The sequence below is a fragment of the Blennius ocellaris genome (genome assembly GCF_963422515.1).
Source record: "Blennius ocellaris genome assembly, chromosome: 5".
NCBI lineage: Eukaryota > Metazoa > Chordata > Actinopteri > Blenniiformes > Blenniidae > Blennius > Blennius ocellaris.
The window spans coordinates 4,449,615-4,521,296 of record NC_137654.1 but is presented as its reverse complement, the minus strand read 5'-3'; the positions used below and the strand labels follow the sequence as shown (position 1 = coordinate 4,521,296).

At 45.6% G+C, this 71,682-nt stretch overlaps 3 protein-coding genes across 6 annotated transcripts; 1 reads left to right on the top strand and 2 right to left on the bottom strand.

Annotated features, from left to right (window-relative positions):
• Positions 1 to 14,418: 14,418 nt before the first annotated feature.
• snphb (syntaphilin b) lies at positions 14,419 to 24,102 on the top strand (the record flags this gene model as incomplete). Its single annotated transcript, XM_080496338.1, has 5 exons — positions 14,419 to 14,468; positions 20,769 to 20,948; positions 21,444 to 21,524; positions 21,881 to 22,030; positions 22,116 to 24,102. 5 exons carry the CDS (start codon positions 14,419 to 14,421, stop codon positions 24,100 to 24,102), a joined length of 2,448 nt encoding a protein of 815 aa, XP_080352464.1.
• A 7,652-nt stretch (positions 24,103 to 31,754) lies between these two features.
• On the bottom strand, positions 31,755 to 51,951 carry sdcbp2 (syndecan binding protein (syntenin) 2). 2 transcript variants are annotated; one of them, XM_080497462.1, is made up of 9 exons: positions 51,801 to 51,951; positions 48,508 to 48,559; positions 42,853 to 42,964; positions 37,907 to 38,007; positions 36,714 to 36,878; positions 35,818 to 35,993; positions 34,788 to 34,959; positions 34,328 to 34,419; positions 31,755 to 33,411 (listed from the first exon to the last, which is right to left on the bottom strand). In XM_080497462.1, exons 2-9 carry the CDS (start codon positions 48,556 to 48,558, stop codon positions 33,357 to 33,359), a joined length of 924 nt encoding a protein of 307 aa, XP_080353588.1. In that variant the 5' UTR covers position 48,559; positions 51,801 to 51,951; the 3' UTR covers positions 31,755 to 33,356. The 2 variants fall into 2 exon arrangements, with proteins under 2 accessions (XP_080353588.1, XP_080353589.1); XM_080497463.1 differs by having other exon boundaries at positions 36,714 to 36,875.
• Positions 51,952 to 53,169: 1,218 nt separating this feature from the next.
• Positions 53,170 to 68,008, bottom strand: fkbp1ab (FKBP prolyl isomerase 1Ab). 3 transcript variants are annotated; one of them, XR_013936627.1, is made up of 5 exons: positions 67,883 to 68,008; positions 67,739 to 67,786; positions 60,924 to 61,036; positions 56,434 to 56,627; positions 53,170 to 54,318 (listed from the first exon to the last, which is right to left on the bottom strand). XR_013936627.1 is itself a non-coding variant. In XM_080496677.1 (5 exons), the coding sequence occupies exons 1-4, from the start codon at positions 67,917 to 67,919 to the stop codon at positions 56,499 to 56,501; spliced, it is 327 nt and encodes a 108-aa protein (XP_080352803.1). In that variant the 5' UTR covers positions 67,920 to 68,008; the 3' UTR covers positions 53,170 to 54,337; positions 56,454 to 56,498. The 3 variants fall into 3 exon arrangements, 1 of the variants encoding a protein (XP_080352803.1); XR_013936628.1 differs by having other exon boundaries at positions 56,438 to 56,627; XM_080496677.1 differs by having other exon boundaries at positions 53,170 to 54,337; positions 56,454 to 56,627.
• Between the last annotated feature and the right edge of the window lie 3,674 nt (positions 68,009 to 71,682).

The following is a 71,682-nucleotide window of genomic DNA, read 5'->3' as shown; positions in this document are numbered from 1 at the left end:
AAGCTATTTGATATTTGTAAGCAAAGGCCTCCAACAACAGAGAAAGAAAGACTGGAGCAGTTTGTACAAAACAATGAGGAAAAACAAAGGTAATCGACCATGTCTGATCATCAAAAGAGCATCCCAAAGCAGATGAGTCTTTAAAACACAGACGAGAACGTATTCACACTTTCCTGGACTGCCAAGTCAAAACTGGTTTTATATGAGCTGCAGTGATTTGAAGAGAATTGATCCATTCTATTTCTAGGAGCAATAACCTGTCACAATGTGGTTCTGATCGGGGTCAAAGGTCAAGCTCAGGGAGCCACAGTGGGGACCTGTCTGCTCTGGGATTTGAACCTGAAACCTCAGGACCACCACTACCACAGACACAGCTGTACTGCATGGGGAGGAACACTTCTCATAATCATTTGTATTAACTTCTCAGTATATTTGTGAAACCTTTATTCTATGACAATAATCATAGTATGTGCTCACTACTGAAAGCCCTGGTCTTGTTAACACTACTGGAATAAATAATCCAGAGCTGTGATTGGGCAGCACATTAAAGGAAATGCTGTCAAGCACATTGTCTGTGCTGCATAAGGAGAAAGTAAATCATCTGAGGTCTTATGACATCAGAACTATAGGAACCACTGTCTGTGAGCAATCCTGAAAACCACTGCCTGTAAAGACTCCAGAGAGCAGCAGGATGCTGGAGACAGATGGACAGTGAAGCAGTGGAGGAGTGCAGGTCCACCAGGGTGAGTGAGCAGTCTGTCAGAGAGAGACAGACAACCACACACACTCACACACATAGAGGACATTCAGGGTCACCACTTGTTTCTGGACTGTAGGAGTGGAGAAAATCCAGCCCAGTACTATTTGACCCGTGTAAAGAAAATGGATATTTACAGTTACTTCTGAATGCCTTCATCTGAGCTGAGCCTCCTGTCACACTCCACAATCCCAGATCATCTGATTAGGACTGTTGTTTGGCTCGAATGAGATGTTTGCAGATTATCTATATTCCCCATTACAACTTTCTGAAGAATGAGTGTTTCATGCTTGTCAATAAGATAAAATCTTGTTCCTCCAACATAAAACTACAAAGTGAAAACAAGAGGTGCTTCCATCAGTAACTGTCTCACAGTCAGAGACAATAATGACTACATGTTTTAGGATAAAATGATCAAATGTAAAGGATAAAAGTGTCAGGTTGCCTTCTGTCATAATCAAGTGTGTGTCTCACCTGAATCTGAATCTCACATCATGTCTCTGCTTCAGTTCACTAAACTAGACTCCCTAAATTCCCCAGAACCGTCAATTAACTCCTCCAAAGCACCAGCAGAAGAAGAATCCTGGCGCTGCCACTGGCGCTTAATGACCCTACTATCGGGCGGCCGCCATCTTGGATGAGTCCCTCATGCGGCCCCAGTGCATTTATTTCTACTGAGGAATCTGCAGTTCAACTACAATAATCATAACGAATTTTCACACTAAAAATACTTGTGTTTACGCTGAAATTGTCTGCTTTTTGGTCTTTAAAAATATGGCATGGAATATTAGTTTTATATGTTACTAAAGAAGCAGTTGGGTTATTCATTTGGATTTCGCTCTCTCTCTCGCGCGCGCGCGCGCACACACACACACACACACACACACATACACAGAGAGAGAGAGACGACCCTTGATTTAAATAAAACAGAATGTCTTCATATTTTTGTTTTTATGTGGTGTGAGTATAATTAATTTAACATAACCATTTAAGTGTTCTCTTTTCTCGCTTCCCTCTTTGATTTTCAATTTGCACGAGCCCTTTCTGAAGACCTCTGCTTGGTTTGTCGGGAAACTGACTTTGTCTCTCTGCCTTTTCTGTATTTATGGGACGTTTCTCTTTAAAGAAAAAAAAAGAAAACATGAAGCAGATGACGCTTCTTCTTCGCGTCTCTCCTCACGTGTCAACCACCCAGAGCGCCTCCAGCAACCCCCCTCCCTGCATCCTTCCACCTCCCTCTCTCTCTCTCTCTCTCTCCTCCCTCCCTCCCTCCCTCTTCCACCGTGGCCGAGCCCCCTCCTCGTCAGCCGCTCCTCCCTCTCCTCCCCGGCTTTGCGCGCCTGGATCTCCGCTCCATCAGGCGGGACTGCAGGGAGACAATGACAATAGAGGCGATGGACGGAGTAACGACGCAGTAACGGGGATGTAACGCCGCTGTAACGGGGCTCAGGTAAGATGGGGCGTTTGTTGGGAAGGTGCGTCGCGCTGTCGGTGCGTCGCAGCTGTTTGGCTGCGGACGACGCGCCTGCGGAGCGCAGAGGAGTGAGTGCGTGAAGGAGGAGGAATGTTCGAGGATGAATGGATGAGCTGCAGGTGAAACCGGACCTCGGTGTCCCTGCGGGGCGGGGGCGGTGGGAGGCGGCTGGAGGTCTCCTGGTGGCTTTGGTGCAGCTGATGTTTGGATGCTGCGCAGTGCGCGCGCTCCGGCAGATGTTTATGTCTGTCCTGTCAGGTCTCCTCCGAGGCCTTCCGGCCGTCGGCGCGCCACGGCGAGCGTGCACAGCGGGCTGAGGGTCGGAACACAGCCGCCTCCCCACCGCGGAGAGTCCCTGCGTGCGGGAGAGGCGCACCGCACCTCCGACGTGAAGTGCGCACCGTGCGGGTTTGGAGTCGTGACTCGTTTCCGGGCGCTGCAGTTTGACCTTGCAGCAGCAGCAGCAGCAGCAGTGCTGTTTTTCCACAAACGTCCCAGCTGACAGGTGACACAGCCTCTCAGGTCCAAACAGCTTCTCCTCAATAACCTTGGCACCACAGATTGATTTTAAATTATTGATCTAAAGTCTGTTTTTTCAGCCCGAAAGAACGTCACAAACACAATCATTCACTTTAATTCTTAGTATCTGCGCTTGTTTTTTCTTCTTTAGAGTAATTCTGGGTCTTTGAAATAATTTTCCATCTCTTTTGTAGTTTTGCACTTGTTTTTCTTTAATGTTTGAAGTCTTTGTTTGTGTCTCCTGCCTTGATTTTCTTGTTATTTGTGGTAATGTGTTTCTTCAGGGCTTCATGGTGGTGGTTTTTATCTCTCTTGACTCCGTTCTGACTGGAGCTTGCATGTTCTCACTGTGCAGTTTCCCTTCCCGAGTCCAGAAATATGCATTAGAGGTGGATTTTTGACTGTAGATGTCCTGTAGGTGTGGATATGTGTGTCTGCCTCTGCAGCCTGGACCTTTAAGGTGGCTTAGAAGTTGGATTTGATTTTGAATCCATTTGTAACATTTGTTTGTTGTTGTTTTTTTGGATTTTTTAGATTTGCATTCTTAAACATGCAGCCCTTTTCATGGGCCTCATTTCTGCATCCAAACCCACATGGACCACCTGAGATACGACACACCGTTGTAATTTGGTTTTTGTATTTGTTTATTTGTGCTACTTCAGGATCTGTCTTTGTTTTGAAATTGTTTTTAGTTGATTTGTTTTTTTACTGCAATTTTTAAGTTAATTTGCTGTAAATTTTTGTCTCTTTTGTGGTTGTTTGAACTGATTTTGTATCATTTAGTTATTGATTAAAAAAAATCAAGTGGCTCATTGTTGATTCTTTTTAGTTGTTTTGCCTTTTTTCTAGCTTTTCTGATTGTGTTGGTGATCATTCTGTGTTTATTTGTCATCATTTTTGGCGTATTTGGGGCTTTATTTTGTCTTTATAGTTGCTTTGTTTTTCTTTTTGGTGTCTTTTGTAGTTTTGTTATAAGTCCTTATTATAATTTTTGCCCTTTTGAAGCTATTTGTTGCCTTTTTGTTATTAAAGGTGGTTTGTTTGTTGTTATTCACTCTTGTGGTCATTTTTGGTCACCTTACTATTGCAACTTTATGTTCATCTGAAGCAGCATGATGTAGTATGGTTGACAATTTGGACAATTCTCAGTTGATTGTGTCTTTCTCATCCAATTGCACGTTTGTGTTTGCAGGGACTTGAGCTCATTGCTATTGTGCTAAATAACACACTTATTTTGAGTTATAATGTCCACGAACGTTCCTTTAAAGTACTTTATAGTTTATTCTCTTTATAATGTCATTCAGGAGCATTTTGGAGTCTGTTGATGCCTCTTCTTGTTCTGGTGATCAGAACATTTCACTTTGAAGTTGTTATGAGTGTGTTTGAAGGTTTTCTTTCATGACACATTGCCTTGAGCTCGGGGACGCTTCCGGGGTAGCGACCCTGTTCCCATTGTTCACCGATCCTGCCAAACATATGAACTGTCACTTATTTATGAGCTCATGTACCGTCTGTACAGCCAGAATCTGAAGCACTGAGGGAGGAGAGAGGTTCTGTGGGCGACTGTCCTCTCTGCAGGACGTTTGTCCTTTGCAGTGTTGGCCATCTTGTCAGCAGCAGGCTCCATCCACCGTCCTCTTCCTCCTTCCTCCTTCCTCCTTCCTCCTTCCCTTGTCCCGGCCCTCGGACCTCTTGCAGCCGATTGCAGCTCCCGCTTTGCTCACGTTCCACCCGAATGGCGGCCTGAGTGTCGTCATGGTGACGGAGCAGTCATTTTCACAGCATGGATGCTGATGGTGAGAGAATCTGTTGTGCAGATTTTCTCGTCTTCAGTCATCGTCACAAGAACAGAATGACGCCGCCCTCAATGTCCCTCTGCAGCCTCGCAGGCCATTTCTGCAGCAGTTCATGCCAGGTCTTTGTATGAGATTGAATTTGTTTCTCTTCTTCTCTTGAGTGAAGCGCCCCCCACCCCCCCCACACACACACACACACACACACAGACCCGCCCTCCACATTACTGCTAATCGCAGCATTTAACCGTATGGCTGCTCTCAGCATCCAGCATTTCCCCTTCATCTGCAGCTGTTTGTACGTTACATTAAATGTTAAATGCAGCTCAGAGGGTGAAAAAGCCTCAAGTCTGCTAAAAATACCTGCAGCAGCTTTAACCCTGCCAGTAACTTTCACATTGCATCCTGTTTGAAATGGTAAACAGACAAGCCACTAAAGATGTCATTATTTATTTACTTCAATCTTTCAGATCACTTCAGTGATGTTGGTGGAATGTTTGAATCTGCTTCAACAGTTTTGCTGCAACTCTTTTTTTCTGACTTGACATAACAGCAATAAATGAACAAAACTGCAATAAACTTGATGCATTGTGCACGTCATCTCACCAAACTGACTGAATGCTTTTTTGAAACATTTGATCCAAATCCAGTGGGTCAGTTTTCATGTAGAGTTGTTTACATGATAAATGTTGAACTACGTGGAAATGTGACATATTTTGCAACATACTTAAAGTGGTTGAAGTGCTCTTTTTTTAATGATTTCTCTGAATTGAGTTAATGTCGTGTTTACCGGTCGATCTACTGGCTGTGAGGCGGGCGTGCAAACCACTGCTCCACTGTGCCTCCTCGCTTTTTAAACCTCGTATGTAATCAAGATCAGTAACCTACCGACAGATTTCCATCTGATGCTTTTGATTTTTTAAGCTCTTGTCTGTGAAATTAGATTTTTGCTTCAGTTTTACTGTTTTCATAAAATTTCCAACGTTGGCTTGTCGTTGAGGCAGAATTGGCCCGATTGGTGCAGCTGAGCTCTGCTCTGCTCGCCTCGTTCATGACAAACCCCTGGAGTATTTGATATTTTGAGCTTTTGGCCTGATTAACTGTAGAAAGTCACTAAGAAGTGCTTTTAAGAGCTAAATCTGGTTGAAGTCCAGTGAGAGCGCTGCGTAATGAAGCTGTAGAAGAAGAGTGAGGTTGTGTAGAGTTGTTGATGTTATCACCACCCTGCCTCTGGTCACATCCTGCCGTATGGCCACCTCTGGTCACATCCTGCCGTATGGCCACCTCTGGTCACATCCTGCCGTATGGCCACCTCTGGTCACATCCCGCCGTATGGCCACCTCTGGTCACATCCTGCCGTATGGCCACCTCTGGTCACATCCTGCCGTATGGCCACCTCTGGTCCACATCCTGCCGTATGGCCGCCTCTGGTCACATCCCGCCGTATGGCCACCTCTGGTCACATCCCGCCGTATGGCCACCTCTGGTCACATCCTGCCGTATGGCCACCTCTGGTCACATCCTGCCGTATGGCCACCTCTGGTCACATCCTGCCGTATGGCCACCTCTGGTCACATCCTGCCGTATGGCCGCCTCTGGTCACATCCCGCCGTATGGCCGCCTCTGGTCACATCCCGCCGTATGGCCACCTCTGGTCACATCCCGCCGTATGGCCACCTCTGGTCACATCCCGCCGTATGGCCACCTCTGGTCACATCCTGCCGTATGGCCACCTCTGGTCACATCCTGCCGTATGGCCACCTCTGGTCACATCCTGCCGTATGGCCACCTCTGGTCACATCCCGCCGTATGGCCACCTCTGGTCACATCCCGCCGTATGGCCACCTCTGGTCACATCCTGCCGTATGGCCACCTCTGGTCACATCCCGACGTATGGCCACCTCTGGTCACATCCCGCCGTATGGCCACCTCTGGTCACATCCCGCCGTATGGCCACCTCTGGTCACATCCCGCCGTATGGCCGCCTCTGGTCACATCCCGCCGTATGGCCGCCTCTGGTCACATCCCGCCGTATGGCCGCCTCTGGTCACATCCCGCCGTATGGCCACCTCTGGTCACATCCCGCCGTATGGCCACCTCTGGTCACATCCTGCCGTATGGCCACCTCTGGTCACATCCTGCTGTATGGCCACCTCTGGTCACATCCTGCCGTATGGCCACCTCTGGTCACATCCTGCCGTATGGCCGCCTCTGGTCACATCCCGCCGTATGGCCGCCTCTGGTCACATCCCGCCGTATGGCCACCTCTGGTCACATCCCGCCGTATGGCCACCTCTGGTCACATCCCGCCGTATGGCCACCTCTGGTCACATCCTGCCGTATGGCCACCTCTGGTCACATCCTGCCGTATGGCCACCTCTGGTCACATCCCGCCGTATGGCCACCTCTGGTCACATCCCGCCGTATGGCCACCTCTGGTCACATCCTGCCGTATGGCCACCTCTGGTCACATCCTGCCATATCGCCACCTCTGGTCACATCCTGCCGTATGGCCACCTCTGGTCACATCCCGCCGTATGGCCACCTCTGGTCACATCCTGCCGTATGGCCACCTCTGGTCACATCCCGCCGTATGGCCACCTCTGGTCACATCCCGCCGTATGGCCACCTCTGGTCACATCCCGCCGTATGGCCACCTCTGGTCACATCCTGCCAAATGGCCACCTCTGGTCACATCCCGCCGTATGGCCACCTCTGGTCACATCCCGCCGTATGGCCACCTCTGGTCACATCCTGCCGTATGGCCACCTCTGGTCACATCCCGCCGTATGGCCACCTCTGGTCACATCCCGCCGTATGGCCACCTCTGGTCACATCCTGCCGTATGGCCACCTCTGGTCCTGTGGTGTCGCTGTCGGTGTGCTGCTGATGGATGGTTGAGTGCGCGCTGGCCTGAGTTTTATTGCTGTTGCGACTGTTTTATGATCTGAGCCGCTCTGACTGCAGCAGCAGAGTGACTTTGCAGGATTGGTCTGATGTGTGAGAGAGCAGACGTCACTGAGGGTGATGGGCTGAGGACGGCAGGACATGAATGTGTGCTCGACTCGCCTCTTTTAATCCTCATAGTACCTGCAGCTGCACAGGAGCGCCGAGGTTTGAAGGAAGGCGTCGCTCTCTGATGTGTTTGCAGTGACAGTCATGTGCTCAGCAACCGTTGTTTCTGTATTGTGATGCTAACGTTATCATAGGGTTGTTTCTTTTCATGTGTATTAGTCATATTTTCAGTCTAACTCGCAGGTCACACTCTGCTTTAATCAGCAGTTCCAGGATTTCTTTTTTCCAGTTCACAACAGACTTTGACTCATCCTTGAAGAAGGTTTGGAGCACACCGAGTGTTCACAGTGAAAATCACTGCAAACAGTACTACAATGCTTCAGTGGGTGAGAACAGCCTTTCATCAGTAAATCCAATCTACCTTCTCTACTTAGACATTTTTTACAGTGACACAAACTGTGACACATCAGTTTGCTGGAGTCAAAGCTTTGTGTCTGGTTTGGATTCAGACATCTGGAGCATTGTGTGTCTTCAGACTCTGGTTTTAGGATCTTATAGTTTCATCACGGGCTGCACTGTGGGACATGGAGGCCATGAACCCAAGTACAACAAGTTTGATTTGGAGACTGCTCAAGGTGTACGGCTCCAGAGCATTCGCTTGACATGAACAATCTTATTTTATTTTTAAATTGTTGATGTGAATTGAATGTGTCCGATGTAGTATTGTCATTATTGATGCAGACATCTTTTGACACTGTCAGCCAATTTTCTCCAATCATCTCTCATCAAGTAGTAATTTATTGTTGAATTGCAGATTTTCTAATGCATAAGATAAAATAATCAACAGCTATTGGAATATTCAAAAGAAACTACAACTCTACTTGTATGAGTTGCAAGTTTTTATTTTTGTTACAACACCGATTTTTTTTCCCTTCATTACACCTACAAGAAAATCAGTTCTGAAAATTGTGTTGTAGTGAAAAAGCTCATAGTTTCAAGATTAAGACTACTTTTGCTAATAAGACTCACTGAAGAGCGACGGTGACAAGCACCAAGTACGACGACACACTTCCTGGTTACTTCTTTAAAAAGTGCTGCTTTATAATCTGGATGTGTGAAGTTCCATCAGTGAGTAGGAGGAAGATGCTCTATACAAGCATCAGCACCAAATGGTTTATTTTTCTATTTTGTGAAGCTCTTTGGATGAAGCACTGAAGTGGAACGTGTGACAATCAGAGACGATATAAGCGTTTGTCTCATGGCTCTGTGGCCGATCTAAAACTGGGTCCCCGGGATCTCCTGCTCTTTCTTCAGCAGGACCAAACCTGACTGCAGCTGGCCCCACAAACAGTCGCCAACGTTTTAATGGTTTCTTTAACACACGGAGCTCTGAGGGAGAAGTTGTGTCTTGCTCTCTGTAGACGGGCCCAGACGCCTCTACGGTTCATTCAGTCTCATCTGTGGGTATTTGAAGCAGTTGGAGTATCACAGACAGCGTGGCGAGAAGCTGCTGGATGTGTAGATGAGAGGATGAGTCATGGTGCAGTCAGTGTGAGGGAGTGCCTCAGGGCCATGCCTCCGGCCCACACGTGATTTCTTTCAATCAGACACTCAGCTGGTGGACAGAGGAACGCGTCTCCGCAGAGGGGAACACTAAGGAATGTACACAGGAGAACAAGAATATCAACGCCTCCCGACAGAATTTAAATCATCAAATCTCTAAATGTGTAACATGAAACTGATTGAGAAAAATAATTGAAATATATTTTAAATTAATCTCACATTAAATTCTGTATCATGTTAACTCTCAGTCATCATTTCAATGTACCACCATCTTTAATTAACCCTTTATAGAGCATCATCAGAGTACCTGGAAACTGAGAACTGAAAGAATTTTTTTGACATTAACATTTTACGTTTGTGAGTGTCTCCTTGAAAACACAAACAAATAATAATACTGAGCAAAGTGATTTAGTAATACACACTTTATGAAAATCCTACAGGCTAAAATTGTCACATGATGTGTTTGAAAACATCTGATCATCCTGGTGTCTGCACAGAGTCTGCACTACATGGGATTTTATCAGAAAATGAATTCATTGTGTTTTTGGTTTTTAGTTCGATTTGTCAGTTCTGACTGGGACTTGATTGTTAATCAGTCCAAAGCATCAACATCCGACTTGTGAATCATTCTAAATTATTCATACAAATATGCTGCTAATCAGTGGAATGCAGTGCAGCAATCTTAAGTAGGGATTTATCGTCATCTGCACACACACACACACACACACACACACACACACACACACACACACACACACACACACACACACACACACACACTCACACACCATGTGAGGATGATGTGACTCTGGATAATCTCTGCAGTGTTGCTGCTCACCATTCATATCTAAACTAAACTTCTGGGCTCATTAATGGAAAGAGTTGGACTGTGTGTGTGTGTGTGTGTGTGTGTGTGTGTGTGTGTGTGTGTGTGTGTGTGTGTGTGTGTGTGTGTGTGTGTGTGTGTGTGTGTGTGTGTGTGTGTGTGTGTGTGTGTGTGTGTGTGAACACAATTATCCTCTGGCCTTGCTTCCTGCTCCTTTCATTGTCTCGTCTTCTTCCCTTTGCTGTCCTCTGATTGGCTCCTCCTCTTTCTCCCGCTGTCCTCTGATTGGCTCCTCCTCTTCCTCCCGCTGTCGTCTGATTGGCTCCTAATCTTCCTCCTGCTGTCCTCTGATTGGCTCCTAATCTTCCCCCTGCTGTCCTCTGATTGGCTCCTCCTCTTTCTCCTGCTGTCCTCTGATTGGCTCCTCCTCTTCCTCCCGCTGTCCTCTGATTGGCTCCTCCTCTTCCTCCCGCTGTCGTCTGATTGGCTCCTAATCTTCCTCCTGCTGTCCTCTGATTGGCCCCTCTTCCTCCTCACCTGCTCGGAGGTTTGACGGAGTCAGCAGTGGAACCGTGGTGACCTCCTTCGTGTGGGGATGGACGTTACGTAACCAGCTGGGCAGCGTATTAAATCCTGCATGATGCTGTGATGAGGTCTGATGTGGGGCGACTGCAGGTCAGGCCTGCGTGAGAAGAAACAAATATCAGGACGAAAACATACACAACAGAAATCTAGTTCACATTGGTACGATAAATAACTCCATTGAATGTTTTTTTAAATTGGAGAATATGTAATCCACTTATGATGTAAGTGCATTTTAAAGAGCCTGGAAACATGACGGGAGTATGAACAGAGTCTATTGGATCATTTTATAGTGGAAGCTTGTCCACATGGACTGGAGCAGGATGAGAGTAAATCAGCAAGAAGCTTCTCGATCGGGACACAATCCTGATCCTGGACCTTCAGCATGCCCACCTGCTGAAAGCTAAACAATCAGATCAGATGGAGGAGCCAGGAACTGTGGGAATCACATCAAATATTCAGAGGGTATGAAGTAATTGTAGTGAAGGAGGACAGTTACTGAGTCCTGTTTGAGTGTTTCAGTAAAAGGTTTCTGTAATGTTTCTGTAATGTTAGAAGATTCAGTGAATCATGAAATTAATGTTCATTAAAAGACCTGGAATTCAGCAGTTGAGTTCAGGAGTGTTAAAGAGAAGCATTTTCTATTTTAACTGTGTAAACAACGACTATTATGCTGTTTATATGTTGTAAAATCTATAAAAGGGACAACATTGATTTTTGTAGAAGCTTTTAATTGTCCACAGTTAAATACATAAATCTGGTGCACCCATGGGTCAAAAAACATTAATTTGGCAGATTTGCAATTTCTAATAACACAAATTATAACAGTTGATGAAGCTTTTTAATCATGCATTGAATTACTTTGAGTTAAGTTTAAATTAAATTGATCAAATATGCTCTCGTGTTTCATATGACTTAAAAACTATAGGCTCAACCACAACTAATAAAAGCCCTCAGCAAACAATAAATGTACAAATTATGAGATTATGGGTACGTTCGAAATGTCCCTCTATAGACTTTTCCTTAACTCCAGAATTGTTTTGTAGTGATGACCAAATGAAGCTTCAATGACGCTTCATGAACCACTGTCTTTACCTCCTGAAGCCACTAGATGGAACTGTCTGTTCAACAAATGTTTGAAAACACTTCATTAACAGTCTTTCAGACTCGATCTGCAAACCAAGAGCGCCATCTGGTGGAGTCAGGAAATATAGACAGTGGTTCATGAAGCTGTATTGGAGCTTCATTTGGCCGTCACTAGTGTTTTGTGGAGCGGCCAAGTTAAGAACTGTCTGAATTCTCACTCAACAAAGGAAAGGAGGCTCGTTGCTTCCTTTAGAGCCTCCTTTAGCCTAGGAAACACTGATGCTTCCTTTAGAGCCTCCTTTAGCTTAGGAAACACTGATGCTTCCTTTAGAGCCTCCTTTAGCCTAGGAAACACTGATGCTTCCTTTAGAGCCTCCTTTAGCCTAGGAAACACTGATGCTTCCTTTAGAACCTCCTTTAGCCTAGGAAACACTGATGCTTCCTTTAGAGCCTCCTTTAGCCTAGGAAACACTGATGCTTCCTTTAGAGCCTCCTTTAGCCTGGGAAACACTGATACTTCCTTTAGAGCCTCCTTTAGCCAAGGAAACACTGATGCTTCCTTTAGAACCTCCTTTAGCCTAGGAAACACTGATGCTTCCTTTAGAGCCTCCTTTAGCTTAGGAAACACTGATGCTTCCTTTAGAGCCTCCATTAGCCTAGGAAACACTGATGCTTCCTTTAGAGCCTCCTTTAGCCTAGGAAACACTGATGCTTCCTTTAGAACCTCCTTTAGCCTAGGAAACACTGATGCTTCCTTTAGAGCCTCCTTTAGCCTAGGAAACACTGATGCTTCCTTTAGAGCCTCCTTTAGCCTGGGAAACACTGATACTTCCTTTAGAGCCTCCTTTAGCCAAGGAAACACTGATGCTTCCTTTAGAACCTCCTTTAGCCTAGGAAACACTGATGCTTCCTTTAGAGCCTCCTTTAGCCTAGGAAAGACTGATGCTTCCTTTAGAGCTTCCTTTAGCCTAGGAAACACTGATGCTTCCTTTAGAGCCTCCTTTAGCCAAGGAAACACTGATGCTTCCTTTAGAGCTTCCTTTAGCCTAGGAAACACTGATGCTTCCTTTAGAGCTTCCTTTAGCCTGGGAAACACTGATGCTTCCTTTAGAGCCTCCTTTAGCCTAGGAAACACTGATGCTTCCTTTAGAGCCTCCTTTAGCCAAGGAAACACTGATGCTTCCTTTAGAGCCTCCTTTAGCCTGGGAAACACTGATGCTTCCTTTAGAGCCTCCTTTAGCCTAGGAAACACTGATGCTTCCTTTAGAGCCTCCTTTAGCCTAGGAAACACTGATGCTTCCTTTAGAGCCTCCTTTAGCCTAGGAAACACTGATGCTTCCTTTAGAGCCTCCTTTAGCCTAGGAAACACTGATGCTTCCTTTAGAGCCTCCTTTAGCCTAGGAAACACTGATGCTTCCTTTACCAAAGGAGATCAGCTCATGCTGCCCCACAATTCCTTGTGGCTCCAACATTTAAAGGGCCAGCTCATCTCAGCGTTCAGAGAAACTCAGGATGAGTGAAAAAGGAGCAGATCATGTAAGTTACCAAAACAATAATCTGCTTTGAACAACTTTAAATCATCTAAAACCCAAACGTGCTTTTTATCGTCCATTTTCAGAAACTTGTAGTTCTTTCCCTCCACGGCAGACGTCACTGACTTGTGCTGCCGTCGCATTATTATGACATCACTAAGGGAAAGTGCGGTCTGACTGCCACACTAACGTGATCGCCTTTCACTAACTACTTTAAAGGTATAGTCGAGGATTTTCTTCTTCCGGGTGGATCATCAAAATAACTGGTCCTCCCAATTGTCAATCATTGTGGTGATATATGACGTAAGCCCGTCGTACGTGCTCGTCCCTGCGCGCAGCTCACTCCACACGGTTCTCATCAAGCCGCTGGCCGACCCGACGCATTATTCTCGGACATTTTTACACAGTTTCACCCCCTCTGGTGCAAATCTTCTTGTAAAGTGAGCTTATGTGAGCGATGCCGACTTGTGACTTGTAAACAGAGCGTGCACGAGGAGAACTGGGCTCGTCACGTCTCTCGCACGCGTTTTAGTAGGCGTTCCGTCTCGGGAGCAGGTACAGCGTTGCGCATGCGCATTTTTTCAAACGGTGGAGAGGGCGGTTCTTTCCTAAAATTCCTGAAAATCCTCCTGTATACCTTTAAGAAGCCTCCTAACACCTTTCCTTAACTCCTTTAGGAAGCCTCCTAACACCTTTCACTAACTCCTTTAGGAAGCCTCCTAACACCTTTCACTAACTCCTTTAGGAAGCCTCCTAACACCTTTCTTTAACCCCGTGATGTCATCCAAGCGTTAAGGTAAAGTCCATAGATCAGGAGAAAGGAGGGACTTTTCGGACGGACCCAGTGTATCAGGAAAAGTGAATCACACACACACACACACACACACACACACACACACACACACACACACACACACACACACACACACACACACACACACACACACACACACACACACACACACACACACACACACACGCACACACATCTGTTGTGGTATTTGTCCTGACATCGGCCCGATGATTGGAGGTCTTTCTCCTCCCATGTGGCCGAGAGTCGATCCTGACGTCTCTGCCAGCTTGACTCAGCAGCAGCAGTTTGCTGAGTCGTCCACAAGCAAAAACCCTCCATCTCGCTTTTTTTTTGGTTTGTTTGTTTCTGCGTCTTTTTCCCAGGCTGCACTGCAGCAGTTGACCTTTCCTGTGTGTGGGTGTTCATGTCGGTGCTTTCGTCCTCTCAGGCTGAAGAACAGACGAGGCTGCTCGGCTCCATGTCTGCTCCTGCTCCGGCCAATCGGAGGTCTACGTCAGGATCTCGCCGGTAGGTCGCTCACTCACTTCACAAGCCATGACTGAGAAAACGAGCAGTTTTTGAATTGCAGCCTCAGTTTTGCAGATTCAGTCCCCTCTGACATTCTGGTGTTTCCAGGAGACGAAAGCAGTGAATATGACAATAATGTGTAAATGACTGACTGATATGACAGTATGGGATCTGGTTTTCATCATTACAGCTTTTAGGATGTGACATTATCATGATGTTCTCTTCCAAATGATGTCACTTTACAGAAGCTGCTGCATTGGTCCTCCTGGTTGGCCCACCGCTGTACAGCTCCTGTACTGAAGGAGGCTGAGGCCATGAACAGGGAGTCAAAAAGGCATTAAATGAGAACTTTTGTTGTTGGTACCTGCAGGTTGCTGATATGTTGTGACATGGAGAACGATCCAGTGGCTTCACAGGCGGTCCTCCAAGTGTCTGCATGTTTGACCACCAACTGTTCCGACAGTAAATATTCAAATGACAAATTATCACCATGAAACAAACAATTCCTTGTTGTTTCTATGGGTGTTGTGCTGCTTCTAGAACCACAACCTCCCTGAGGAAGCCCACCAAAGGGATTAAGAAAGTTTCATCTAATCTAATCTAAAGTCCGTAGTTCCATTCTTCCAATGCCTGATGTGTTATAGTCGATAACAATGACCTTGTTCTTCCTCCTTAACAGCTTAGTTTCCTTCACTTTTCCCACTAAAGTTTCTGCTCCACTCAGAAGAATAGTTTGGACATCTCTACGGCTCAGGACATAAATTCATTTCACACGTTTTGTGACATTTTGGGATTGTTTTTCTGAATATTCAAAGTAACATTCACCTTATTTTTGCTTCCACGCTGACCTTGGTGAATGTAGGTTCTGAGAATTCAGGTGAAATAAGTTTCCTGAGCCAGAATGAGAAAAGGTTTTCTTCCTAAATGAGCCTCATGTTTGAGGACTTCAACTTTGATTCTTCCTTTGGTTCTTCAAGCCTCCAGAAGGAGCGGCTGTGGTTCCACCGGCAAGAAGAGCTGCTGGAAATGAAGTGAAAGCAGTCGGCTGGGTTTAGTGGAGACTGCTGCTTCCCGTGGCGGTTTACTGGAAACGGGTTGATCAGGGGGCTTGAAAGTCCACTCAGCTCAGTCTTCATCTTTACTGATGCTGGCGAAACAGACGAGCCTGGGTTTGCCTCCTGTGTCGGATGCAGAGTGGCGAGTGTCTGGAGGTTTGTACATGCAGACGGATCGACGTGTCGCTGTGGTGTCTCTCCTCCTCAGATTCAACCCCCTGAAGGCGCTGCAGCCCAAACGCCGTCTGCAGCCCATTCTGGCGTCCACCTCCGTGCCGGCGCCCGAGCCGGCGTCGGACTCGGCGGCCGGGGCGGCCACGCCAGCGGCCTCGGCGCCGGTGGCCATCCCTGTGCCCGCGCCACCTGCGTGAGACACACTTCAGAGCATGCTCAGTAGTCGTAGACGCAGCGCGCACGTGCACGTGCACTGTAGCCTCTAAAAGCTAAAGTACAGACTGAGCAGCAACAGAGCGGCTCGTTTTACCTTCAAACCATGACGACGTTTTCGTGACGGGCAGTGGAGCTCACGACTCTGATTGGACCAAACATTACTGCGAATTCAGGAACAAGAGCAGCGTCTGCTGGGAGCCGAGAAACACAGGAAGGGTCCGTCCAGATAGTCCCTCCTTTCTCCTTCTCTGTGGACTTTACCTTAATCCCTGCATGATGTCACGGGGTGAAGGAAAGGTGTTAGGAGGCTTGCTAAAGGAGTTAAGGAAAGGTGTTAGGAGGCTTGCTAAAGGAGTTAAGGAAAGGTGTTAGGAGGCTTCCGAAAGGAGTTAAGGAAAGGTGTGAGGAGGCTTCTTAAAGGAGTTAAGGAAAGGTGTTAGGAGGCTTCCTAAAGGAGTTAAGGAAAGGTGTTAGGAGGCTTTCTAAAGGAGTTAAGGAAAGGTGTTAGGAGGCTTTCTAAAGGAGTTAAGGAAAGGTGTGAGGAGGCTCCTTAAAGGAGTTAAGGAAAGGTGTTAGGAGGCTTCTTAAAGTAGTTAGTGAAAGGCGATCACGTTAGTGTGGCAGTCAGACCACACTTTCCCTTAGTGATGTCATAATAATGCGACGGCAGCACAAGTCAGTGACGTCTGCCGTGGAGGGAAAGAACTACAAGTTTCTGAAAATGGACGATAAAAAGCACATTTGGGTTTTAGATGATTTAAAGTTGTTCAAAGCAGATTATTGTTTTGGTAACTTACATGATCTGCTCCTTTTTCACTCATCCTGAGTTTCTCTGAACGCTGAGATGAGCTGGCCCTTTAAATGTTGGAGCCACAAGGAATTGTGGGGCAGCATGAGCTGATCTCCTTTGGTAAAGGAAGCATCAGTGTTTCCTAGGCTAAAGGAGGCTCTAAAGGAAGCATGAGTGTTTCCTAGGCTAAAGGAGGTTCTAAAGGAAGCATCAGTGTTTCCTAGGCTAAAGGAGGCTCTAAAGGAAGCATCAGTGTTTCCTAGGCTAAAGGAAGCTCTAAAGGAAGCATCAGTGTTTCCTAGGCTAAAGGAGGTTCTAAAGGAAGCATCAGTGTTTCCTAGGCTAAAGGAGGCTCTAAAGGAAGCATCAGTGTTTCCTAGGCTAAAGGAGGCTCTAAAGGAAGCATCAGTGTTTCCTAGGCTAAAGGAGGTTCTAAAGGAAGCATCAGTGTTTCCTAGGCTAAAGGAGGCTCTAAAGGAAGCATCAGTGTTTCCTAGGCTAAAGGAAGCTCTAAAGGAAGCATCAGTGTTTCCTAGGCTAAAGGAGGTTCTAAAGGAAGCATCAGTGTTTCCTAGGCTAAAGGAGGTTATAAAGGAAGCATCAGTGTTTCCTAGGCTAAAGGAGGCTCTAAAGGAAGCATCAGTGTTTCCTAGGCTAAAGGAGGTTCTAAAGGAAGCAGTGAGCCTCCTTTCCTTGGTTGAGTGAGAATTCGGACAGTTCTTATCATGGTCGCTACACAAAACACTTCAGGGGTTCAGGAAAAGTCCTTAGCTCAGGAGATAGGAGGGACATTCCAGATTTACCCTTATTCTGTTCGTTATGTCTATGACATAATCAATAATACACATGTGATCATTTTGATGAATGGATAAAAACACTAACTTCTGCTTAAAAACAAACAGTTGAGATGTGAATTAAATCAGTCACTATCACAGCTGGTGTAATGTCACAAAAGGAAAAGGTTGCACCGTGTCGGGAGTGTTGATTTGTTGGTAGATTGTTGGTAATGGTTAAATAGAAACTGTAGTTCTTAATAGTAAAATCAGCTTTGTATTGATAAAAAACAAACACTTTCTGAGTAAAAGAAGAGTTTCTCTGATAGAATTGACCAAAAATTGTTATATTGAAGCATTTCAGTTCAGAAAATGATTTCATTTTCTTTTCACGTGTCTTTTTTAGCAGCGGGAGATAAATGAGGGGGGTTTTCTTTAGTTTTTCCTTTTCATTTCTGAGACCTCCGGTGAAGTTAATTCACTCTCCTTTCACTTTATCTGGAATGAATCGGCTTCATTACAAAGTGCGACGACGGCCGACAATTCCAGAGAAGACATTATTTTCCAAGTTACTCAAGAAATGTTTTGTAAACTGTTGTTGTTTTTTTTTAATTGCTGAGAAACTCACTACTTCAAACAATCTGATTCAAAGAGTCAGATTGGTCAGAGCCTCAAAATATCACATCATAACATTTTTACCAACACCTATAATACAGAGTTTAACTGCACTTACAGCGCTTACTTTACAAGCATATCTAACATTTTTATAGTGAAACAGTGGAGTAGTCATTTTTGAAAAGATCCATCTCTCTTCAGGAGTCTAAAGGATCTGAGTTTAAAGCTCAAAGAGGGAAATTCTTTAACTTAATGGTCCAGTGTAAAGTCGCCCATCATTGTGTGTTGTTGTGTCACGTCAGTCTCCTGGTGATTCCTCACAGAACAAGGTCCTGAAACCTGGACCAGCGGCACCAGTTCACGTGTTTAGCGGCTACATGCACGGTGATATGAGCTCTGCTGGCAGCACACTGCGATCGCAAGTGATCGCTGGTTCACAGCAGCAAGCCGCTGAGTCAGCAGCACCCAGTGAGGCCCCGGGGTCACCTCCTCGGTCAAATGTGTGAACAATCCCACGCCACCTCCTGCAAACCCCTCACCACTCACCAACCTGTGTGTCTCTCTCCAGGCTGCTCCTGCTGCTCCCTGCCGCTGCTCTGCTTTGGTCATATATTGATCTTCAAACAGTTATTGACTCGTCAATATCTGGCCTCCTTCCCTCGCCACACATCGACTCAACACTGCTGCACTTAATCCCATTTACTGTTTCAAAGCGCCGAGAGTTGATGAAAGTGACTGTGCCTCGTGCGACAACAGGCTAGCTGCAGTACGTTGTTGAATGAAACCAATTAGGATCTGAGTATTAGCTAATGTTTGATAGCATTAGCATAACACTGATCTTGCTTCCAGCCTGATTCCGAGTAAAACCAGAGCGATTATCGACAATACTGAAAACAATACCATATGACGGTAACCATGAGCTGATGTGATCAGACGAAGCAGTTATCTGTATCTGCTTTCAAGTTCTATCTTATGTGACCTCGAGCATGTGTTCATTAATAAAGTCGTATTAGCATTTGTAATAGCATGAGAATTATTTCTGATATGAGTATCTTGATAACTTCTTTTTTTACCTTAAAATAGTATCTAAAAATTAATGATATTAACATTTCAATGAGAATCCATCTAAAATCAGATTTTGGTATCGATGTAAACAGCTCTGCTAGCGAGCCTATATTTGGGCTTTTGCTCTTTGGGCTTTAATACGGTGACCTTTTATTTCTGATGGATTAAAGAACTTTAAAGGGTACATAAAGATTCCATCCAAATGTAAGAAACTAACCTGGAATGAACTGTTGTACTTTTTTTTTATTATTATTATTTAAAGGTACTTTCCTGTAAACTCATGTTTGAAAGGCTATTTGCTAGTTGTCAAGATTGAAAAAATACCTCTCCAAATGAAATAACTTCAAACATAAAGTTTGGTTTTCCCACCTGGTATTCATTTTTGTCTTTTCTCTCATTAGAAACAGTTTGAAACATAAAAAGACGTGTAATTTTTGTCACGATGTCAAACTTGCAGTCGGTGTTTTGTAGTTTTGGTCTCCTGTGTGCGGATCCTTGTCTGCTGCTCTGATTGGCCCTGCTTGTCCCCGCCTCCCTCTACGGAGGCCAGTGATTGGGCAACGCTAATTTTAATGCTCACATCAGTGCATTATTAGCTTAGCTTATCTCAGCTTAACATAGTGGCAGTAAACATCAATCATTCAAAATTAAATACCTGGATCTATGACCGCTTAAGCTTTACGATGACATTTATTCTGAAAGACTTGTTTTTCTAGTAGTTGATCTCATCATCACATGCAAACTAAAACATTTCGCACATCTTCAGTCTCTCTTTCATCCTGTAGTTTTTGATGAGCTCTGTATTTCTTTCTGTTTGGTGACTAATTGTTTTTACATTTTAAACCAGAAAATCAAGTGGCTGCAGTTGTATAGAAAGCAGAGGGGGATCATTGAAGGACTAGTTGATTTACATACTATAATTATATACTGCAGCTTTGTTTTGGGGTTTTTTGAGAGAGAGCGAGAGAGAGAGAGAGAGAGAGAGAGAGAGAGAGAGAGAGAGAGAGAGAGAGCTTTTCCTGCTTCAGGTACAAGCCAGTAGACAGTGGGATAATATATCTTCTACTCCACAATAACCAGTCACAGCTGGTATTAATAGAAAAAGCTTTGTTATTTAGAAGAACAACTCTTTAAACAGAAAAAAAACATTGTCTATATGTTTTTTCACACTTGTGTTGTTATGTCACTATACTTAACAGTGTTAATGCAGATTGCATGTTCACCTCATATCACGCAGCTGCACTAAAAATGAATATTTTGTGCCGCAGTGCAGGAGGGTTGAATCCAGCTGCTGTTCCCTCCCCTGCTTCTTATTTGCAAAAGAGGATGCAGAGTGATTGTGTTGTAGCTACAAATTGCCTCCCTCAGATGGAAGCTGATGAGAGCAGCAGTGGCTGTTAATGTGGGGCTTTTAGAGAGCCGCCTTCCCAGGACCACTTCACTGTTTGAGTGCTTGTTGATGCTCTTCATCCTCGCCGCCTGCAGCTCGCTGAGAATGACCCAGAGACTGTAACGTCAGTGAAGCTGCACACAGGCGCTCACTGCATGCTCCTCATGTTGCTCCAGTGTGCTCCTCTCTGATTTAACGTCCTCTTGTCTCTCGCCTGGTCAGGTTCGACTACTGCAGGTTCATAGAGCTAGACTACATCCCCATGGAGACTGGCTATATGGTCTCAATGCGTCCCACTAAAGGCTATGCATCCTCCAAGTCGCCAACCAAAGGATACGTTTCCACCAAGTCGCCGGACCGCCATAGCCGCTCCACAAGCTCCCCCTCTACCCCTCGCTCCCGGTCCGTCCCTCTTCCTGTTTGTGTTGATCATGTAAAGCATGGGAATGCCGCCGCCGCCCTTTGCACTGCTATGATTGTTTCATGATGTCACGTCGTGGAAAACCACATCACGGATTGTTTCCACTCTATCATGTGTCGTCTAACACTTCCTGTGTTTTTGCTCTTTTCTTTCTATCGTGTCAAGGTGTTGTGATTCTAGAGGAATGCTTCTCACAGTTGTGTTGAACATGATTTTATTGTTTGGCTCCACAGCATCACTGCAGCTGAGAGGAGGCAGGCCTTCTGTCTCCATCCTCTGTGATTGTGCTTGTACGTCTCTATTAGCATGTCGGCGCACCTGATTGGAAGTCAGACTCCATTCCTGTGAATTGTGGCTTAGCGAGTTTTTCTTTGCTCAACACCTCTTTTTCATTGTTTGATGGCATTACATCTAACTCATGAAACCTGTCTCCTCTTACTTTGGACCAGGCGGACTCTGGCGGCACCCAATAACAGGGATCCTCATGGCAACACATCCCTCAGCAGCGGCAGCAACTCAGGCTCTTGTAAAGGCAGTGACTGCAGCCCCACCAAAGGGTGAGACGTCAGGGAGACTCAGTGGGTGTGCTTCTCTTACCAGAAGCACACCCACATAATATATTGTTACCATGAAATAAACCTGTAAGGTCGCCTGATTGAGTAACAACATGGAGGCTTATTCTGACCTTTCTTTCTAATAAGTAGACTTTTTCAGGCGCCAGGTATTTATTTGTTTATCTGGAAAAAATTGTCAAAGTTATAAACATAACATCTGATTAATCTGCGTTCAGTAGAAGAACATTAGGGTTCATCCAGGTTTCATGACACGCTTCTATAACAAGTTGATCAGTGTGATCTGAATCCCTGACAAGGTCAACATATGATATCCGTCTGTTTGCCTTGATGTATTCCAGACGTCACCAGAAGTACACTTCCTGTACAGACAACCATGGGATTCGGCCCCCTCCACCAGAACAGTACCTCACGCCCCTGCAGCAAAAGGAGGTGTGTATCCGACACCTTCGAGCCAGGCTAAAAGAAACGATGAGCACTCTGCAGGACAGGTGAGTTCCCGGATAATTGCAGAGTTTCTAGTCCCTTTTGCTGCTCGGTCCAGGATTAACCTGTCTTCTGTCTTCACCCTCTCAGGGACACTGAGATCGATGAGCTCCGAGGACAGCTTTACAGGATGCAAGAGGACTGGGTTGAGGAAGAGTGCCACCGTGTGGAGGCTCAGCTGGCCCTGAAAGAAGCCCGTCAGGAGATCCAGCAGCTCAAGCAGGCCGTGGAAACCGTTCGGGCCAGGCTCAGTGATGCCGGAGGTCTCAGTGGGGATGTCGGGGTCCAGAAGTACTTCCAAGACATCAACACTCAGAACCACAAGCTTGAAAACCTCTTGCTTAGCATGGAATTGGCCCAGGCCGGATTAGCAAAGGAGAGTGAAGCCATATCCGGGTGTCGGACCCGTGGTGGGGGTTCAGCACCAGCGTCTGTTTCAGGGGAAAGCCCTGGTGGAGCACCCAGACTGATGGTGGGAGGAAGGGGCTCCTGCTCTTGTGATGGTTCACCAGCCCGTTCTTTGACTCGAAGCTCCACCTACACCAAGCTGAGTGACCAGGCGTTGGCGGACCGGAACAGTAATGGGACAGACTTTCCCTGTTTGTCTGGCGACGGAACCCAAGACAGCGGCTTCGTGTGCTGTGGAGAGAGCTCCGTCCCCAGTCGGGCTGACTTGCTGCTCGAGGCTGCCTTCCTCTCAGAGGAGACGGCGTCTTTACTCAACTCCTACTCGCAGACCTTCTCACACTCTTTGCCCCATTCTTTTACAAACTCTCTGCCCACTTCAATTCCTCCTTCGATCCCTCACTCTTTGCCGAATTCTCTGCCTCACACCTACTCCCAAACCTTACCTCATTCTTTCCCTCGCAATGTATCCCACTCACATACGATGCCACACTCTTCTACGTACGAGAAGCTGTGCACAGGGGACCGGCTGGCACCTTTCCGTTGTGGTCTCGGTGGAGTAAGCTGCATGAGCCATCCCTGTCTCTCCCACCACCACCTGTACCTGCACCCCTTGAGAGAGACAGGCATTCAGACGGAGAGCTGCCCCATCCCTGCCACTGCAGGGTATCCCTCCGATCTGGACACCATCGCAGAACAACGCACTTTCCGCTCTCAGGCCTGCAGCCCCACTTCCACCTGGATGTCTGACGAGGGGGAGGAAGAACTGGACTCAATAACCACCACGACATCAATAACCACTGCAACAGTCATGAGTACAGCCACAGAGCCAATCCCAGTCTCCAAAACACCACCCGTCCCTTCTTTACCGCGGTCCGCCACTGTGGCGTGCTCTATGGAGAATCCGCTGTGCGAGCAGGATGGAGGGGAAGCTGAGGAAAAACAGGAAAGAGAGACAAGAGAAAAGGAAGATTCAGTAACAGAAGAGCAGGAAGAAACACCTGAGATCAACCTAGAAGAAGAGCAGCAGATCCAGGCGGCAGCAGAGGAAGGAAAGCTGGTAGAGGTTGAAGATACACTATGCGACTTATCAGAGATATCAGCAGGAACACAGGGTGAGCGTGAGTTGAGCGGATGCCTTGGCGAAGTCAGACACAGTGGGACAACAATGGAGAACTTAAATGTGGAAGACAGACTGGAAGAACCGGGACTATCAGCAGAATCCACACAAGTAGAAGCAACGAACCTTAGTGCAAATTCCCCAGGATTATCTCCAGGAGGAGAAGAGCCCCACACGTCCCAGCCGAGGAGATCGACCTCCCATGAGGAGATCGCTGGTGTCAAAGTGGTGGAGGTGTCTGATGAAGAGGATGAAGATGAAAATGAACACCAGGGCACCGCAGAAGAGGACGGAGAGTCATCTGCCTCTGGGACGGTTCAGAAGAGCTACTGGAGTCGTCACTTCCTGGTCGATCTGTTAGCAGTGGCCATCCCCGTGGTCCCGACTGTTGCGTGGTTCTGCCGCGGCCCGGTCCGCGACGGTCAGCCCATGTATCACATCGGCTCACTGCTGAGGGGCTGTTGCACTGTGGCGCTGCACTCATTGCGCCGGGGAGGCGGGCTGAGGCATTACCCCGCAGGCGGGGGAGATCTGGGGGGATCGCAGATTTAACACGAGGATCTGTTTGTCTTCCTACACTGCGACGTCCCTCACAGGGGTCTGGCTTCTTGGGTGATTGCATTAGGAGCTGGAAAAAAGAGACTTCCTGCCATGTGGATCTCACCAAGATTAAATCTAAGAGGAGTACACAGGCCAGGAAATGTGCATTTAGGGCTAAGATCTCAAACTGTGTTCTGTTTGGTCCTGCTGCTTGTTGTCTGTCTCTCTATGGTCCTCGCTGTCGCTACCAAGATGTCTGCCAACCCGACTGATGTGCAAAACTGAATGAGCTGAATGAAACCAATGCTTGGGTGTCCAATACCGATTGTTCATTTTGTCCTTAAGTGCAGGGAAAATGTTTTTAAAAAAAAACTCATCGGTGTGTCAAAGTGTTCTTGACGAGCGATCATGTGTTGGTGAATGTGCACACAAAAGACAGTATGTGTATGTGTAACCGCGTATGCATATATAACCGAATTAGAACAAACCACAGAGCTGCGCAGTGGCTGATGAATGAAGGAAACTCCACGCTGATTTTGAATTTGTATGTTTCCTATGACTGCAGGCATCATAATTGATCTTTGATGTCTTCAAGGCTGAAACTTGTCTGTTATTATGAAAAACATTGTCAAATCAAGTGTGTTCTAGGGGTAGAAACACGGTGAAAAAGGTGAACGAACTATCAATTAATCCCAAGTCAAGCTTCTGACAGCTAAACTGAAATAGAAATTGATCACATTTACTATTTTGTTCTTTGGCCAAAACAAAACATTGAAAAAGTAACTCATGTATTCCTTTAATTGTCCAACTCAATTTGGATGTCCTAATAATAATATGCACTTTGGCTTTATTCAGGGTACAAAAAAATAAAAGAAGAGGGTATAACTAATATTTATTTTTAAAAATGAATTAAATGTAAATATGACTACAGATTATAACCTATAACATAAATTATAGTGTAAAACCATAAATGTAACAGTTGTGACTATTACAGAATATAAAGTCTGACCATTTCTTCCTATATAAAAGCCCCGCTCCACTTTTACATATCATCAAGTTAACTTAAAAATATGACAAAATCAGTGGTTGAGCCAAACATCAAGACAGTATAACTGTTAAATTAATTGAGTAAGCTCAAGGAAGATAGAGTAATAGATTCATGAAATAATGGAACGCAGAAGAAGCAGAAACAAAACAGCTGAAATGAATCAACAATGTGCAGACGGCAGCAAATAGCCCTAATGGAGTTACATTTATTTACGACTGCACATGCATCGAATGAACTGTGGATGCAGGCTCATGCTAGTGCTACTCATAAGGTTTGACGTCTTTCACACTTTGAGGATCAATGAACCTTCACCAGTAAATGGGAGCTTAATGAAATAGTGATGAATGTGAAAGCGAACAGTGGACTTGATGAGCTGGACAGAGCGTGAGCAGCTCGCCGCCTATTTTCATGGCCAAAGTGATGTACAATGAGTTCACAGAGACGTTAATAACTTGGGTACTGACCACAGACTAACAATCAGTACTTGGCACGTTGCACTCAGGTGTACAGGAATGATTTGCTAATGTGGAAACGTCTAAATAGAAGTTCAATCTGATAACAGATCCACTGGAACATTGCATGACTTTTCCAAACCAAAACATTATGAAAATACAAAGTCGACACTAATAAGTTACTATTATGATAGTTGATATCATGTTGTGACAGTTATTAGGTAGATAATGACATCACGGAGTAAATGATGCAGAAATATGTGTGAATTTGATCAGCCACCGTGTGATGCTGTTTAGTTTTAACCCACATGTTTTGTATCGTCGGAGCATCGCAGCTATTTTATTTATGGTGAGTTTGACGTGTGAAGTTCCAGGCGGCTCATCAAGGCATCAGGAGCTCAACCCCAATAAAACTGGGACTCTGATTCTGAAATCTGTGGATCAGTGCCACAATATTATCCAAACCAGCAAGAATTGTGCGATTCTGACACAATAATCAAAAAGGTGTAAAGGAAAGTCGTCTGTTTTCAGTCAAAGTGGAATGACGTGACAAGTTGTTGAAATTTTCCCAAAACAAGCGCTTTTTATTCGAGGTATTTGCTTGTTGGGAAACAGCTTTTTTTCTACAGTAAACTCACACCATTGAACAAGGCTGTCAGTTGCAGAGAAACCATTTCATTATTTCAACAACCAGTTGGTGTTCGTCATGTCGGCCAAACAAGTGTGAAGAATGATCTGACTCTAAATTAGACTGTTGTCGTAAATAATGGTCAATTTCTGTGTATTTACAAGAATACTAATCAAAAACTGTTGACAGAAGCACTAAAAGCTTGCACTACAAATCAGGCTTAACAAACCCGGGGTATGGGGTTCCATTATCTGGACTGACAAACCCTGACATGGGCAATCCTGTTACTGTGAGGCCGGTTAACAACTTGGCAATTCAACCTCAGCTTTTCCCATCAGGATCAGCGTCTGACCAATCACAAACACGAAGAAACCCAACAGAGCAGCCGATGTATTGAAGGAGCAGGAGGAAAAGAATTCAAAGAAATCATGCAGGACAAAAGCGACACTGTTGCTGCAGCCAAAGCCAGGAAGGAATGCTGCAGGAAAGTGACGACTGTTCAATGTGTAACTTTGTGGGAATATACAATATGAGTTCATCAGTCAATATAAACAGACAGGCACGGTGCTCTGATCATTCAATTTGACTTCAGAACCGTACAAACTTATTGGGCAGATCTAACTTGGTACTCTTCCTTTAGTTTATATTGTTATTGTTTAGAGGCTCCACCCCTTCATGTGAGCACGTTTTGTGTTAGAATATTTATTCTTCACAGTGACAGTATGAGTAGTTAGGTACAGCTCCAATACAGCTTCATGAACCACTGTCTATATTTCCTGACTCCACCAGATGGCGCTCTTGGTTTGCAATGAAGTGTTTTCAAACATTTGTGGAACAGACAGTTCCATCTAGTGGCTTCAGAAAATAAAGACAGTGGTTCATGAAGCTTTATTGAAGCTTTATTTGGTCATCACTCATTGTGCGCCCCATAAATTCATGTTTCTGCAGTTCTGCCAGGTGTGACCATTATTATTTCCTTATTATCTCAGAGGAAGCGCCATGCAGCAAAACAGACAAGTTAAGAACAAGAACAAAAGCATCCTTCAGTTTTTCATATGCGCTTCTCTCCACTGTCAATCCAAACACCAATCAGGATCTTCTAACAACGGGTGGGTCATTTTCTAAGAGACATGATTGGTCAGGAGGCGGAGCTTTTATGTCCATTGATCTCTTATCCAGAACCTACCCTGCTCTGGAGCAGGTTAGACATCCACAGTAAGTCACCACGCGATTTAACCCGGTAAGAGTTGAACCAGCGTCGCAGTACAGAAAACCCTGGCTTAGTTACCTTGATAAGAGAAAATCCCTCTTTGTAGTCCAGGCCTCAGGTGAGGCAAGAAGAATAGAAATCACTTCTTCAAGTGGATCTTTTCAGCGAGTAGGAGTCAGTAGACGATTAGAGGACGAGCTACCAGCTTCATCTGCTCAGCCGGGGCGAATAACAAGTGTTTTTCTCTTGAAAACTCCTTTTGGATCCACGCAGAGCTAAAAGCATCTGCATTTCAATAAATGTTACAGGAGAAAGTATTGTTTCCTTTCCTGCTGCCCTTTGATTCTCAGGCTCATGGTCAAATTCTCATCAATATGATGAACATGTCACTTCTGGAAAATAAACGGGTTTATCAGAGCTCCTGTCTTGGTATATTGGTTGAGTTTCTGCCCTCAGAGCTGGAAACTAAACTCAGAGTTCATTGTGTGACCCCACCTCCTACTTGACGGCCGACATGTTTCCCTCCAGATTGCCCTTAAAAACACCGTCAGACTCTGTTCCTGACATCTGACCAGCCAAATCATGACCCTGAAGGAGACGGATTAAGACATTTAAAACAGGATAGAACTTGATAGCTGCTTTAATTATTAATTTATTCGTCTCTTTCAAGTCTTTTGGTTCTTAGTTACTAGCTAGAACGATACGAACAACATCCAGCGTATGTTTTTAGAGTAGAATCGTCTTCATACTCGTGGTGGAATTCAAAGCAAACTGATCAAAACTGAGCAACATCTCATTAATTAAAGCTGAAAATCTTCTCACGTCACACGTTTGGATGAAACTCTTTGTTTGTAGATACTCACGTCCTAGTTTGACGCTCGGTCAGCGGGTTGTGCTCAGTCTGTGATTTGTGCTGTATATTTCTGCTAAACCTGATGCTCTTTGCTCTCGTGGTGTAGTTTTTAACTGTCGCTCTGGTAGCGTGTATTCCAGTTCCACTTTACTAGAGTCCGTCAGCCACCGCAAGTAAATCTGCTTTGTTTGTTCTGCAGTTCAACTCTGCCCAGCAGTTCTAGACGTGGAGCGCGACGTGTTAGCAGTCGCTCCAGATGTACGTTGTCAGGATTTCTGGGTCGTAACCAGAAAGAGGATCAGTTGTTCATTTCACCGTCAATGTGTGTTTTATGAGAAAACGCAGCTGGTCGTCTGCTCACTGACCCTGTGGAGACTTTCAGTCGTGGAGGGAAATCATGGATGGATTATTAAACAGACTTCACCTGGGCCATATATATGAAAATATAAACAACTACAAACATAGATACAAGGGACTATAGGGACTTTGAACAAATTCAAAAAGATTCAATAAGAACATGGAGAAACATAAACAACCACCAAAACAATATCTAGATATGTGAAAATGCAACCAGTCACAATAACGTTACACATCGTGACAAAGAAATGTAAACAACTATAAAATACACAGTAAAATCACAGAGAGACATTAAAAACGACTAAAATACTGAACAAAGCCACTCCAGAGGAAGATAAACAGAGATTATGGTCACATAGAGACATGAACTACGGTAATACAAACAATATTTAAAAGGCCAGGAAGTTGAAGTTTGATCATCTGTCCATGGAATAAGTCTCGAGTCTAAAATCTGTTTGAAATAACAAAGAACTTTGACAACCAGCGAAACAATGCTAACGCTAACTGACAAGCTGGCGGAATCTTTCGTTGACGTTCGGTTGACGTCTTTTGCACTATTGTTCACTTTATGAATTCTAAGCAATTACTTGAAGGGGAGATTGTCTGACTGTTGTGCTGCTCTATTAGACTGATCTTTTGTTTTGTTGTTTTTTAAAGAAGATAACGCTTCAGGTAGATCGTTAGTAATATAAAGTCCATGTTTTTCTTTGTGTGAATAACGTAATGTGTCTCAACCTTCGACCACGACATCAATCCATCAGCAGCCCGTTCAAACGTCAACATGTTGGTGGAGAGATGTTGACGCGACATTGGTCAGTTCAGTGACAATCATCGCCAGTCTCGTCTGTTTTTATCACTTTTTCATCCATAACAACAAAGAAGGCCTTTAACAGTGGTTCCCAACTTTCTTCCCTGAGTGAAGTGGACCCCCACATGACCCCCAGCGCCCCCGACGTACCCCCAGACCGCAGGTTGGGAACCACTGCCTTAGACACACAGGATTGTCTGGTTCCTCATGATTTGTTCTCCAGCTGTGCTTCTGATTCTGACTGTGGAAACGTTTTCTGTATTAGTAGCTGATTCTCTGAAAAGAAGCCATAAAGTTCAATTGCATGGGACTGGATAGGCACTGTGTGGGACACCGTGTGGGACACTGGATAGGCACCGTGTGGGACACCAGATAGCCACCGTGTGGGACACCGGATAGGCACCGTGTGGGACGCCGGATAGGCACCGTGTGAGACACAGCGTAGACACCGTGTTGAGACCGTGTGGGACGCCGTATGACAATGACAAAGGCAGCTGCCACATTTACGCTTCAAGCAACTTACTGGGACTGAAGGTCAAAGGTCAGGTGAACGATTCCCGCTCCAAATACTGCTGAGTCAAAGCACCAACAACAACATGATGATCATCATCGCTTACTTAGAAAAACAACGATTCCACACGAGGAAGCAGAGGTGAAGGGGGAAAGAACAATAATCTCTTTGATCAGGAAGAAACCTGCAGAACCAGAACCGGGCTCAGAGGGGGAGACGTTCTGTCGTTCCAGTCGGAGTGAGAGGATAGAAAAGAATAGAACAGCGATGGACACATTGTGGGGAGGGATTCAAACCGTGGTTGTTGTAGGGGGGTAGGGATTCTGTTGGGGGTTACAAACCACCATGCTGCCCAGAATTAGCTAAGCTGCATTGCTAACAATGCTAACATGTTGAATGACGCTGGAATGAATCAGTGATTTATCATGTTTGCATGTTGTCTCAAGACCCTAACCACATGAGTGGCGACTCAGCAGTTTCTAGAGAGCTTGTGTCTCGTTCCCCTCCCGACCAAACATTCTGTCCAGTAGCGTCGTCACGTTGCTCTGCGCATAGCGAGCTGCATCATTAGTGTGGTTGTAGCCATGAGAAGCTAACTTCAGTCGAAGGTAACTCGTCGTCTCTGCAGCTCTTAAATGTGAAGAAATTCTCAACTCCTGTTTCACGCGTGTGGCTGTCCTTCTGTCCCATAATGCACTGGGACGTCTGGCTGAGGCGTGTCGGTGGATTATATACTGAGTATATCGTTAGACCTGTACGATGCTGAGGATTTCTTGTGGAAACAGACCGAGCTGGAGAGTTTCAGGCTTCGTCTCTTTTGTTCTGGACACTTTGATCGCGTGTCGCCGCTTTTCTCCTCGTCCGACTGTGTGTGTGTCCTCTAGTAACAATACTTAGTGTGTCCAGACGTCCAGTCCGTTGAGGACACTCGTGGATGTCTGCAGATATCGTCATGTAGATGAACTATTTTAACTGCAGTAGTAACGTGTACAGTCAGATACCACAGTCTGCCACCACACTGTAAAAAGACAAACCCAAAGCCGCCATATTAAAGAGCATGGAGGAAACTCAACGTCTGCGTTTGGATTTCTTCTGGATTCCTTGTGTCATCGGCTGCTATTGGGACACTCATGGGTTTTATACTGGTTGCTTTAAGTTCATTTTCATTACACTTGCAATTAGTCCATTTTTTTAAAATATGTTTGATTGAACTAATTGTAGTTTTTCCCTGATAACTTATTTTAATTGAGATTTGATTTCCTTCTCAAGAATGAAAGGGGAAATGCTGGGTTAAAGGTTATGACCTCCAAATACAAAGAAAACCCTGTGACAGCTCTCAAACATTTACTCTAATAGTAAATTATTTTGTCTTGCTTCTTTGTTTGGACCTCGGGGTGAAATTTGACACCAACTAGTTTGTAAAACGCATAAACATAAAATTATCAGACAAATGTCCAACTTCAGAAGAACTCATGGAAACTACTTTTACATTTATCTTTTTTTTTAATCTATGCACATTTACCTCATTTAGGATTAATTATACCTTATGATACCTTTTGATCTCCGCTCTGATGATTAAATCCACAGAAAACCAGAGGGCTCAATAGAATATATCAGATTGAACTCCAAGCACTGCTCATTTCCCTTTAAGTTTTAATTTTAGAATCAGTTAAAACCTATTTTTACTTCACGAGTTCAAATTATTGTGTTAATCATAAACTGAAATCAAAGAGAAAGTTTAACTTAGTGAAACATTTTGCGCTAACGCGCACACACACACACACACACACACACACAGTATGAACAGAAAGACTTTTATTGGTTTTACAATATTATCTTGGTTACATTCGTATATAAACTTTTCTAGTATTTTTTTGTACAGACTGACAGCGATGTTTTATCAGATTGCATACCTAGAAAATTAAAGGAATACATGCATCCGAAGTTGAACAGCATTAAAAGGAGAATTTTTTTTTAGAACAAGTAGAAATAGAGAAGTGTGAGCGTTGCTCATCATTGGGGTGGGGGACACAGCAGGGGGTACTGAGGACCAGCACGACGGCGCCCTCCGCTTCAGAGCCCAGAAGGTTCTTTTAATGATTCTCTGAGTCACACCAAGAACCACAAACACAACAATGTGACCAGTGATGCAGCAGATTCTGCAAAATGACAATTCAACTCAAAGTGCCTCAAAATACCCAACGGTGGAAATACTTGTAAACTCAGCAGTGGACAAACCAAGGCAACAGTGTTTGGAGGTTTTTTTGATTTGAAATGTCTGGTAAGTCCTCACATTTTAATTCCTCTCAACAACATCGACATTAAATATAGTAATAAAATAGTTATTTTATTAAAAGGAGTTCTAATGTAAAGTGGGTTTATTCCTGGTGGGATAAGGCAGTCCCCTGACCCCCCACAGAGGGGCCCCGCCCTACAATCAGATTTAAAAAATGGTTGTTTTTAAATGGGCTCATTTCAGCAAATCTGATTCATCACTGATCCTCATAATTATATAAAAAGAAAAGTCAAACTGGACCAATGAAATGTTCACAGGAAAGACAACTTTTACGGGGTAATGGAAAGTGCACTTAGTGGGTCCGCCTGGCACAGACCCCTCCCCCCACCATATGGAGCTCTACCATACAGTGCAGTACTCTGCTGTACTGTACCATACATTCCAGTACTGTAGAATTCAGTAGAGTACTGTACATTATAATACAGTAGAGCGCCTCCTACTGGCTGGTTGCTGAGCTGTCTGTGTGCTCCTCCTGCAGCCCCCCCCCCCCCCCCCCCTCGGTCTGGAATGTGCTGCTGTGTTCTCGTCGCCCCCTACAGGAGAAGCTGCTCCTTGTCTTCGTTCTTGATCCACCCTGTTGGCTCTGGGGGGCCGAACTCTCACACCGATATCAATGACCAACGCGTTTTCACACATGAGATAAGAAACAATGTGGGTTAGGAAAAAACTGATAGTTCTACAATGACTGTACACTGGGATGTTCTGCCCCGCTGTTAGCTGTGGTGGCTCGCCCCCCCACGGGGGCCGGGAGCGCCACTGTGAATGTTCGGACTCGACAGCATCTTGAAAAGGGAGAACCATGGTTGACTCTTCGTCTCCACAGAGGAGGAAGCTCTGGACTCTGATCATTTGCATGGCTTTGAAACAAACAGACAAAAAAACTCGGGTTGTGCCGCGACAGAAGACACAAAATAATGTCAGACTACGAGGTTAAACATACAAAAAGTACAAACTGAGAAAAGAAGCACGCGGAGAAAAGATGCATAAAAAAAGAAAGGCAGCTTGAGATTATGATGATGACGATTGCGAAGGAGGGATGAAGACACAAAGAAAAAGGGGGTGGGGGGGGTCTGTACGGTTGCCATGGTGACGGTTCACAATCCTCACACCTCGGGGACGGAGTGATCCATGGATGACCGCAGGAGGCCGCTGGACATCCTGAAGACAACACATCAGCTGGAGTCAGCGCGCAGAAACACTACAAACATTACCAACAAGACTCATTCTAGAAACATTACCAATGTTATAAACGCTACACGTACGTAAAGATTACAAACTCGGGATGTCTGATCAAACCGATCTGATTGATGAGGTTTGAGTGTCTGCAGATACTTTCTAGATCAGATATTTACAGAGCTATTGATGTATTGTAAATATATGTATGGAATATTATAGAAGTAACTAATGAGTACTACTGATGAGTCAGTATTACTGTAAAACTCTAAATTCCTCTCACAGTTCCACTGTGTGTCTTATAAAGCGGAGAACGTATTCATTTAGAATCTCTGATCCAGTTAAACTGATAGAAACTTCACCTGTATTGTGACAAGAAATTAAAAACCCTCTTAAGAGTTTGACTAAAATATAAACTATAATAATATACACCATAAACAGTTCCACATCAGAGAGTCGTAAACTGGTTGTTTTGAAAAGAGACGTCCTTAAAGCAGTGCAGACAGAATCCACACGGTGGCGCTGTGACAGCAGCTGCCAGCTGAGTGTGTGAGCAGTGGCGCCATGCTGGACACACATTTCCTCCCTTCATATTCTTCTGTGACTGTTTCTTTGCTCGATCTTAAAAGGCTGAGGAACGCTGCTCACGGCAGGTTGGAGCTCCTCCGACCAGCAGGTTGTGAACCAGGCGCAGGGGTGAGGTGATCGGCTGGGTTTACCAATAACCGATCAATCAAAATGGGTAATGACAGGAACACATCTGATCGGGACGTCCCTGTTCCAAACATTACACATACTAGAAATATTCATTCATGTTGCTGTTCTGACGCGGCTGCTTGTAGATTTCATTTTGTATCACATCGCTTTAGTAGGTGTGTGTGTGTGTGTGTGTGTGCCCCACCTCTTGATCATGTGTTCGTAGATGAACTTGGGCATGATGGTGATGGTCATGGCGGCAGGCGAGGTGCTCAGGATGTCTTTGATCTGAGAGTCCTGCCGGTTCAAACACATGGACATGTCAAACGTTCCTCCGCTCTGCTGGGACCAGACTAAACTCTCCCTCTCAGGTGTTTGTGTGTGTTTTCATGACCGTCTCAGTCAAAAGTTGAGGAGAACACAAGTCACAAGGTAAGAAAAAGTCAAACATGTAGGGAAACATGTGAAAGTGTGATTCTGCTGACCAGCACGTTACGGAGCTTGGCCTTCACAGGCAGTCTGAAGTTGTCAGTGTCTCTGAGGCTGAAGAGGTTCACAGTCACAATAGTGAGGTACAAACACGTTGGCGATGGCGACAGAAGCTTCCTGCTGCTGGAGAACGTCACACACTAATCACTAAACCCATGGTGAACGCCGGTTCTGACCTTCAGTCCGATCACGTTCTGCCCGTTGATTTCACAGATGTAGTGTTCGGTCAGCAGCCCGTTGCGAGCGGCCGAGCCGTCCTTCACCAGCGAGGTGATTCTTCCCGACTTGTAGATGAAGCCCACGTGGCCCGAGCTGTCTTTGTGCATGGTGACGGTGCGCTGGAACGGTCTGCAAACACAAACACCGCAGAAAACTGTCAAATCCACCGTCACTGTCACACGTTTCTCAAACTCGCTCCCGTGAACGACGAGGTGCTGCTGACGTGTGAGCACATCCTGTCTCCACAAAGTCAACTTGTACTGCACACATATTTCTACATGTCATGACCTTCATGACAGTTTGAAGGAACCTGAAATGAAAACTTCCGTTTTTAAGCTGTTTTCAAAAAGAGGCCATGGAAATGTGAAACTTCTGAGAGTTAAAAACAAAAGCATGTTGTTTCCAGTCGCTGGTTGTAGAGTCTACTGAAGGGTTTGACATGGAAATGTAGCAGCATCACTGTCACCAAACATTCAAAACTAACACGGGCGTCCACTGGAGAGCTGCTGCAGTGAGCCAGACAGCCAGCAGAGGGCGCCACAGGGACTGGACTGAGAGCAAAACACTTCCAATAGGCAAAGTTTCACCTTCCAGCCTTCATGTTTGGAAATGGAAGATTTCATCACTCTGGTGTTGAGAAAGACCTACTTAAGATTCAGCCTTAAAAAATACAAAAAAACTACGTTTCATCGTGATATATTTATAAACCTTCACAGACCGGCTGCCTCATTACAAACACTGACTTTATAAACACTGGTGATGGAAAAAACTTTTTATTAGACAAGCGACGTCTTATATCCTTGTTAACACCTCATAACAGAGGATTGTAAAGACTGAATGAAGGTAGAAACCTTCTAATAAATCCTACTTTACAATACTTTTTTGCCGTACTGGAATGTACGCCGTGAGGCGAAAACGGCAAAGACGATCCTCTGGGGGAAAAAAACGGATGTGTAGTTTCTTCGGGGGGCTCCAGGAGCCTCTCACCTGTCCCGGACCACCAGCTCAATGCGAGTCTCGGCCGCGGCCTTCAGAGCCTTGTGGGCCTTGTCCACGCTCCACCCGGCACAGTTCTGCCCGTTGATCTGAAGGACCTGGTCCCCGAAGCGCAGCCCGGCCAGGGCGGCGGGGGAGTTGGCCTGGACCAGCTGGATAAACACTCCCTGAGGCAGAACAGACGGAGGAAACAGATCAAACATTCAGCAGGGACAAACTAGGAGGAAGCCAGGAGCTGCCGGAGGAGGAGGAGCAGAGAGAGCACTCAGACAGTCGCAGTGTTTTTCATAAAGGCTTCTGATTAGAGACATTGTGTGGTGAGCGACTCTGCTGCAGAGGAACTGCAGGGATCAGGCAGCGGAGGGTTGCAGCCGTACATCAGACACACAAACCTTCTCAGGATCTCGCTCGTTTAAAAAGCTGCACAATGAAAATGTTGAAAAATACTCTCAGTGTTACAGAGTGACGGCTGAAAACATCCTGATCGGTATCCTCATCTCTGCATCTCCTTTCTGCATTTAGACTTTTAAACAGTTTTTAAACAGGCCTGAAACAAGAAAAATGAAGCGCGCGGAGTGAAAAAGTGACCTGATCAGATGAAGATGCACCTGATGCATCAAACACAATTGAGTTGAGGAGCCTCATACAGCCCAGGGTCATGTAATCTAATTACTCAGAGGATTCATGGCCCTGCAAGAGTGAATGTCCAGACACACTGAAGGCCAGCAGGTGACTGTCAAGTACATGTATTAGTGTTGATGACCACACGCTGGTGGAGCAGGAGTTTCAGTCAGACCCTTTTCTAAACCCGGTGGTGTCAGGTCGGTGTCGGGTCGGTGTCGGGTCGGTGTCGGGTGAACAATTCACGCGAGTGTCTGCCGACTCACGTTGTCGATGGAGCGGAGCCGCAGCCCCACCTTCCCGTCCTGGTCCTTACAGAGGATGATCTCGCGCAGCCCTGGACGGATCTCCGCCCTCCTGATGCCGATGTCCGTGCCCGTCACCGGCCGCACCATCCCACCCAGACCGGAGCTGGGGGGCAGCGCCACCTGCTGCGGGTCAGAGGGGAAGAAAAAAAGGTGGGATTGAAGAGGATGATTACATTAGAACCCAGCTGGAGATGAACAGGAACGACACATGAAAGAGGTGTGTGGGAGAACGGGATTTAATCTCTTCCTCCGCGTGGGAACGAGACAAGGCTTTCCTTCCAAAGTCCTGATCGTTTTAATAAGCTCTGCAATTAACCATGAAGGAATGGAAGCGTTGGAAAACGAGCGGAGCGGTGCGGGGGAAAACGCAGACGAACGCCAGCCGAGTGCTGCAGAATCCTCCGGTGACACACACACACACACGCACACGCACACGCACACGCACACGCACACACGCCAGTGGAGGAGTGAAGAGCTCACAGCCTCCACACACACACACACACACACACACACACACACACACACACACACACACACACACACACACACACACACACACACCACACACACACACACACACACACACACGCACGCCAGTGGAGGAGTGAAGAGCTCACAGCCTCCCACACACACACACACACACACACACACACACACACACACACACACACACACACACACACACACACACACACACACACACACACACACACACACACACACACACACACACACACACACACACACACACACACACACACACACACACACACACACGCCAGTGGAGGAGTGAAGAGCTCACAGCCTCCCACACACACACACACACACACACACACACACACACACACACACACACACACACACACACACACACACACACACACACACACACACACACACACACACACACACACACACACACACACACACACACACACACACACACACACACACACACACACACACACACACACACACACACACACACACACACACACTGCTCCCGGCCCGCGCTGAGTCACTGCTCAATGTGGAGCTCGAGGAACAGAAGACTCCACTTATTATTTATTCATGTTTACACAAACATGCCCTCCACTTTCTGGAGAGTCGTCTTCCTGGGAGCGAAACGTTTGAGAAGAGGTGCCGCTCACATTGTCGGCCACAGGCACCAGCGACAGGTTCCTCTGGACTTCGTCGCTGTTGAGCGCCAGACCCATGTAGTCGCCCAGCTCCTCCAGGTTGGGGTACAAGCCTGGGAGAGAGAGAGAGAGAGAGGGAGAGAGAGGGGGGGGGGGGTGAGGGTGAGAACAGATGGAAGAGGAGCAGAGGACAGGAGGCTGCTGGGAGTTTACCTTGACCCAACAACAAATGCCTACATGGAGGCACATGTCATGAAGCGAGGAGTGGTTTTGGACTTCTCTCCTGCTTGATTGAATTTAAGCTACGCCCCGCCCCCCGCAGGCAAACAAACTCATGGCATTCAACTACCAACTGCCCGGACCCTGACATTCTCCGCTCCGTAGAGAAGCATCACAGCTGGCGACACTGCAGTTGTTTTCTGGGATATTTAAGAAATGAACATGAGCTTCTTCCTCTGTCCACACCGCCGTCTCTTCTGTCTCTTCCGTCTCTCCGTCTCTTCCGTCTCTTCGTCCGGCCGCCAGGTTTCCAACCACAGCTTCATTCCATCCACAACTCATAAGTGGCCTTCATTGATCGTTCCAGACCCTTCTATTTTATTCATGCCGTGTATTAGAGCTGCATTAACTTCTGACCATGAGCAGTTTGTGGTAAACAGTCGTTCCATCAGGTCTTTGTTTTGGGGGCGTGGCCACTGCAGCCTCCGTAAGGATTCTAAAGTGTGGTCAAGAAACTCTGCGAGTGGGCTTCCCCCGGGACTGATGTCGTCACAGAGAACCCTCTCTGGGCTGGTCTTGACACCACTCTCCCCAGGTGTTGCTGCAGGCCTCGCCACATCAAGTTCCATGTGTCTGCCATCATTCTTGAAGTGGCAAAATCCTTTATTTTTGTATCTGTCATTTATTCTTGTATTGGTTGTTAGATACGCAGTTTAAACTGAAAAGTACCACGCGGGATCGTTTGGTTCCACAATGGTTTCCTTGTTGGAAGGTGTCTGGATAGATATGGTGATTATAAGTGTTCTGTCATCAACAAGGGTCCGACTGTGAACTGGGCCGGGGCAATAAACTGTAAAATTTACCGAAATTGATGACATCGTCTTGCCCATGTCGGTATATTCGGTGCTTAAAACAAAAGAAATTAATGTTGGTTTTGAAAATGAATGTTGGTTTTGAGTGTGTGCAGGTCGCCTGTCCCTTTAAGACGCTGTACTGCGTGAGAGACGTGACTCCACCCATCCAGTGGGTAACTAAAATGGAGAGAGGAGGCGATGGAGGAGGTTCAGAAGTTGTAGCGGCTGCTGGGTGGCTGAAGTGAACGGCTTTAGAAGCCCTCGAAGCAAATCGTCAGAATTAGGTTAGATATGTCTTTGTTCATATCACTGTGGAGAAATCCCCTGTTTTCAGGTGTATAATCTGTATAATCTGCTCTCAGTCCTTTTCATTTTTAATAATCTGTCCTCATCAGCTCTTCAATACATCTTAACAACTGAAAGTACTTCATTTGTATTTTCTTCATTTATTTTCAGACAGTGTAGTTTTACAGTCCTGTAAAGTGACAATAAATGGGTTCGGGGAGTCGTACTATCAATATAACTGCTACATCTGGTGGACAAACATTGCTTGTGTGCAGTGGAGTCGTTATCGTCCATTTATCGTTATCGAGGTGAACCGATCAATATATCCCGATATTGATTTGAGGCCGTATCGTCCAGCCCTACTGTGAACTTAAATGTAAAAACAACAGTTTGGTCAAAATCATCAGGGGTGTTTCTAAAAATATGAGCTCACATCAAATACACGAGATCAGTCATTGATTCGTTCATTACTTTGACTTGTGCATGAATTCCTGCAGAGAAAATGTCAATCAGCTGTAAAAAACAATCAAACTGTTGGGAATCAACCCAACGTACATGCTAGCGTGGTCATGGTGTGTAAACACGGCTTACAGCATTATTACAGGGACGGAATGCTGACGACCTTCCCAACCAAGCAAATGACTGCCGATCTTTTCCTGGGTGGCGCGTTTCCCCTCTCGGTGACGGTGGCTGTGTGAGCTGCTCAGTGTTTCCTACCGTCAGCAGCCAGACGTGAGGCAGGAAGTTCCCAGCTGGAGAGCGAGGTACGTCACCACGCTGGACAGTGGAACGGAACGGGGCAATTATGTATGGTATGAAAATGTATGGTCCCGACCAGGGGGGGGGGGGGGGGGGGAACTGGACTCCTCTGCTCAAACGCGGTAAAGTCCTCCAACGACCACAATGCACTGCTGTTTGTGTGTTCAAAGGCTGCGGCAGGAGAGAAACAAGGAAATACTGTGTGCAGCTGAAACCAGCCAGGATTTACAAGGTCAGCACCAGAAGTACCTCCAGATATAGTTGAAAATACAATGAAACAGACGCTGCGATGGTGAAAACTCCTCCGTGGAGTTTCAGTGTCTCAGCAGTGACTGTGCAGCACAGGTCAACTTGTTGACCTTCAAGTGTATTAAAGCTACAGGTCCACCTGCAGTCAGAAATAAATACCAACTACATGTATATTCGCAGTATGAGGAACTTTCTCGGTTGCTTTGAGAAACATTGGAGTATAAACATAAAGTATTTGGGGTCAAGTGAGTCTACTTTCCTCATTTCTCTTAATGAGATTAAAGTTTGTTGCATCCTGCAGGAGAACGTGTTTCAACATGCAAGAACAAGAGGACATGTTTTTAAAGCAACGTGGTTTGAATAAGACACTTGAACTTCAAACACACTTCAGCCAAACACACCAACTCTCCACCAACCAGCGAGCGGCTCCGCCCACAAGCTGCTGCTCAAACACCAGTCCACTGGTACGATTGTTGTGTAAAATCATGACTTACACAAGTCACGTTTCTTCCACTTCTTCCGTTTTTAGTCATTTCTATTTGATGTCGCCTCTCCCACACATGGCCGCTCAGCATCTTCCCACATAGGGAAGAAGAAATATGCAATACAAGAGTCTTCCTGGCCTGAGAGCGAGCACTCTTCTTTTATTCTGTTCATTACCATTCCATTGGTCCTGGACTGGCTGAAGTCCATGTTGGACTCCAGAATCTGGGATTTGAATTCAAACTCTGGAGAAATGGTAGCAGGTGATCGTGGTTCTTGATTTACAGGTCAAATGTCTCTCAATCCCGTTTCTAGACGAAGGAAAGTCAAGTGCTTTTTAATGGTTTGAAGTTGTGACTACAAGATGTGAATGAATATCCTCAGTGTGGCTGAATTATAAAAGGAAGCCTTCAAACAGAAGAATGGAGGTTTGTTGTTGGAGACTTTAGTTTGAAGTTGAACGTGTCCATGGAGATGAAATTAATTTGTGTTGGTGGAGGTCAGTCCTGGAATATCACAGTTTTGCTATGTGACTTCCATGAATTTATTTTGGTGGTTCAGACTGTTTCCTTTGCTCCGTGGAGGTCAAATGAGTGCGATGTATTTTAGACTGAAAGCATACCGAACCTGGAACAGCTGATTCAGACCCAATGACTTCCATACTGTGAAAACTGCACGGCTGGATTTTTGCAGATGAATTATGTCTTTGGATACATTCTAAACGTGAAAAGAAACACAAATCGGATTATTGAGTTTCATCTTTGCCATTTGACATGGCTGCAGTGAGAACAGACCGCCTCCTTTGCATTTCCAAAGGTTAGTTGAGGAGATCAAATCTAAAACTTTCATTCAGTTTGTTCTGAACTGACACTCGTGAACCACGGTAGCAGGAAACCAGAATGTCATTTCTGTCAGCGAAGAACAAGACACTGAAGCTTCGGTTCACACAGGATCACAACAACTGGACAACAGAAGATTGAAGAATCCTTGTCTGGACTAACGAGTCGGTTTCTGCTGCCAGACTGTTGAAAATTGTCAAACGTTCACTGCATTTTGTCTGTTTGCAGTCTGAGAAAACAGCACTTTTTGGAACATTTTCAAAAAGCAGAGGCACTACTGCACATGCACACTATGAATGGAAGAAAAAGTTTGGTCTGCATGTGCATGTGGACGACAACAACAATGGAGCGTTTTTGGTTTTTTTATTAAATCAAAAGCCTGTTTAGAGGAGCGCGACTATTTAAAAGGTATTGCTCTCGGCACGCACTTGAACCGGCAACGAAAGCGACGTTTCCAGTCCACCGTCGTCATGGAGACGAGGCCTAAAACCTCAGCAGTCAGCCGATTTAGGAAGTGGAATGGCAAATTCACGTCTCTGATCCGCTGAATGAAGCCCCCGTGTCAGCAATGTGAATCTGATTTACCGATGTACAAACGTTTTGATATTCACATTGTGTGGCAACAAGCCTCACCTTAAAAGAGTTTTATACCTAAGGCTCTTGTTTAACTTTGTCACTGACCAATAAGTTGTGGTTCAAGTTCAGTGTCAATCAGCCTGAGCTCGTCTCTCCATCTTCCTCATCCTCCTCCTCCTCTTCCACCATCGCTCCCCGTCCAAGCCGGTCACCATGGCGACTCAGAGCTCGCGGAGCCGAGGTGAAAACAAAAGCACGAATGCCCACAGGACTTTGCATCCAAGCACAGAGGCGAGAACGCAAATGAGTGGGAGAGTCGGACAAGAGGAGGGAGTGAGTGAAGACGAGCAGAAACACTCAATCATCTCATGTCTTAATGTCCCTCTTCCCTTCTTTTGGCTTGTTTTACTTTCTCTGTGTTGTCAAACAAATACTGTAGACAAGAAGAGAGAGAGAGGAGGAGCCACACAGGGCGAGAGAGTGGAAACAGGAATTATAGAAGGTCTAAAGAGGCCCCATTGGTTCCAAAGAGCCCCGCTTCCTCCCACCCAGACTCACATGTGAACCGTGACGTCTCGGACCCCCCCACATGGTGACCCCAGCAAACCCCCAGCAGAGCGGACGAAGAGACCGAGGAGGGAAGGTGGTGGTAGCTGCAGAATCTGAGCTGCTTCCTGAACACGGGGGGACTCACTTAATGCTGGCACGTCGCCGGCGGCGGCGGCGGCGGCGGAGTACTGTGGCTGGTAGGTCCCCTCGGTGACGGCCGGCATGGTGGCGGTGCTCTGGATGTATTGGGCCTGAGCCTGCAAAGCAATCAGACGCAGCGGTCAGCCGGAAGCTTTTGTTTCCAGTGTGAAGACGAGACGAAGACTCGGCGGCTGCTGAATGAAGCTTCTCCTGCCGGGAGCCTGATGAAGTCGTGGCAGGATTCATAGGACGCAGCGATTTACACAAAAAAACCTAGTAAAAGCCAGGATTTAACAAAGAACGGTGGCTATAGAAGCACCCGGAGGCCTTCGTTCAGGGTCAGTCTACCCTGGAGCTTCACAGGACATGAGGGAAACACATCAAGAGATCAAAGACAACAATAAGTACGGACACAAGTGGAATGTGGCTCAGCCTTCAGGAGTGGGTCAAACTAATTCCAAACTCTGTCTATGATCAATTCTTGCTCCATTAAAGTGTTTCACATGATTTATAGCAAACATTTTATAAACTAGAAACAGCATTTCAAAATTCATATAATCGAGGAAAAGCGATTATGTGGTGTATTTCCGGTGCAGCCTCCAGTCAAACAGGAAGTGATGACACATTTAACCCGAACGCGAAGGCACGAGCTACTTAGCACTAAATTCCTACTTTTAAATTTCCCGAAAAAGTTAGGAATATACGGTTTCTTGCGTGTGTTCACCATTTATATACCTGCCGTAAACTAACATATTGATGATGATGATAACAGCTTGTTACACCAGTGATGTAGGTTACGCCTCATTTTAAAGCCAGGGAACAGTAACAGTGGCTACTAGCATTAAAGCAGTGTAGGGTTAACTCATCTCAGTCCATAACGTAAAATAACTGCTCGTATATCCGACGGGAGAAACGGTTTGTAAAAAGTACAGTAAACGATAAACCCTTCATAAAGTAGCTAATGCATTGCAATGAAGTAGAAAACGTGGTTCTCAGCTTGTGGAGGTTTGAGAGAAATGTGGTTCTCACAGGACGGCTAAAGTATCAACATATAATGTAAAGTAACATGATGCATTACTGTGGTTTATATTAGTATCTAAAGTTGTTTATTTCTTGTTTTCAAAAGATTGAGTGCAGTACAACACTTTATTTTTTACAACTACATTACAAGATATTTAACAGGAGTCTTTTTGTAAACATGTTGAATAAATGCTGTTGGAAGACATGATCATGTAAATAATCATGATTTCAATATTGCCCGAAATAATCGTGATTATTATTTATTCCATAATCGAGCAGCCCGACCTCACATTATTCTGGATTGTCTGAAGCTGAAGGATTAAGATGCTAGTGAAGTCATGATCTGAGCTGCAGACGCCCCCTCCTCCACCTCACCCTGCTCCACCTCACCCCCTCCTCCACCTCCTAACCCTCCTCCACCTCCTAACCCTCCTCCACCTCATCCTCCTCCACCTCCTAACCCTCCTCCACCTCCTAACCCTCCTCCACCTCACCCTGCTCCACCTCACCCCCTCCTCCACCTCCTAACCCTCCTCCACCTCCTAACCCTCCTCCACCTCATCCTCCTCCAACTAACCCTCCTCCTCCACCTCACCCCCTCCTCCACCTCCTAACCCTTCTCCTCCTCCACCTCACCCTGCTTCACCTCATCCTCCTCCAACTAACCCTCCTCCACCTCCTAACCCTCCTCCTCACCCCCCTCCTCTACCTCACCCTCCTCCTCCACCTCACCCTGCTCCACCTAACCCCCCTCCTCCACCTCACCCTCCGCCTCCACCTCACCCTGCTCCACCTCACCCTCCTCCTCCTCACCTCACCTTCCTCCTCCCTGCCCCACCCCCCCTCCAACTCACCCTCCTCCTCCACCTCCTCCACCTCACCTCATCGAGTGTGCCCTCAGAAAAATGGTTGACTGAAGCATAAACACAACAGAAGCTCTTGTGATCAGGAACTAATCAAAGATAGTTGAGTAACGATGGAGGACAGTGAGTGACAGAAGCTCCAACGGGCGACGATTTAACCCTGAAATACTGGAACTTCAATGTGTGACAGCAGCAGAGACTCATGGGAACCATCAGTGCATGATGAAATAAATGTCTCGGGAAATAAGAAGACGGTTAACTTTAAAAGCAGTTGCCTTATTCAAAACTCGGTTAACTTTAATCAGGTGCTATCTTGACATTAAATTAATGTACCTACGGGCCACCGCTAACTTTTTAACAGTGTGGTTAACTCTCACCACGGCTAACTAGTTAACAGTGGTTAACTCTCACCACGGCTAACTAGTTAACAGTGGTTAACTCTTACCACGGCGTTCACTGCGTTCAAGGTGGTTAACTCTCACCACGGCTAACTAGTTAACAGTGGTTAACTCTTACCACGGCTAACTAGTTAACAGTGGTTAACTCTCACCACGGCTAACTAGTTAACAGTGGTTAACTCTTACCACGGCGTTCACTGCGTTCAAGGTGGTTAACTCTCACCACGGCTAACTAGTTAACAGTGGTTAACTCTCACCACGGCTAACTTTTTAACAGTGTGGTTAACTCTCACCATGGCTAACTAGTTAACAGTGGTTAACTCTCACCACGGCTAACTTTTTAACAGTGTGGTTAACTCTCACCATGGCTAACTAGTTAACAGTGGTTAACTCTCACCACGGCTAACTAGTTAACAGTGGTTAACTCTTACCACGACGTTCACTGCGTTCAAGGTGGTTAACTCTCACCACGGCTAACTAGTTAACAGTGGTTAACTCTCACCACGGCTAACTTTTTAACAGTGTGGTTAACTCTCACCATGGCTAACTAGTTAACAGTGGTTAACTCTCACCACGGCTAACTTTTTAACAGTGTGGTTAACTCTCACCATGGCTAACTAGTTAACAGTGGTTAACTCTCACCACGGCATTCAACAAAGGAAGGAAAGGGTGAATTGTGGACTGAAGTGTGATATAAGTCAATACTGTAATGAAGAGCTACTCCTCATCTTGATCCAAAAAGAAAGAACCTAATTCTCATCGTCAATCATGAATCCCCTCTTTACCACCAATAAATGAGTTTGGGGCTTATTTTTAAACGTTGCACAGTGAATCTGTGCTCCTTTCACTTTATTTCTGGATGTGCCTCAATCAAATACTTCGGCGTGGAGGAATGGAGGCAGTGGAGGGCCGGCTGGTTGTCCACCCTGGGCAAACCCCAAAAACTAAAGTTCTCTTTCACATGAAGCGTCATTAAAAAGCACATTTTAATGCTAAAGAAATCCAAGCTTTCATTTACATGTCGTTTGTTTTGTAGTCACTGATGTACCAAAAGCATTGCTTCATTATAGAGAAGCCTCATGCAGACCTCAGCCTGCGGTCATATGACACGATAGAGATCTGGAAGTGAAGTTAGTTACAATATTATACTGGAAAACGGATTTATTTATAGCACTGTATTAATCCCCAGAGGGCAAAATTCCTTTCCGTATTGACCCGTCGGTAGCAGCCACACAGAGCAGCGCTCAGGGGGAGCTGGGGGGGCATGTAACCCATGCTACCGGGAGGGCTTATAGTAAGTCGGCTAAAGCTAAGTGCCCATAAAATAACCTATAAAAGTGGGAAAAGAGTCCATTACTTGCCACACTTGCTTGGGTGTTTAATTGCTGCTGAAGTTTTGTATTATATTGTTTTATAAAATACTGTGTGGGTTGCCTACCTCGAAAGATAATGGCTAATGCTAGCGGCGTGGCTTTTGTCAGTGACTTCTGTTAATTTTATTTTACTTCAGTTCACTCTGTCTGTGGACTTGGCTGTGAGACCGGCGATGAACGTGTTTATCTGCGTTTTTCATCAGTGGTCATTAAAGATCGTCAATTCAAGCCTGACATCAATAAACACAACGCATGAGAGAGTACAAAAGAAAACCGCTATGCACACACAGGGAGAACGTGCAAACTCCACACAGAAAGGCCCGGGGTCATATTTGAACCTGCAACCTTTTTGCTGCGAGGCGAGAGCACTAAACAATGTGCCACCGTGTCACCAAACTGCTCTACATTAAATATCCTATGCAGCCGACTGTGTGCGACTGCAGGTGAACTGCAGCACAGCAGCCACCAGCTCCACCAGCAATACAATATTATTTGAGGTAATCAATTCGTGGCCATAAGTAAAATATCTCGTGGCCAAATATTAAATGACCACGTTCCCCGGCGTTATTAGCTTCTCTATGGCCAGTCCGTGGGGAGCCGTCATAACAAGTGGATAACGAGGTGAAAGCAGTTGAAACAAGGTTCTAAACCTAAAGAGGAGAGACGGGACTGTTGTGGATCCGTGCAGCTCTGAGTACATTTTAAAGCTTCTAGACTTCCCTGCAATATTTAATTATTTCATCAGCCGTAAGCCTCCGTTGTTGTTTACATACGTCACTGGTTGATTTGTTAACTGGTTTAACTCTCAGGAACTGAGGCGGAGCTTCACCAGGAGCTCCTCCTCTCAGGAACAGGAGGCGGAGCTTCACCAGGAGCTCCTCCTCTCAGGAACAGGAGGCGGAGCTTCACCAGGAGCTCCTCCTCTCAGGAACAGGAGGCGGAGCTTCACCAGGAGCTCCTCCTCTCAGGAACAGGAGGCGGAGCTTCACCAGGAGCTCCTCCTCTCAGGAACAGGAGGCGGAGCTTCACCAGGAGCTCCTCCTCTCAGGAACAGGAGGCGGAGCTTCACCAGGAGCTGGACGCTGCTGTTCACAATGAGAACGTTCAACCTGAGTCACAAGAGAACCACTTGAGGGCCACCGGCCGCTTCCCTGTTCGTCGCTGGACGTCTCCGAGTCGTACCGTAACCTCCCGCTCTGCCCCTACTGTGGTGAACAGTGGCTAATGTCTATCATAACTACTTCGTGATCCAAAATGACAGGACGAAGACGCCATCGTAAGTCACCACAGTCCACTTTATATGTCGTCTTCTCCGGCAAAATGAAGGAAGGATGAGGCAACATGATGCCAGTTTTCATGTGTTCCCACTTTAATATCTTGGTAGTCGCGTTGTTGATGTTTTATCGGCATTATAGAGACAAGATAAAAAACACTGTGCTGCCGTCCACCACAAATGTCATTTTCAGTAAGACAAAATGTGAAAGAATGGAGAATTGAAAGTGGGCGGAGCTTTGGGCGGAGCAGCATCAGGGACACGAACCAGTGGCGTCAACCTCACTGTTAACTTTGACGGCGGCGTTAGCCAACGGCATGACTAACCATGTTTTGAACAACATATTTAAAATTCGATTAGCTAACAGCAGATTAAATTCTTAACCGGCTTTTAGGGTTTAACCGGCGGGTAAAATAAGTGAGTTGTGAACAAGCGGGCCCTGGGAGAGTCGCCTCCTACAAGCAGCTTCACATTTCTCCTACGGCTACAAGAGCAGGTTAAAATCCAAAACTTCTTAAGCGGAGTTTGTATTTTCTCCCCGTGTGGACACTTTAGCGTCCTACCACTCTCCTGAACACACCTTGGTTGTGTTTGGATGAATCGATGGATTTACCAATTTCCTAATGACTTCCCTATGATGGGAACAGTCACACTTTCTGTTGTGGAACCAGCTGCAGCTAAACATGGCGGTTCTGAAACCATCCTCTCCACCAGCAGACGTGTGGGTCTTACCTTCATCACCTTGTCGACCTTCAGGTCCTCCAGGGACGGATACAGCGACATGCTGCAGACAAAAAAACCTCCAGTAAGTGTCATTACATCATCACACTTGATGGTTATTCTTCACAGCTCTTAAATCTTCAACATTGATGGATGCTCCAAGTTTCAGCACTGTCAAATAAAGTATAGCAGCCACGTGGGCCGAAGAGCAAACAGAAACAGGACAGGAAGTGAGAAGAGACTAAAACACACGAGGAACAAACAGCGGTGAGGTTTGGACACGATCCCGAGGCCAAACAATAAAAAACACACAGTCACAGACAGGCTGAAGTCAAAAGGAGGAAATAGCAGATAATCACATGACAGGTTGTTCAAACGGTGCCACAGGACAGGCCGAGACCTGCGACAGCGTGACGGAGTCCCTGACCGAACATCATCACAGCGACTGCTCCGTCGCCTGCCTCCTCGCTAACAAACCTGATTAACATTTTAAGGTCCGAGTGAGGATTTCACTTCATCAAATGACTTCTGCCGTCTCTCTGACCAGTCGTAGAAAACCTACAAATACTCAGATTACCATGAAGGCAAAGAAGAAAGTCGAGGATCCACAACTTGTCGCTTGTGAAATCCTGAAAAGATTCAGATTATCAGTTAATGGACTCGTTTCTTCTCCCCCTCATTTTCTTTTTAATAAATTTAATGAAAACTCTGAGCTGTTCTCTCTTTTTATGCCACATTATTTCCATGTATTGGGAAAGAAAAGACATCAGAAGTGACTAATTACCTCGGATCAATTAAAGACCCTCGGGATCCCCTTGGAATCCAGACTGTTTAAATATTTAGAAAAAACAAATTGATCTTTGCTTTGGTCAAACGTGTACTTTGGCCTTTTGAGCTATTGGACTTTCACCACACTGAGTACAGTGTGTCATGATCACAAGACAAAGACATAACTTCCTGTATGACAAACAGAACAAACGGAAGCCGGATGACAGTGGATTTTTTGTTTGTTTGTTAAATACATTACCTACAAACATATATTCAAAATATTTCCCAAAGCATCACATATCATTATCAACTAAAACCATCCCAGTGAGTGAAAAACAGCCCTGTGCAGAAGGAAAGTGTCTGTTAAAATGTACAATATGTCAGAGTGGAGTCCACACACACAGACTTTACACACACACACACACACACACACACACACACACACACAGAGGCAGGATGTGCGGTCTCGCTCACATTTTGACACCAGTTACTAAAAACTGCAGCGAGTTCCTAAAAGGAGCTGGTGGGCCGGCCCACTCTGGGAGCTACTCAGACGACGACTCCATCCTATTCTTCTCAGCCCTCAAACACAAGCACGTCATTGTGTTGGCAAACACAGAGGGCCACTTTTAATACCCGCCGCTGTTTACTTTGCAGCCATGTTTGTTTGTATTGTATTCCTCCCTCTCGTTAGAGGGAAAAAAACAAACCATCTCTGACACGACGCTGCCTCGTCGGTTCTGCCGTTCGACACGGACGGCTGTTAGAAATGGAAATCACGTAGCAGACAAGAAGAATGCTGTCAAAGCCGTACTCAGCTGTGTGTGGGAAAACCGGGAGTTATAAACCAGTTACATCATGAAGCAAGTTAAGATGTGGGAGGGAAAAGAAGTTTATTTACTGCTGAGTGACTTGTATTTTCCACCAAGCAAAGTTTTGCTTGACTTCAAATATCAACACGGGATTGAAGGTTTTAATCAAGTCGATAAAAAACAAATTTCACAAAAAGCTTGTTGTCAATAGAGATTCAACAAGCAGCTGTTAACAACAGCATTTCCTGCCTGTGGTTCACAGTTTCACTAACGTATCTTTTAACATGAAACTACAGGAAGTCTGACTTTTATGGAAACGTTACCACGGGAGGCAAATCTGAGAGATTTAATCTGGATCACATGGACAACAGAATCCAGCCATAAAGACAGAGAAATAAAGAGGAAGAAAATAATTATTTAATGTAACGTGCCTAGAATAGACAAAGAGAAATGCCAGGACAGATAAAGCACTTTCAAACTGCATCTAAAGACTTGCATAAACTAATATTGCTTCATTAACATTACACAAATATTGAAATTGTTATTATTATTGAAAATGGTATTGAACTACCTGATCTGGACAATGTAAAGTATAACATCTCCACATTCCTAATGATACACATCAACAATATAATCAGCTGTCATTGTCAGTGTAATGCAGTAATTATATACCAAACATGTGGATACATTATTCCAAATTAAAGCAGAATTGCGATTTTTCAGGCAAAAGCAGGGGTTTTCTGTGTGGTATGAAAACTGTAAAATGTTCAACCCTGACGCTACATGGAAACTCTGTTATCCAGCTTGGAGTGGAAGAGACCTGTCATTGCAGAGCAGAAAGCCCTTTTGACTTTGAGATTAATTTAAGATATTTGGCCCATTCCTGTAAACCACTGAACCTAATAAAGCCCCGGGACGAGTGTGTTCCAGGGGGAAACTGACTTCCAGGCCCGTCACAGAGCAAAGAGCTGTGGAGGGAGGAGAAGAGAGGGGGAAGAGGGAGGAGAAGAGAGGGGAAAGAGGGAGGAGAAGAGAGGGGAAAGAGGGAGGAGAAGAGAGGGGGAAGAGGGAGGAGAAGAGAGGGGGAAGAGGGAGCGTGTCAGCCCGAAGGAGGCCTGAACGAATCGCTTCGATTCGGGATAGAAGTTCTATAAGCACCCGGAAGAGGAGGAGGAGGAAGAGGAGGAAGAGGAGGAAGAGGAGGAAGAGGAGGAAGAGGAGGAGGAGGGCGCACAACAAACGGTAGGAGAAAGCCCAAGTGACCCGCACCCTCCCAGGACTGTACCTGTTCTATAGAACCGAACACAAAGAGCCCAGTCATCACACATCCAACACCGCTATTCAGGCCGGAACACCGGAGCGGCACCTGGGCCGGTTGGCTCGATTACGTCACAGCCCACGGAGCCTTATTGTTTTGATATGAAGAGCGAAGCCTCTGACTGGGGCGTTTCTGCCGCGCCGCGGTCACAAGAGCGTGAGAAGCGTTCAGCCGCCGTCAGCCTGCGGTCGTTAAACGTTAAGCAGCGGCTCGAAACCACACGCACGTCGCCGCCAGACCGCAATAGAGCGGCGATACACGGCGGCGCTGGACGTCTGGACTCCGGACAGGAAGAAACGACCGTCTTTGTTCCGACGTTAAGCGGCGGGGCAGCGCGGCTAGCGCCCGTTAGCTCGCGGAAGGTAAAGCGGGACATGGAGAGTGACCGCGAGGCGCGGCGGCCTCACCTTGACTGGCGGTGCGGGCTGGAAGTCTCGAAGGGTGCAGGGCAGGCGGCGGACTGTTCCGGGATGTCGTTCTTTCCTCGTTCGGTCCTCGCGGTGCTTCTCTGCCCAGGATCCGACCTGAAGGGGACTTCTCCAAAGTGACGTCACTGCTTCCCGCAAGCACCAGACGCGTCAATCACCGGAGACGTCACGAGGAACGCCCACCGCGGCGGTCACGTGACTTATGAGTCAACGTTCAACCAACAGACACATAAACATACAGAACTAGGCATATAGAACCGCACATATATAGACACGCAGAACTATCTGTGTAGACACAGACTATAGAAGTAACACAGACATGTACAGTACAAGCAGAAACATAGACATTCCCAGAATGGGGGCCCATCGCCGTCTTTTGGGACCAAGGTTTGAGGGCTGATTTGAGTAAATTTGAGGGTACTGAAGAAAACATGCTGGGATAAACCTCGTGAAAACGTGGGCTTACTTGGCCAGAAGAGAAAATTTAAAACGTGTCAATGATAGACACTGACTGAAGGATAACGTGTATGTGTTTCAATGGAGATAAATCAGACGACCATTATTTCATTTCATTTACATTTGTGAAATCATTGCCACATTCAATGTATAAGAGAGGATATTATTATTTAAATTTGACTGTCGTATATTAAGACAGTTTGGACAGTACGTAGAACGTTGGTCAAAGCACATCAGAAGAATACGTACAGGGAAAGCGTCAATTGCTGGGAATTCAGATGATTCATGCCTTGTGTCATTTTTCCATTGAAACGCTGTTGTTCTCCTGACAAAATGAAGGAATGTTGATATTTTTTTATCATATCACTGTGCGAGATAAAGGACATGAGTGACATACAATATAATGGTATTACCTACCTGAACAGTATGAAAGTTGAGAGGTGGATATTGTCAAACTTCCATCTGTGCAGATGTTCGCAACATGAAGACATTGATTGCGTCCATCTGTTGTCTCAATGTATTGTGCCCTCCCACATTTAAACATTTAGCTGCATGAAAAGATTCACTCCCAGTAATATGACAAGAAAATTGATATCTTTATTATTTTTCTAGATGTTGCTCAACAACCTTGGATTTGGCCCCAAAATGATACGGTCTCGGAAAAACAATCAAGGGACCCCATTGTTCTATCTTCTATTTCATGATAATCAGTTGCCAGTCCATTGATGTGCTGATAAAAAATAAACACATTATTCCAAACAAGGAGGAGAAACTGTGGTATCTTCAGTCTGTATTTCCCTTCTGGTTCACCCAGAAGGGAAATACAGAATCACTTCATTGTGTTGTGGACTTAAAACACAAAAGAATCACTGCACACATGCGTGTTGGGAGAAGTGGTTTTATTTTAAATATCATTGGTTTAGCCTGCATACAGTAACGTATCAGCACAGAACGACACAGTACAGAGGTGGGCCGCTGGGCCAACACACAACATCCACAGCCAGGCCAGCGGTGAAACTCCATTTAAAACTAGTCCTTTAAGGTACTACAATAACTTAGACAAAAAAACACTGATGGGTTCTTGGCCAAAATAGACTTTAGGTAAGAAAAAAAAAAAAGGAAACTGAAATGAGAATATCAATTGTAGTGCGTTAGCTTCTGTTGATTCACAGGTACAAAGTTGGCGTCTGAAAAATACATGATTGATTGAAGTTGGTACACAAAATAAGGTCAGGAGGGAGGTCAACATTTGATTGGCTCCTTGGCCCCATTTTTGTAAATTGCAAGCACTCTCTTTTTTTTTTTTTAACCTCTCCAAAAAAATTTTAAAAATCCAATTGTGTTGCATGAATCCATCTCCATGCCGTCGGAGCGGCACATGGATTCAAATGGGGTTTAAATGAAATGAAAGGACTATATTCAGGAGAAAGACAACCGGGTGGGAAGTTTCCATACATACAAAGTTTTCCAACCTCACAAAAGAGAAAACACAGTGCTTCTACAGTCCAGTGTGAACAAACCCAGCCAGAGTCATGCTTTATGCTAATTAAGGCCTCATCCACATTCCACTCCGGCGAACCGAACGCTTCAACACTCAGTCCTACTTCTCATTTAATCCCTCGACTCCAGGCTGGTCGGGGATACAGGTGTGTGCTTTTCTACAACTTGTGTTTCTAGAATAGAACCAGCTCTCAAGACGCTGGAACAATAGTGAACTCGTAGGAGATGAATGGCGCCGCTTGTGGTTCGTTGGTATTAATTATTCTACTTCTTAGTATTAACCAATGCACAACCAACATGTCAAAAACAAAGAAAAGCTATTGAGACCCATGGCAGACCGAGGAGGAGAGGATTGTAAAGTTGTCACCTGTGGCTTCTAAGAGGAAGGACAGTGTGGAAACGATGAGTCAGTCAGAGACACGAAATAACGCAAACTGTGGAAGTCTGGAGGAGGAGAAGGTGGAACTAAAGGCTGGAGCTTCTCTCCGGGTGCAGAGCCACTCGCCTGGGTTCTCTACAGGTCGCTCCTGTTCCAAGTCACCTGGAAACACAAGGAGAGCCTTCATGAGCATCAGCTTCTCCACTGGTCATCCAACACCCGAGTGCATGACCCCAAAGTGCTTTTCACACATTTTCACCAAATAAAACTCGTCTGGAGCAGCAAAACATGTAAATTCTTTGATATTAAGAAAAAAAAAAATCTTTAAAAATTCCTGTACGAACAAAACTTTTGGTTGCATTCTTAAAGTGCCATTGGTACAATTTACATATTTCTTTTACATTTCTCGCTCTCGTTGCCATTTTCACAGATTTCTCCAGTGAGTTTTTTTTTTTTTTTTCATGGATTTTCCTGCTTTAGCTACGTTATGCAATTTAGCTTTTTTTACAAGCTTTAGCCATTTCACCATTTGTAGCTGCTGGAAATGTGTTGGTGCAATTCTAGCAAACAATTTGTGTGCTTTTTTTCAATTAGCCATTCTCGCTGTTTAACTTTATTCTGCTCACATTAGACCATTTTGGAAAATCACTGTGGTCTGCAAATAAAATAAAAATGTAAGCAAAATGTTCATTTACAAATCATTTTCAGAAAATGTCGGAGTCTCTGCAGGGGGGCTGAAGAGCCACATTTGGCCCTCGATCGTCCCAATGTAGTGGCTCCATATAATGCTTTTAATTTTTATCTGTCACTCGCCTCATTTTCAAAAGGGCACGCATTTCCTGTCTGAAAAAGGTGAAAAACTAAATAGCGACTTGCTCAGAATGACTTGACATGATAAAATAGTTGAAATAAAAACAAAGTGAAAAAGTTTAAGTGAAAACACAACCTCAGATGTATTGTGGGTATCTGTTTACCATAAGTTTTGGGCAACAAGCCGTCCAGCCGGTCAATTTTCAGAAAAGACTTGAACATTTGATACCACGTAAGTATACGTTTTTGGAAAGGCGGCCTCTAATTGGTTCATTATTTTCTGACTCATCCAGACCCGTTCAAGTGCTGGGGGACAGGAGAGGAAATTGGATCAATTCTCTTTCCAAGATGCTGAGTTGTTCTTTCTGCAGAATCCACACAGTTGGGATTTAAATCTTTGGACGTATGATTGATCACATTTTTTTATTTCCAAAATGTTGACACGTTTGGATAACTGCACATCACTCATGCTTTTCATTGAAGAATAAAATAATCTTTGCTGTGAAACTGTTGATTTTGCTACAAGTATTGACAATCATCACCAATTATTACCTGAAATGAAAAAAATACTTTTTGGCAAAGCAAGAAAGTTTATTGGATCAATCAGCAAAAATGTCAGGGAGAAAAGGAAATATATTTCTGTTAAGATGCAAAATCTACATGTCACAATGTAGTATTTAGGAGTCCAGATTGCAACTTTTTTTAAGGTTAAACAGACATTTGGTGATTAAAATGTCTCTTGGTGAGAAAGGTACTACTACTCTATTATACTGCATTCAAACCAAACTTCGCTACAGGTTCTGCCTTAAAGGGGTCATATTATCCAGCTTTAACACTTTCACATGGATCTGGTTGGTCCAACAATGTATATTGAATTTGAATATTGGATCATAGGAGTTGCATTCAGAATCTGCTGTGTCTGTGAGAGCTGGACTGGCTCCGCCCACACACGCTCATCTATGGGAAGAGGAGGAAGTACTTCCTCTCGTGGCGCCATGTGCCAGAGCACAGCTGCTTAATGGTGGGAGGAGTCAAAGGGGGAGGAGCCTACCTTGATTGTGATTGGCTGAACCCCCCCCCCATGACACTATATAGGGTTTGATTTCTGATTGGCTGGTTGGAACAACACACTTTTTAAAAACTGAAAGGAGCCAGGGAGAGAAATGACAGACTTTCTTCACTTCTGGGGCGTCGTTCCAGGTATGGAGACGATTAATACTGCTGGAAAACCTTTAGGAAGTGAATTTTGGCCAATATGACCCATTTTAATATTTATCAGATGTTTACTCTTCAACATCCTCTGCAGTGAAACAGTGGTGGAGGAACTTTTTGGAGTTCAAACACGAGATCTGAACTTAGTGGTACATGAAAGATAGTTTCAGGTGCTTTTTTTTTTTTTTTTAAAGGGAAAATCTGGAGGAAATAACGTCGACAAACACATTTCTAGATACAAAACTAGCTCATTACTTACAGGCTTAAAAAAAAACGTCTTTTTTTTTCTTTTTTTTTTTCCCCAAGGCTGTGGGCTGGTTTCATTCGAGTCCCAGCAGCTCGACATCGAAGATGAGCGTGGCGTTTGGAGGGATGATGCCGGGGTGGCCTTTGTTCCCGTAGGCGAAGTCGGGCGAGCAGGTGAGCTTGGCTCTCTGACCCACACTCATCTGGAGGACGGAGGACAAGCAGGAGATCAGCTGAGGAAGCATCTCTTCACTCATCAGAAGACCACGGTTCCAACTCCAGTGAAGCTTTCAGAGATTAGCCCAACTTTTCTAACTCTCTTTAAAGAAGTCAGGTTACAAACACAGTTACAAACATAATGAAATTACAGAGTGGAACTTTAAAAAATACTTGGAAAATTAATTAAAAAATATCAGTTATAGACAATATAGTGGCAAACATACATATACTACTTATTAAGTGAGCAAAGGACAGCATGAAGATTTTATTTATATGCTCCTGCACTTGAACCTTTTATGACAAATGTACATTAAAAACATAGAAATCTTCAGAGTAAAAAAAAATTCCTGTTTGTATTAAACAGTTATTAAGTGAAGAAAATGTTAATATGACTGAAGAGTTTATTATCGTGTCTTCCTTATGAATCACAAAGTGAGATCTGATAAAGAATATTAAAATATTCCATGATGAAATTATATTTAGAGGCTCTGTGACCTTTGACCGGGTTTGACGAGTTGTGAGCAGCTTGGCTAGACGACTGTTGTAAACTTTGTTGCAGTTAAGATTTGTGAATTCGAATAACTGATTTGTTTACGTTTGTACATTCAAGTTTATAAAACAAAATCGATAAAATACATTTAAAAAAACGGAGCAGATGCTGTAGAAACAAACTCTGTATTGCCTCCTACTGGTACGATCACACCGCTGCGCCATAGCGGGTCTGTATCGATCACCAACAGATCCTACGTTTGTCTTTCAGGTTTAAAGCGTTTGTTGTAAAAAAGGATGTGATAGAGGAGGGGAAAATTCTATTTTAATCTTACTGCTCATACTTTTACTGATTTACAAACGTCACATTTTAATTTATTGGTAATATATAACTGTAATGGCTTTGGCCAATTCACTTCAACCCACAAAACTGTGGCCTGAGGCAACAACCCAGAATCAAATCATCCACTTGTGTTTCACCAAAAGGTGAAAAATCACCATCATATTGACAGAAAAAAGTAAAAGGTCGAGTACATTAGTTTTTTTGGTTGTTTTTTTTTTTTACTCTTTTAAATTAATAAAACAACTTAAAATAGAAAACAAGGATCTTGAATTTTTTTTTTTCTGGACTTATAAGTCCTGCATCGAGTTAGAGCAATTAGAAAATGGGCAAAAAGGCCAAAAGTCAGATATGGAAAAATGTGTCTCGCTACCACAGACAGATAAACCATGTCTGTGGTAGCGAGCGCCCTCCTGTACGCAGTGGTGTGCTGGGGGGGCAGCCTCAAGAAGAAGGATGCTGGGGGGGGGCAGCCTCAAGAAGAAGGATGCTGGGGGGGCAGCCTCAAGAAGAAGGATGCTGGGGGGGCAGCCTCAAGAAGAAGGATGCTGGGGGGGCATCCACTGCACAACACCATCTCTATAATCCACAGCTTCCACTGCACAACACCATCTCTATAATCCACAGCATCCACTGCACAACACCATCTCTATAATCCACAGCATCCACTGCACAACACCATCTCTATAATCCACAGCATCCACTGCACAACACCATCTCTATAATCCACAGCTTCCACTGCACAACACCATCTCTATAATCCACAGCATCCACTGCACAACACCATCTCTATAATCCACAACATCCACTGCACAACACCATCTCTATAATCCACAGCATCCACTCCACAACACCATCTCTATAATCCACAGCATCCACTGCACAACACCATCTCTATAATCCACAGCATCCACTGCACAACACCATCTCTATAATCCACAGCATCCACTGCACAACACCATCTCTATAATCCACAGCATCCACTGCACAACACCATCTCTATAATCCACAGCATCCACTGCACAACACCATCTCTATAATCCACAGCATCCACTGCACAACACCATCTCTATAATCCACAGCATCCACTGCACAACACCATCTCTATAATCCACAGCATCCACTGCACAACACCATCTCTATAATCCACAACATCCACTGCACAACACCATCTCTATAATCCACAGCATCCACTCCACAACACCATCTCTATAATCCACAGCATCCACTGCACAACACCATCTCTATAATCCACAGCATCCACTGCACAACACCATCTCTATAATCCACAGCTTCCACTGCACAACACCATCTCTATAATCCACAGCATCCACTGCACAACACCATCTCTATAATCCACAGCATCCACTCCACAACACCATCTCTATAATCCACAACATCCACTGCACAACACCATCTCTATAATCCACAGCATCCACTCCACAACACCATCTCTATAATCCACAGCATCCACTGCACAACACCATCTCTATAATCCACAGCATCCACTGCACAACACCATCTCTATAATCCACAGCTTCCACTGCACAACACCATCTCTATAATCCACAGCATCCACTGCACAACACCATCTCTATAATCCACAGCATCCACTGCACAACACCATCTCTATAATCCACAGCATCCACTGCACAACACCATCTCTATAATCCACAGCATCCACTGCACAACACCATCTCTATAATCCACAGCATCCACTGCACAACACCATCTCTATAATCCACAGCTTCCACTGCACAACACCATCTCTATAATCCACAGCTTCCACTGCACAACACCATCTCTATAATCCACAGCATCCACTGCACAACACCATCTCTATAATCCACAGCATCCACTGCACAACACCATCTCTATAATCCACAGCTTCCACTGCACAACACCATCTCCAGGCAGAGGAGCAGCTCCAGTGACAGACTGAGGAGATCCTTCCTCCCCCACGCCATCAGACTCTTCAACACCTCTCGGGGGAGGCCTTAGCGGACACAAAGCCCTGGACTTACTACACACACACCACGCACCTTGAGACACACACACACACACACACACACACACACACACACACACACACACACACACACACACACACACACACACACACACACACACACACACACACACACACACACACACACACACACACACACACACACACACACACACACACACACTACTTATCTTAATTATTGTTTATTGCTTAATTATTTGCTTAATTATTGTTTATACTGAAGGTATATTCTTCTATTTTACCTATTGCTTTTTTTTTTTTTTTTTTTTAACCCTGCATGCCCCTGTCTTTCCATATTGCTGCTGCTGGAACTGTGAATTTCTCTTGGAGATCATTAAAGTATCTATCTATCTATCTATCTATCTATCTGACTCACTACTGCCCCCAAATGCACAAATTACTTAAATTTCACAATCCGCACCTTTAAAGGGCAAAAAAAAATGTACTTTTGAAATGTAAATCAATTTGTTGGTTTGTAAACAACTTATTGATGGTGGTTATGATTAATGAGAAATTAATGCTTATTGAACAGCCAGTAACATTTTAAACTAAACCCACCTTGGAAAAACTGCTGCAATAATGTTTGCAGTCGACACAGGAAGTGAAAACCAGTAACACCGGGAGCTGGAGACGGCTTCTACCAGAACATCATCGTCTTTTAGTTTAAACCATTTGTGTAAAAGTCTTGGTTTTCAGTTTGAGCCTGAACCAGAGCTGATATAAAAAATAAAAAAAAAAGCTGAATTTTTCTTGTATACATGACGGTGCATGGAGCTCTAAATGGAACAGGAATGCTTCAAAACTGTTCACTGCTCATTGTATCTAAAGAAATAATATAATTTTAAAAAAACACTAGATCTCACTGTACATGATGCAGGATTATTAAAAAGAAATAACTTAATTTTCCTTTTTGTCTTTAAAGTTGACAGATTTAAAGTTGAATACTCAAACTATGTAAACATTACCGATCTTGAATATATCATTTAAATTTCCTTCTATAAATCTTTCCTTTCTTTTACTTACATAGTCTTTTGTGTTTGTTATTAAAGAAGGAAATAAAACAGTCCATTGGTTAAACTGTGTGGAAAAATGCGACACTGACCCAGTTTCAGTTAGAATTTAGAACAGAAAAACCTGTTTCTGAAATAAATAAATCTATTTATCTATCTTTTATTTATCACATATTTTTCTGAAACTTCCAACCGGACTTCATTCACGAGTCCAATATTTGATGTTCCTCCATGGTGAGCTGTAAACTGTGGAGCAGCACGTCCAGCACACGGTCGTCACCACGGAACGAGAACTCAGATCTTGATGGAACCTGATATCATGTCAGAAATCACACCACAATACTTTTGCACGCCAAAGTGCGAACACCACCTGCTTCGGATGAATCAAAACCCCCCCAGGCCCGCAGCCCACCTGCACCACGCCCTCCTCCCAGCCTCGGATCACTTCCTGCTTGCCGATCTTGAAGCGGAAGGGCTTGTCCCGGTCACGAGACGAGTCGAACTTCCGGCCGTCTGTCAGAGAACCTGCGGAGGCAGAGGGGAGGAGACGAACTGTGTGAGACACAAACACTTTTTCCTTTCCTGGACAACGCTGCTTTACACGACAACGTTTCACGTGACAACACTTGATCCATTGAAAGTGTTTGACTGCAGCAGATGGCTCACTGACGACGATGTAGTTAGTATGTCGGGCCACGGGGGGGCGCTGTTGCTGGTTTTAGTAATGAAACCACACCGGCTTGTGTGGAGAACAATACGCTATAAACTTGAAGAAAATGTAGAGAACCTGACATCCGTATGGACTGATGAAGCATCGGATGCTATCAGGGGAGAGTCTCAACTATAAAACTACTGATATGGACGAGAAAACTAGAATACAAGTCAAACCACTATGGGTCAGCCATGTTTGTTCAGTCTCTGCAGGAGGGAATAGCGACCATGAAAGAATCTTTCCACCTTGAGAGCCGCGATAAAAACTTCACAGATACAGTGGATCCACACACTGGTGTGTGCCAACGTCCCCCGAAAGTGAAGAACGTTCTGCAGATACACTCGTATTCGTTGTGTAAACGGCGCCCGACTATCACAGGGTGCTCAGGGAGAAGTGCTGCATTTTCTCATGTGTGCATGAGATTGTCACCATGAACTGAATCCAAAGGTTTAGAAGAAGATTAGAAGAAAGAAAGGATTTCATCATTCAACATGAGTGTTAAAAAAAAAAACACAACCTCACGAGCACGGAAAACGAGGAAAAGTCAAGACCTGTGAAAACGCAGTTCACAAACTATAGACCAGGGTTCCCTAATTCCGGGCCTGGAGGTCCGGTGCCCTGCATGTTTTAGGCTTCTCCCAGTTGCAACACACCTGAATGCAGTAAAGAGCTCATTACTCGGCTTGTTTACAAGCTTGACTGTGACATCAGCATCAGACTGAGGTGTGCTGAAGCTGGGAGGAGCTAAACGTGCAGGCCGCCGCCCCTCCAGGCCTGGAATTGAGGAACCCTGCTGTACGTCAACACCTGCTAGAACCACACACAACTGCAAATCTACTTCTCATGAACACTTGTGAAGCCCGCCACCTGTGAACAAACATGAAGACCAAATGAGGCAAACAGGAAGTGAAGCCCTTGAAGGAGAAAAGGAGTAGAAACTAAACCACAAACCACAAACCAATTGACTGAAGTGCAAAAGTGTCCAGTGGGTTTGAAGAAAAGGAAAATGCCATCTGGAAATCAAAGGTATTTTTCCCTGAAACAGGGCTGTTGAAGCAGAGTTGAATTCTTTTTTCAAACCACTGGACACTAATCCATCCTCACGTCCATCATCCAGTGCAAATCGCAGTGCAAATCAAGGGATTCCAGCGATCTCACAAATAGCTGCAGCAGCTGTCTGCAGGCCCAGGTTCACTCTGACAGACAGCAAAAGGCAGGCAGCAGTCTAGTCTGCAGAGTAGCAGTCTCGTCTACAGAGCAGCAGCCTAGTCTACAGAGTAGCAGTCTGGAGAGCAGCAGTCTAGTCTACAGAGCAGCAGTCTAGTCTACAGAGTAGCAGTCTAGTCTGCAGAGTAGCAGTCTGGAGAGCAGCAGACTAGTCTACAGAGTAGCAGTCTAGTCTACAGAGTAGCAGTCTAGTCTGCAGAGTAGCAGTCTGGAGAGCAGCAGACTAGTCTACAGAGTAGCAGTCTAGTCTACAGAGTAGCAGTCTGGAGAGCAGCAGACTAGTCTACAGAGCAGCAGTCTCGTCTACAGAGCAGCAGCCTAGTCTACAGAGTAGCAGTCTGGAGAGCAGCAGACTAGTCTACAGAGCAGCAGTCTAGTCTGCAGAGCAGCAGTCTCGTCTGCAGAGCAGCAGCCTAGTCTACAGAGTAGCAGTCTGGAGAGCAGCAACCTAGTCTACAGAGTAGCAGTCTAGTCTGCAGAGCAGCAGTCTCGTCTACAGAGCAGCAGCCTAGTCTACAGAGTAGCAGTCTGGAGAGCAGCAGACTAGTCTACAGAGCAGCAGTCTAGTCTGCAGAGCAGCAGTCTCGTCTACAGAGCAGCAGCCTAGTCTACAGAGTAGCAGTCTGGAGAGCAGCAACCTAGTCTACAGAATAGCAGTCTAGTCTACAGAGTAGCAGCCTAGTCTACAGAGCAGCAGTCTAGTCTACAGAGCAGCAGTCTGCAGGACTATTTCCACCGGCCCCATTACAGTTCTGAGCAGCAGCTCACTAATAGCATCGACGTCTCTGCACATGGAGGGCCGGCCAGCGGAGACGCAGACTATAATCCTGGCCTTTCCTCCTCTGAACATCGAGATGAAAGCATAATGTAATTATCTGGAAGTGCTGAACGATTCCATCCAAGCATCATGGGAAAACAAGTGTGGATCACTTTTATTGCACCAGAACATTTCCTGCACGTAGAGCTTCTCACAAAGCCCTCGTGATCTTCAGATGTCGACATTTCAAGTAAAGGAAAAAAGAAAAAAGAAAAAAGGCCTTGCTTGTGTAATGGAGGATCCCGTTTCAAGGCTGAGGGGAAGGGAGATGGCCCGGAAAGGAAATCCTGCAGATTGTGTGATATTCAAAAAAAGAAAAGCCAGCGAGAGAGCGCAGGCTTAAAAAGAAATAATAAAAAAAGAAAACGCTGCACTGTGCAAGACCCAAACGGGGTTGTTGCTTGACGTTACATAATGTTGAGCAAAGAGGCTTGAGTTACATATTTATGTCTGTCACACCAGGCAACACGACTCAGACCTGCTCCTCCAAACCAACAACAGGTGCAGACGTCTCGCACTCCGCCAGCGATGACACGCATCCACTGGCTTTCCAGGCACTTTGCTTTTACGTTGGGAGTTTTAACCATTAAAGCCTGTTGGACGGAGGAGAGCCTATAAAGGCTGGACTCGGGACGAGTCGTTGGATGTTACTTCAGAAGTGTTGTAGAGATGTTGTCAAATCTGATTTGTTTTAAAAACAAATAACCAACAAGCTGAATTTATCTCGACTCTGAATGCAAATACAGCAGTAATATTATCCTGTTTTGTAGCTTCCTCTGACGAGACACCAGAGATCACAGTCCTGCAGCGGCAACAGGTGACTGAACTGGCTGGAACCGTTTGGTACCTTGTTTTTGCAATAATTTGGTTTATGACGAAAATACAAGCATAGCAAATTGGATTAAAGCTGATTATTAAATGTTGCCTGGAAAACCAGCTGAACCCTTAATGGAGGAAATTAACATATAATAGTAAAAGCATGGACATTTGTTTGGCCTTCTTGCTGAAAGAGGGCCATCTTGACCGTCATCTAAACAGGGATGCGGGTGCAGAGGTGGCTGAGGAGTTCAACCTGCACACTGTGGGCGGGACCATGGCGCCTCATCAGCAGAAACTGATTTGCTGCTCGGGGAATGGTGCTTGGCGTGCTGCGCCCTCTGTCCTGGATGTGTCGCTGTGCTGGGTTTCCTATCCTGGAGCTCCATGCCAGGCGGTGCGGTTCAGGACCAGTGTCTCCAAAGAGGCGTGGTCAATTCCAAAGTCCTTCAGGGAAGCTTTCAAAGTGTCCTTGAATGTCTTCTTCTGGCCACCTTGTGAGCGAGCGCCTGTCTGCAGCTCTCCACAGAAGATGCTTGGGAAGGCGCTCGTCTGGCCTCCCGGTGTCGTGGCCCGCCCAGCGGAGCCTTGTGGAGCGTTGTGAAGATACTGCACATGTCTTTCCGCGCAAGGATCTCTGTATCAGGGACTCTGTTGAGTAGCCTGCAAAAGCAGTGGAGGTGGAAATGGTTCAGCCTCTTTATGCGTCTTTGCTACACGGTCCAGGTTTCACTCACATTCAGTGTGGTGAGGACTACGGCTCTGTACACCTTCAGGTCGGTTAATTGGCTCAGTCCCTTGACTTCTCACACTTATGAACGCAGCCGGGCAAAGGCAGAAGTGACCTCGGCGATCCATGCATCAGTCTTACTGCACACTGCGAGAGGACACTGGAAGGAAACTTGTCCACAGCTGCAGGGTTCTGTTGTTTCACCGAGGTTCCTGGGAGGCTTTCCCTGGAGCCGGCTGACATAACTTTGGTCTCTTTGGTACTGATGGCGAGTCTGACGTTGGACAGTGGAGAACATGTCCATTGAGCGCTGCACGTCTTCAGCTCTACCAGTGTTGAGGACACAATCATCGGCGAACAGGAAGTCTCCAAGTTTGTCCAGGTGAACCCTGGTCTTGGCCTGGAGACGTCGCAAGTTGAAAAGTTTTCCATCCATTCTGTATCCGATACCAATTCCTGGGTCGGAGTCCTGGAAGGCCTCTGTGAGCATCCCTGTAAACAACATGCTGGACAGGTCGGGGCCCAGCAAGGACTGGATGCCTCTCCGTCATGGACGACTTGGGTCTCCATCCTGTCATGGAATTGACGGACCAGTCAGAAAGGTAACGAAGTGAGACATCACAATGTTGCTGGGCTGGTTATGGACACTCAGCAAAATGTAGGGAGACGTAGCAGTAGACACCAGGCTCAATCTCACCCCGATGGGTTCCACTTCTTGATAAGTTCCATGACAGGCGGCATTCTTTTCTGTGGGATTTGGTCATAAAATGTGATCTGATCGACATCTACTACAAACAATGTGCTCAGTCTATCACCACGCAAGTCTCACGAATAATCCATGTCCTCATTGAAGCGAGCCGCCAAACATGGACAGCGGCTGGAAGCATCAGGAGGATCAGGATCAGAAAAAGAGCAAACCGAAGTCCAAAGTTAAATCAATGGAGACGGATTTCCTCTGCCGCTTTCAACGAAGCTTCACATAGAAAAGACATTGAAAAGTCTTCTACGTTTCTCACTTTAGAATTACATGCGGCCTTTCCAGCTACAACACAGAAAGTCAAAGACGTGAAAAAAATAAGTGACGTTTATTTTATAAACAGCTGAAGGTTTAAAAGAATCGATGAAAAAGGTTAACAAACCTGGTAATCCGAATCCTATACGAATCAATCTTTGGGAAAAACACAGTGAGCACAGATTTAATCCAACAGACACAAAGGAATTAACTCCGAGCCGTTCACGACACATCTCTTAATCCCAATCAGTTCTGGAAGCAAAAATTCCTCCTGAACATTGAGCGACTGCTACAAGATTCCCATTCAACCCGTTGACTTCAAAGGAGGTTCAAACATTCCAAAGTTGACTTTTTCCTACAGCACCATGAATATTTAATGGCCGCATTCAAAACAAACATGAAATGTTGGAATACTAGACTAAGTTAAGGATGTTTTAAAATATAAATACTTGATATTTAGATGCAGATAAAGTCAAATGTTGAAGATAAGAAAAGCAGAAACTCAGTGCACAGATCGACACGGCATATAATCCCTCCAGCTCTCTGCTGCTGGCAGAGGACGAGAACCACTAAGGAAAACTGTGCATTCATCAACCTCTATGGAATGTCTGAGTAACTACGGTGGCCCACAAGGGCCAGCACCACATTGCAACCGGAGGCTCCACGATGGAGGTGTACAGCCGCCTGAAGAACAGGGTTTGTCTCGGCGGGACAATGTGTTCTGAAGGAACCCAATGATGGACGGCAGAGCACAAATAGAACATTATGGCAATTCCAACACGGCCACCAATATCGAGGATTTCTAAATACACTTAACAACAAGCAGCGGTGCTTTACTCGTGTTTCATTAAACTCTCCCGTAAACAAAAGAGTCCGTCAGAAAACCTGTTCTTCTGACCTCTGCACACTTCCGTTGTGGCCTTTGCTGTTGTGTAGAAGATTTGGGGAATGCGTTGTAGCATTGGCCCTCCTGGGCCACCATAGGCGACAGTCAGCCTCTGGGATTTCTTTAAGGACGCACTATTGTTTGCAAAACTTGTGATGCAGGGAGGAAGGTCAACCAACCAACTTTTGACCCAATATCACGTGTGATTACTCCTCCAACATTGTCAAAGTATTTACATGTTCAGGTGGAAGTAATTAAATGACTGAAAACAGATCGGATGAGGACAGTCTAGTGGCAGGTGCTCATTGTTTCAGGTGAGAAGTGGAGACGCTGGATCGGTTGGGTGGAATAGAAGGGTTGAGGGTCCACTCACGTTGTCTGGGGGGGGGGGGGGGGGGGGGATAATCAGGAATAACACACTGAGCAATAATGCAGCCGCCCAGACGATTATAATCCGCTCAAGTGAGCGCCACCAACCCCCCACGACCCCGCAGACAAACTCCCAACAAAGCGGCGGAATGAGACGCTTAAAGCCCCGCTGGTCGCAGACTGTCTGGACCTCTGGGTGAACCCTCCGTCCGTCTGTCCGTCCGTCTGTCTGTCCTCCCCGCTTTGTTCATCCACCACAGGACTAATGACCACACTGGGATCCGGTGATCCTGGTGAGGCTGGAGGCACCTCATCGGCCCGGTCTGGGGCGCGCATTATTTTACGCAGTGGTGGATGAGCAGCAGCCGGCAGCGACCCGTGAAGCTCCGCTCCCGCAGCTGGACAGCCGAGGAAAGGCTCCAGATGTTGACCGACAGTCATGCCTCCCCCGCTCGGAAGCCCCGAGGCAGGGAATCGAACGCGTCTCGGTGTGCGCACCGGGTGCCAGACCTCCTTGCGCACCGGAGAGTGTTGCTCACACCATTGCCCCCCCCATGCCACGGGATCGTCCGCGCGCACCCGGCGCGCACCCGTGCCTCCACAGTCTGACAGGAGGACACACACGTGCACGTTGTGCAGAGTTCCATCAGCAACTCACCGACATAATGCACCACGCACGTCTGTCCTTTTTTGGGGAAAGTCCGTCCTGTGGAGGAAAGCAGAGACGTTGGTCATCGCGGCGGGTCTGAAGCGCCTCCGTCCTTTTAAAAGTGGGGGGTAAAAAAAGAAAAGGTTGATTTACCGTCTCCGGGGGTGATCGTCTCTATTTCCACTCCCATGTCAGTGCCGGAGCTGCTGTTCTCTCCACACCGGCGACACTCCGCTGCTCGGCAGTGCGTCTGTCTCCTGACTGGGTCTGAGCTCTGCGCCTCACCGGAGAGCAGCGGGGATCACTCACAGCGACACTTCCGCCCAAGCCCTTCAAAGTAAAGCTTCCCCCAGTGGAAGGAAGTTCCTCCAGGCGGCTCCTCACTGGAGCACCTTGACGGTCCTCTGTTTCCCACCATCAGTTCTACTGCTCTGTTCTTTGTCCACATTCGTTTCTGCTGTTTTAATGTTCAATGTCTGCCGACAACTCTCCTGTTTTAATTTAACGTTCTGTGGTGGACAATGTGGACTGGAGACCATGTCTCACGAACAACTCTTTCAATTCAGTTCTTCCGAATGTGTCACTGAAATATGTGAACTGTTGTTTGACACTGTTCCACTTTGTATTGTCTATTTTTAGTTCGTTCCATGGTTTATGTTAATCGTACGTCGTTCACCAACAACTAACTTGCAGTGATGGAAACACGTGGAAGATTCTCCTGCGAGACACAGACACACCTGGGACTTCATCTGTCTCCTGTGATGACAACAGGAAGTTTACTTGAAAACTGTAATCCGTTACAAGTTACCTTTCAAAAAATTTAATCAGTAACATACTCAAAGTACTCAAATAAAAAAGTAACGTACCAGATACTTTGTTACTTTTGCATTACTTCACCAGCAAACATAAAAAATATAGACAAGAACGAATAGAATGTGTCGTCTGCTCAGTGTACTGACACATCTTATACACAAATTGCACTTAATAAGTTTTGAACTAAATTAAAACTCAGTAACCAATCAGGTGTCGAACACTGATTTAATTTTTAAAGAATCAAAACCACAATACAAATAAAGCTTTAAGGCGCGTGTAGCACCAATTAATCTCTAAAACACTAGATCCTCTAAACGTATTCCTACCGTCAGCACCAGTACTGGTATTGGCAGGTTACTGGCAGGTTATGAACTAATAAAACTAGTTGACAGAGTCCAGGTGTGTTTCAGTAAAGTGAGCAGGTTTTATCCTCCCAGATGTTTCTTCAGGTGAGACGTTCACAACCCTTTCCCTGCTGGGAGGCGTCATTAGCATTGTACAGAGAGGTCAAGAGACTCCTCCCACTTTAAAACATGGTGATGAGTAGTGACGGCTAAATGAAGCTCCAATACAGCTTCATGAACCACTGTCTATATTTCCTGACTCCACCAGATGGCGCTCTTGGTTTGCAGATCTAGTGGCTTCAGAAAACAAAGACAGTGGTTCATGAAGCTTTATTGAAGCTTCATTTGGTCATCACTGGTGATGAGAGCAGCTGGCTGCAGTATCCATGGCAACGCCTCAGTGCCTCTCAGCCTGAAAGTGTCAGGAAGTGACGCAATGCTAGTGGACGGACATGTGACAGCTGCAGTTCTAGTTTATTCCATCTGATGTTCTATGGTAATCCTGTTTAGTAATCCCAGTTTTTATCCAATATGCCTGTAACGTGATTACACTTTTTTTTATGTATTGTAATGGATTACAGTTAATTGTTTTATTTTTGTATTCTCATTAAATAACGCTGTTAGATAATGATACGCTGTAATCCATTACTACCCAACCCTGGATGACAAGCAGTCCTGTTAGGAAAGCAGCCCCAAGTCCTGATGCTCCCTCCACCGTACATCAGCAGAGGTTTGCAGGCGTGTTTTAAACACTTTACACAACGTTAGTGTTCCCTCAGTTCAACTTTAGTCTGGAAAATATCTCCTTTGCAGTGTTGTGGAAGTAAAGGTGCTCATTGAAAAACCTTGAATTTGCATAATCGTATCTTTTCACTTACAGCATTGCCTCTTTAGGGTCCACTTCACACTGGGAGAGCATTTATAGTTTTAAACGGGCTCCTTTGCTGGAGTGTTTATTTGACTGTGCACTGCAGCAAAGGTATTTGAGACAAGCTTCACACAGGGGACCATCCTGTTTGTGTCAAATTAAGAGGCTGAAGTATGATTTAGAAACGGGTTTCTAGGCCTGCCATCAAGCTGATAAAACTCTGCTTAAAGTAATTAACTTATCTATAGATTCAACTCTTCAGACTGTTATAAACTTCACCTGTTGATCTACAGTTTTATCCATAAAAAAAACCCACTTTCATTGGCTTCAATTTTCATATGCAACTCATTTGAGTGACTATTTATTGAACTCGTTGCAAAAGTTTTATTTATTTATCAGCCGTTATGTGTTGTACAGGTAAAACCTTTAGTGAATGCAGGTGGATCCTTTCTTCTATTCAAATGCTACTTTGACAAAATGAGCCTTTTTCTCCAGGCCGCCTGAGAGAAGATTGGCCTACAAAGCTTTTATTTTGAAAAGCGAGGTGTGTGTGTATACTGATGTTAGCAATATGGGTCAAAATACTCAATTAGAACGGTGGATGGACCATTTCCTACTCCTTGTAAACTTACTTAGACGCTACATGAAGTTGTGCAGCGATCAAACCAGACAAGTTCAAGCAAATTCAGCATATTAAGTTTGTGCACAAATGAGAGGCAACGATCAAGACTAGTCCTCGAGAGGTTCTGCAGCTGGTGACCACAAACCATGGGCGGTTCTCCTGGTTCCTGGCTGATGTTCTGCTCACTTTAGAATGTTGATAGTGTTTCAGTCCTGGAGGAGCAGGAGGCGTGTCAACTACCAACACGTGGTGATGGTGATGGAGCACGTAGGTGGAGGATCAGGTAGGTGGAGGATCAGGTAGGTAGGAGGATCAGGTGGGTGGAGGATCAGGTGGGTGGAGGATCAGGTAGGTGGAGGATCAGGTGGGTGGGGGATCAGGTAGGTGGAGGATCAGGTAGGTAGGAGGATCAGGTGGGTGGAGGATCAGGTAGGTAGGATGATCAGGTGGGTGGAGGATCAGGTAGGTAGGAGGATCAGGTAGGTGGAGGATCAGGTAGGTGGAGGATCAGGTGGGCGGTGGATCAGGTAGGTAGGAGGATCAGGTAGGTGGAGGATCAGGTGGGTGGGGGATCAGGTAGGTGGAGGATCAGGTAGGTAGGAGGATCAGGTGGGTGGAGGATCAGGTGGGTGGAGGATCAGGTAGGTGGGGGATCAGGTGGGTGGGGGATCAGGTAGGTGGAGGATCAGGTGGGTGGGGGATCAGGTAGGTGGAGGATCAGGTAGGTAGGAGGATCAGGTGGGTGGAGGATCAGGTGGGTGGAGGGTCAGGTAGGTAGGAGGATCAGGTAGGTAGGATGATCAGGTGGGTGGAGGATCAGGTGGGTGGAGGGTCAGGTAGGTAGGAGGATCAGGTAGGTAGGAGGATCAGGTGGGTGGAGGATCAGGTGGGCGGTGGATCAGGTAGGTAGGAGGATCAGGTAGGTAGGAGGATCAGGTGGGTGGAGGATCAGGTAGGTAGGATGATCAGGTGGGTGGAGGATCAGGTGGGCGGTGGATCAGGTAGGTAGGAGGATCAGGTAGGTAGGAGGATCAGGTGGGTGGAGGATCAGGTGGGTAGGAGGGTCAGGTAGGTGGAGGATCAGGTAGGTGGAGGATCATGTAGGTAGGAGGATCAGGTGGGTGGAGGATCACGTAGGTGGTGGATCAGGTGGGCGGAGGATCAGGTGGGTGGAGGATCAGGTAGGTGGTGGATCAGGTAGGTGGAGGATCAGGTGGGTGGAGATCAGGTAGGTGGAGGGTCAGGTAGGTGGAGGATCAGGTGGGTGGAGGATCAGGTAGGTGGAGGATCAGGTGGGCAGTGGATC

Bases quoted from the DNA above. Each gene is read 5' to 3' on its own strand.
- sdcbp2 (XM_080497462.1), bottom strand. From the start codon at position 48,558: ATGTCGCTGTATCCGTCCCTGGAGGACCTGAAGGTCGACAAGGTGATG. The intron at 35,994-36,713 runs GTGAGTCGGCAG...GTTCTGCCTCAG, and splicing joins GGCTCCGCTCCATCGACAAC to GGAGTGTTTATCCAGCTGGT. The intron at 33,412-34,327 runs GTGGGGCACACA...TGTTGTCTTCAG, and splicing joins TACGAACACATGATCAAGAG to GATGTCCAGCGGCCTCCTGC.
- fkbp1ab (XM_080496677.1), bottom strand. From the start codon at position 67,919: ATGGGAGTGGAAATAGAGACGATCACCCCCGGAGACG. The intron at 67,787-67,882 runs GTAAATCAACCT...TTTCCTCCACAG, and splicing joins GACGATCACCCCCGGAGACG to GACGGACTTTCCCCAAAAAA. The intron at 56,628-60,923 runs GTGGGCTGCGGG...TCCGTCCTCCAG, and splicing joins GGGAGGAGGGCGTGGTGCAG to ATGAGTGTGGGTCAGAGAGC.